We start from the raw sequence: 72,089 nt of genomic DNA on the forward strand, positions 1-72,089 counted from the left end.
ATTGTTTTAAAGATATATAAGGAGCTTCACTGGTGAAGAGCATCCAACATCCCAAGATACCCAGTGTGTGTTTGGATACCTGCTCCTTCCTGCCAGGGCCCCCCTGTGCCAGCCCAGGGACAGGGCAAAACTTGGCCCCCTCCTCAGCATTCCTGAAGAGCAGTGAAAGCTGCTCAGAAAGGCCACTGGGTACAGCCTGTATTGTGCCTCATGAACTCAAATACAGACTTAGTTGGGGGGAAGAAAAGAAAAATCTGAACAAAGCATTGATAATCTGTCCAAGTAGAGATGTGACTGATCTCCCCGGGGCTAATTCTGTATATGAAATTAAATATATGCCTAGAGGGTTTCCTGAATACATTCAGAAAGTTCATCCACTCTCAAGCTGGAGAAATAAATGAGTGTAAAATCATAGAAATTGACATCTCTTGGGTTTGAGTGACTGTGGGACATTGCTGGTTGACTTCACTGCTGGAGCAGGGCCTAAGGCTGACCCAAGTGCTCAGAAAAGGGACCGTGTTCGGGGGGCTGAGCTCTGTGGGGAATTTGTACATTTGCAGTCTCCGAAATATTTATTTTTGTAATTGCCATATGTGAGGGCTTTTCGTAATTGCCATCTGTGGAATGAAAGGCAGTCCAGGCTAAAATGTGCACAGTTGCAAATATTAGAAAATATGGCTATTATAAAAAGTTGTAAGAACTTTATGCAAATGTTCCAGCTACATTGGAAGGGCCAGATTCTAATGTCACGCATGGTGCACAGTAACAAATTTTTCTAGGTATGCTGGGATGCCCACACTGTGCCTGAGATTAGAATGTGTTTCAAAAATGGATTATTGGGATATGAAAGAGCCAATGATGAGGAAAATCAGATTTTACTGAGCTTTCTTTTTTTTTCTTCACCCTTACTATGTGAGAATTGGCTTTCAGCATAGCTCTTGGTCTTTGTAATTCATTAGGAAAATTGGCAATAAAATAATGGTAAATTGTGAAAACTGGTTAAGGAGTTTTCCTCCTTAAGAAATTCACATAATCAAATTAGGACAGAGAAGTGATCTCTTTACATCCAGTTGCTCATTTGACTACAGGAAGCATTACCTGAAGCAAACCACAGTGACTGCATTCCCATGGGAATCCCCTGAGGTGCTGTCAGCAGGAACTGGTGGCAGTGAAGTTCTGGTGGTGTGCAGGTTAATTCACTCTGGAAATCCTGTTATCAGCTTATCTTCATTTGTTTAAATCCTGCATTTGGTATCTTTATCTCTCTCCCCACCCCCCCGCCCCCCCAATATCCGGATACTGTCTTTTTTACTGTCTCTTTGGGGAAGGGGTAAATGAGATTTGGATACAAGCCATAATTATTCTAGGAAAATCATCCTGCAGCATTGATTTATATGCAAAATCTTGCCCTGCAGCATCTTGACAGCTACACAAGGCTAGGAGGAAAAAGCCAGCCTACCTCCAGGGCTTCTTTGCTTCTTACATGATATCTTGATAGTCCTTGTCTCATCTTCAATTCTCGGTGACCCAGGTTTAGGAAGAGAAGTTGGTATGGCTATTCTGTTCCCATCTCCAGAGAAACCCAGCACTGGCAAGGTAAGAAGCTCCCCTTGGACAGGTAATACTGGGTTTTCTAAAACAAGGGGAGCAGCAAACCCAGCTCCTGGCCAGAGCTGAAGCAGCCCTGGCAGCACTCCACAGTTAGAAAGCCCCTTGTGACTTTAGACTTCTTCAGTACTGAGTGGCAGCTGCAGCAGCTTTCCATGGGTTTGGATTAAGGGAACTTTCTGGAATGCTGTTCAGAGTGCAGAGAATATCTGATGTTTTGAAGTGCAGAGTGTTCCTAATGACTCCCATGGAAATCACAATACCAGTTGGTTCTGAAAATTAGGTCCCTCTAAACAGCTGGGTTTGCAGGGAGGGACCAGACCCTCCAAGGTGTTCTGTGGGATCATTATTATACAGCAGTTTTGCTGTATCCAAGCTGAACAATTTTTTCTTCAGTACACAGGATCCTTGCAAAGCAAGGGCTACCTGTGCAGAACAATTGCAATGGCAGATCCAGGGATTGTAGCAAAGGCTATAACCAAAACTGGTCTCTGCACATGTTTTCTAATCTAAGCAAAATCTAAAATTTTCTCAATTGTCCCTGAGAGCAGCACCTCTGTGTTAGTGATGTTTCTCACATCACCTGAGAGACGCTATAAATCTTTATAACTTGCAAGTGAAGCAATCAAATTTTAATGGCAAAATGTTTCTGTCTTTGGGAAAATGTGATAAATATGCCACTGTGAAGGGGCAGAGAACTTTTGCAGGAAATATTCATTAAGACTGACTATGAATATTCAGTATACAAGTGAAAGCCCACATAGTTATTATATTTTAAATAAATACTTGCTTTTCAAATGTTGTTTTAACTAGTTATCTATCTTCAGATATTCTCAAAACATCATTCATCATACATCTGTCTAAATGCTAGCCAGATGCTGCTGAACTAGCTGCTTTTTTCGGTATATATATTAAAGTATTCCTTTTCATAGAAAGTTTTGAGTGTAAAAATTATGTATCTGCTCATCTTTACATAACAGCATAAATTTCAAAATACCTTTTACTTTAAAACTACAGTAGTTTGTATCAGAAATATAATGGAAATTAGATGAATAAATAACTGCAGCTGTAAAATTTTTAGGTGCACCATCAACAATTTAAATTATATAGGCTACAGCATCAAATGAAACTTGAATGCTCTGCATCACCAGAATGTGTTTCATGTATCACCACCTCCTTTCCATTTGTGTTCCAGTTGCACACAGAGACACTGATTCGAAAATCCGCGCATGAAGATGTTGAATGTGCTGCCTTGTTGCAAATACTGAGGACACCAAGGCATCAGTCTGTACTGACACTTCCCATTCCCTGCAGTTTCAAATCAGCTGGAAGGTTACTGCTATCAGGTCTCTAGCTCAAAATCTCTTCTGGTCTGAGGTTGGAAAACTGCATGGTGCTGTTGCTGATGCAGGATTGGAATGAGGGATATGGTTTGTGTGATATTATGAACAGTAAGTGGACTTTGGTGGTGGACATGAGGATCCCCATATATTCTTAGCTTTTAAAATTAATTCTCTCATTCTTATGTTCTCTGCAGCCTTATCATAAAATAAAATAAGAACAGGGGACTGAAAATACTGTGTGGTTAATTATGATCCCCTGCTTTATCAGGATAACATCATGCAGTGTCTTTTATGAACTTACTCTACACAACTGTAAATAAAAGTGAAGTTCATGTTCCACCATCTCTCTTGAAAATGTGCCCCAGGAATGCAATGATGGAATAGCAAGAAACATCTCTGCTGGTGTAGCCCTAATATATGCATGATCAATTCACACACATTTGTCCTTGGAGGAGTTGTTCTGGTCCTGAGGCAGCAGTGCTTTTCCCTCCCTCCGCTCACTGCAGAGTGTTTATGGGCAGAAATCTTTTCTTATCTTAAATTCTAGTCTTACAAAACTGGTGGTAGACAGTTGCTAGACTGAGATGAGCTCAGTGGGTCAGAGCATGGTGGTAAAAATCCCACAGTTGCAGGTTCAATCCCTCTGTGGGCCATTCATTTAAGACCTGGACTTGATGATCCTTGTGGGTCCCTTCCAGCTCAGAGTATTCTGTGATTTCTGGGATGGAATGCCCTGCTGTCAGTGTCTTTCTCTTCCCCAGCTGTCTTCCACTGCCCATTAATGTTTAAATGCAGTTACCTTACATGTGAGGATCAAAACTCTGCATATTCTTAATCATGGAATCATGGAATAGTTTGGGTTGGAAGGGACCTTAAAGACTTTGAGATCTGTGTCCACTGATGTCTGAACTTATTTCTGTGGGCAAGTCACTTATCTGTCTCTGGATCAAACTCTCCTTTGTTGTAAATCCATGCAGCTTTGTGTGTTTCATTGCACCTGTGTCAGCTGTGGAATTTATCCAGATTCTTTCTCTGCCATATGTCGAGCTGGTGAATGGGCTCAGAATTACCACTCTAGTGTTATAGATTCACAAGGTATTTTGGACTTGAGAAATTAAAACCAGACTGTTAAAAATGATTCTTTCACTCCCACACTACTGCTTTTAAGAATCATTCCAATTTAATATTGAGGGGGTGTATATCAATCTGATCCTATAAGGAAAAAATTGTTATTACCAGTAAGCACAAAGGTATGTTCAACCATTGTTTAAGAGAAACACAAGATTGGCTACATTTATACTTGTTCCCTTCCACAGCTCTGTCAGGGATATAATTTCAAAAGCTTTCCTTGTGTAGATGTTCAGTTGTGGGGTTTTGTTCTCTTTCTCTAGGCATGCATAGATTTTAGACTACTTCCCTTAAAAGAAAAAATTACTCAAAGCGAAATATTCCTTTAGATCCAGTCACATTTATTCTAGTAAGAAAATTTGTACTTAATAGCTCTTGTTATTACCAGTTTTTTCAACACAATGAAAATCTTTTTTTTTATTTTCTTCAGTACTTTTGTTGATTGAAAATTGTATTATTCTAAATTATCACTCTGTCAGCTGGGGGAAGGCTTGTCAATAAAAGAGAGGCATTACACTGGTGTTGCACATGCAAGGTCATCTCTGCATCTCTGAGTGTTTGAACCCATGCTGTTGTGGTTGGTAAGAAGGGGAGGTACAAGGCTCTTTGAGGCGAGGGAAATTTATTGCATTGCTTTTCCAAAATTTACTGCTTTTGGAAGTGGAGCTTGGGGTATGGTGGAGCCAGAAGCTTGCTTTATTCTTTGATGACAGTATCAAGTATTTCAAAATGGCACATCCAAACATGAAAAAATGCCCTATCATGAGGATATTACTTCAGGTCTTGGACACTCTAACTGGTAGGTGGAGCACAGTGATAGGACTCCTTCTCTAAAATGTCCCCCTGTGTCAGACAATTAAATCCCATGGCATGGGAAAGTGGAAAACTGTAGAAAGTATCAGACTGCATTTATTTTAATTTTTTCTTCCATGCATATGAGCAAGTGGAAGGAGTGAGTGCCCCAGCATCCCCTTCCAGCTGTAGATTTCTGACTCCCAAAGGCCTCCCTGGAATGTGGGGGAGCAATGCAGCAGGAGTTGCTAAAAGCCCTGGTTAGAACTGTAATTAATGGATAAGGACATGTGAGGAATCCTCTCCTCACAGGGATTTCAGATACAGTATTTCAGTTACAGTTCCTGTCAGTGTTAGGGCCCCCATTATCCCCCTTGAACATTGCCTAGAACTGTAGCATTTTTGTAGCAGTATTTTCTCTGCAGCTGCATGGCACTGCAAGGGAATTGGCTGCTCAGATTCACCTCTGTCTGCTGCAGCTGCGTCTGCTGGTAAGGAAATGAGGGCTCAGGGATTGCCGGGCAGAGCTGTGAGCTGGAGAACGGCTTTTGAAAGCAGCCAAGTTTGCCTTCCAGGGAGGATAAGATTTGTAGCAAGAGCAGAGCCTGAGTGGAAGATCAGGAATAGAAATTCTGGGTAGTTTGACATTATTTAGGGGCAGTGGCTGGTTCTCAACAGCTCCCAGGCCCTTGAACAAAGTTTTAAGGGAAGGATGGCACTTCAGGATCTGGTAGCAGGACAGCTGCGCGCCTTGAGATGTGAACAGTAGCTTGCAAGAGGTGGAATTCCTAGAAAAATGCAATACCTGGATTTGAGTACAATTTTTGGTGGAGGAGCAAATTATAATTTTTAACCGGATGGCAGACAGTTCACTGGCAAATTAAGGTAGGAAAAAATAACAGTCTGCAGGAATAAAAAATAAATGAGAATGTATTCCGCGTAAGTCTTGGCTTAAGGAAGTCCGTGTAGGAAAAGAACACTGAAGTGGTTGTTAGTGTTATTAAAACATGTCATCAATACTTCAATGTCTTGTTTTTCCTCTTCTCGACATGCCTGATTTGCACTGAGCTCACTTGTAGTGCTCAGAGCAAGACACAGACTGGGAGGGTCAAAGGAGGGAGCTCCAGAAGGGGAGGTGGCTGGGAGAGGTTTGTGTGCTGCTGTGGCGGTGTCCTGGTGTCCCTGGTGTCCCTGCTGTGCCTTGGGGAGGGCTGGGCAAGCCCCGGGCAGGGCTTGGCAGCTCCTGGAGCCAGCTGGAACCAGCACAAGGAGCCATCAGCTGAGATAAGCTATCCACCGCTGGATGCCTCATTTAGGGGATCCAGCTGATCCTCATAGGCCTGTTACAGAGGTGGGGGTAGATGGAATGTAGGAAAATAGGGATAGTGATGAAGGTAAAGAAGTTACAGCTGTGCTAATTATCAAGAATTAGGAACAGGCCTGCCTTTAACAGGCCACAGCTGGATTAATTAGAATGGGTATTATAAAGGAGTAGGTTGGCTGGTTGAGAAGTTAGATGGAGTTTGTTGGCTGTGCTGGGAGGAAGAAGGAGTCAGTACTGTGAGGAGCTGTCCATAAGAAATCACTGAGAAGGAATGGAGCTTTTGCAAAAAGATGACAACAACGCAGAGGTGCTACCTTCCTTCCTAATTTATTTATTTCCTTATTTCAGCAGGGAGATAAGGGGGGTTTGGTAATCATTCCTAGCTGCCATTCAGGTATGGAGTAAATGCAGCAGTGGGTTGAACCTCAGTTGTTCCAGTTCACAACTGCAGCCCTTCTAGACCAGGAGGGTAACTTGGTTCTTATTTTGAGGCCTCTGATAATAACATTATAGCTGTCCTTCCTGCTCTCTAAAGGCTGGGATCAGTGCTTTGCTGGCTGTGTAACAGAATAATGTTTACAAGTTGGGGACAGGAGAGTTTTTGTTCTCTTACATAAATGGGGGGTTTTGTTGAAAAAGAAGGTATGCTGTGGAGGTATGCTGCTGCCACTGAACATAGGTAGCCTTGAAAATACCAGAGAACTGGTAAGTTAAATACTGCAGTGCTAGGGGATGATAAAAGAAGTGTCTGTAAGTTTTATGGAGGCATGCTGCTGCCACTGAACATAGGTAGCCTTGAAAATACCAGAGAACTGGTAAGTTAAATACTGCAGTGCTAGGGGCTTCTCACAATTACAGTTTAAACTTAAAATTTAAGACCAAATCCAGAAGTTCCACAGCTTAATGCTGCTAAAATTTATGTCCTTCACTTTGAACTGAAGCTCTGCTGCTTCAGTAACTAAGGAGAGGTATTTCTTAGACTAAAAATACTGTATTGAACGTCAAGAAGTCAAGTTATATCAGCTTAATATTAAATTAATGGTCATTCATATACATCATTATCTCATACCATAAGCTGTGCAGCTGTTCATGCAATCTGCACCCAATCTATAGTTCGTGACATATCTTGACAGATGCTTTACCGGAACCCCCACCATGTCTAATCTTGTAGTCATCAATTCAGCCTTTTTTAACATGTGCTTGTTAATAAATGTAAATCTTCCTCAATGTATGTATTCCAGCAGTGTGCCTGTATGTTCTAGCAGTTACCCACATTTAATGCTCCTTCATGATCTTTGGGCATGTAAGGAGCAATGAAAATGCACTTGGCACTTGTACATGTCATGGTCAAGTTTAATCTTTTATGAAGGAAAGAGGCTGAGCCTCTAAAATAAAAATAGTGCAGAAATTGTTTCTTGTTCTGGAAAACTGTCCAGATTCTACAGGCTGGAAATAATATCTACTGCTCTAGAGAGGAATGTCTTCAGCCAGATCACTGTGGGTATTGAGGTTCTTCCAAGACAAGATGATGACCACAGTCCTAGAATTAGTAGCAATCCTCCTTGGCCTCCCGTGGGATGTAGATTTTCCCAACTCACATGTGCGCTATTTCTGTAAAATCAAAATGTTGTCCTTCTTGTAGATTATTGAATGCAGTTCCCCGGTAATGGAATTAACTCTTGGCTAAGAACTAGAGAGAAACCGACCAATGAAGATGTGCAAAATTTTCCAAAAAGCATTAGACATGACTTGAGTCTGCACAGTTGGTTCCATAATGGAAACAGTGTCTTAGGTTGCTTAAATGAAGATTAGAACTTTTCAGGTATGACATGTGAATATGAGGTAACTGCTTTTTCTTAGGATGCCAAATCCAGCAGGCTGAAAATTGTACTACTGGTTGGCTGGAGATTGATTACTCTAAAAGTTATACTTAGGGCTTACTTAGAATTCTTGCTTACTGATGGTGAATCATGGCTGAAAACAGCCTCCTGTTTTTATCTCTCCAAGAGCCCTAGGGAAAAAGGATAGCAGCATTCATATGGAGAAATTGTTTCCCCCCATGTCATGTATTAACTTCAGCAGTTAGAAATTAGTTCAGAGTTCATGAGTATCTGAAGCTCCCCGCTTTTCAAAAGCTTTGTTTCTCTTTGCTTTTGACTCCATTTAGAGTAGAAGAGTGGAATGGAAATGTCATTTTTAGGGATTATACTTCCTTGTTCTCCCTGATCTGTCTTAATTGTGTAGGAATTGAGACAGATTTTCTTCTTTCTGCTCTTTGAATGAGATCAGCAGTAATGTAACTGATTAAAAAATTATATTGGCTTTGGCTCTGGAATAAGGACAATTCTTGTGAGAAAAAAGGTAATTTATTCAGGGATGAGCCAGTACCAGCTGCAGTGATGTATTTTTCTACACAGATGGACTGTGAAGGTTTGTTAAGCAAAGAATATTGAGTGTGAAGAAAACTGTAAAAGTTACCAAATCCAGCGTAGATGAGTGGGAGCTAAAAGGGACAAGGAAAGGTGATGTCATCCTAAAAGTGAGAGCTTTTCAGAAACAAATGTTTGTCACCACTTTAAATTTTTTTTTATTTGCATTTGCAAAAAAATTTGCATAATTTTTTTTTATTGCATTTCTTAATCTCCAAGTATTTTTGTGCATCCTCTTCCCTAGTGTGATGTTGCTGCAAGGCTGGCAGCTTTCAGGTGTAGCATCAGCCTGAGTCTGCCAGAGGGAACTGGACACCTTTACGCTGTTGAGATGGGGGCATTGCCCTGGGACCTGCCAGGGAGGGTAACAACTGCTGGGAAAAAGGACCGTGGATATGGAGAGCCCAAAATAAAGTCCTCTTGCAGCCTTCAGGGGGTGTGTATTGCCAGCACAGGCCATTGCTTTTGAGGCCTGTTTTGTATATTAATTACAAACATTTGTTTTAAATCTCTTCTGGTAGCCATTGTAAATCACTGCTTTAACTTTAATTGCTGTCTAGGAAGCTGGTTTGTTGAATTCTATTGAATGGCATTAGCTTGTTCACTTAATTCTGAATTCCAAAAAGCCACATGTAAATTTAACATGTCTCAGGTTCAGTTGATCTGAGAAATAAAAAATGTGAGAGGATGTAAGACAATCTAGCTGATATTGGAAGGGTGTCAGAGAGACAGTAATGAAATAATTGAAGTTATGTGTGGACATGCATAGTTAACCCCTTTTTTCCTCCTTTTTGTAGGGAGGCAAGGAAAGAAGGAACAGAGTAGTGCTTCTCCTCTGTAATATTCATGAATGATGAGGATCACTTTATTTTTCTTTCTTTATAGGTTCACAGGCTCACCTCATGCACAGTTCTTTGTCTGTGCTCTTTGCTCATATTGCTCTCTCTTAAGCCAGTTTCATGGTCACATTCCTTCTGGGACAGTAATTAACTAATAGTGATTATATCCCTGGGGCCTCTGGTATCATCCTTTGCTTTTATAGAAAAGTCTCTGCCATCATCTCATGACTGTCAATAACTTTGGGAGCAGTTTTGGATATCTTACGAGTGACTTGGGGATACTTCATCAGAGCTTGATGTTAAAATGTAGAGCATGCTGTGGACAGCATTTGTCACACAGCTCTTTCCTGCACAGCTCTGTGCAGGTACTAATCCTACCATCTAGAGGCTATTTCACTTGTAACTCTGGCTCTTCTCTACTGAAGTAAGGCAGTCTCTTGCCTCCAAAGCAGCCAAAACAATAAAACAAGAAAATCGATTCAAGGTTTAAACCTTGAATTTAATAGTGGAGAATAGCTGCAGAACTCCCTTGCAACTGGTCTTGTTGATTCTCTTTCCTGGAGAGGATCTACCCCATGCATACAACATGTGTGCATGGATCTCCATTGCTGCCGCAGGTTCTGGGCAGGTTTGGTCTTCTGTATAGTAAATTAATGATCTGAAACTTCCTCACCACTGCTGTTTCACTCATTTCCTCTTATCTGTTATTTTCATTCCGTATAATTTATTCAACTGATGTTCATATTCAAAACTTTGGATATAACAAAATCAAAAAATTGAGCAACTCGCGTAACCTGCACTTGAATGCCATGTTTATGTAAAATAACAGAATTTTAGGGTAGTTGGCACTAGCTAATTGTCTACAGTGCATCAGGTGGTGTCCTAATAAAGGGAATCTTTTCCTAATTCAGGTAAATTAATCTTTAATGTTTGTTTGTTCTAAGCTGATAAGTGGACAAATTTTAACTGATCTCTTTCTTACTCCATGGGGTAAAACTTACAGAGAAAAAAGCAAATCTGAGAAGAATATTGATAAACTTCCATATGTAAAAGGATCTGACGTATATAAAATGCCTCATGTTTTTATAAAATGAAATATCTACCTAAAAGGTAGTAGTTTTTAAAAAGTGGAGTATAAAACAACCCTCTTAACATTGGGGTTAGGCTTAGGAAAATCTGGTGTGTGTCACACAGCTGACAGTGTTGCAGAGCTGTACTCAGGGCTCTCTGAGCTGCTGAGAGAATGGTGCTCATTTTAAATGCAGCTTTAATAAACCTTAGCTCAGTAAGACACTGAGCTGTCAGTAACTGAGGAACCTTTAAACAAATGTACTGGACAGGTATGATAGGGTCTAAAATCAAATCTGTCCCTGTAATTCTTCTTTCCTGCACCTGTGTGGAACAGAATTGTTAGATCAGGGGATCCATTTTGCCTCTGCCTGGATAAGTAATTTTATTTAAATGTGTCTCAGGCCTTTTTCAGTAGCTGTAACTAAAGTCCTACAAGTTTCACCAAGCTTCTGAAATGGATGCTAGGGAAGCTTTTGCCCTTGCACACAGTGTGTTCTAGTGATCATTGAAGAGAAATTAATTTGAATAAGGCAATTAAATGAAGTTGATCTTGATAATGATCAGGTATATATTTTTCTGGATGAAACTGAAATTTTTAACTCTACATGGCTCTAAAATGAATCATGATGTCTTCCATAAAAATGCACCTTATGAAAAGTAGTATACAATTATAGTAAGGGTTTTACTGGAAGAAAAAAGAATCTAACAGGTAGGTAGAGAATCACTCAAAAAATTGATGACTTGTGTATAAATAAAAATGGTATTCCCTCCTTCCAGTAGTGCTTTCCATTAAGTAACAAATCAGACCAGAATTCCCCTTCCTCAGCCCCAGTTAAGTTTTTATTTCCTATTGTTGGCTCCCCGTGACCCTGCAGTTCTTACAGTATCAGGAATGCCATTAGATGGCTGGTCCTTGGTGGTCTCTTACCCTGTTCTTCCTTTTCCTCATATGTGTTTGTGGCCTGCTGAGTGGCGCTCCCAGCTAATAGCTCCCTTCAGCAAACCGTGCCTCCCTCTTGAGCTTTGCCTGAGGAACAAGGAGTAAATTTAAGTTTGTATAAAATATGAGGTTTGGATTGCATTGTACAGCAATCTCTTGGTGTGAAAGCTATGACTTTGTGGTGGTCTCTACAAAGCACACCTCCATAACTCATCACATGTTCTCATTTCTCTGCATTATGGGTATATGTGTTCTGTAAATCACTTTACCTTTTACAGTCTCTGTACATCCCAGAATAAATCGAAACCTGATCTTGAAGTGCAAAAGTAATACATTCTTGGAAAATCTGATTGGTATTTATATAATGTTAGCCACTTGGTGCTTCCCCTTTTTTTCTAGCACTCACTGTTCACACTGCCATCCTCCTTAGTCTGTTCTTTCAGCTTAGTACTTCTGCACTGTTATTAAAAAGAAGAGTCTGCTTTCAGATGCATTCCATGGCAGCACCTATGCTCAGAATCCAGAGGAAAACACAAAGGAGTATTATAGGCAGAATAACTACTGCTTACTTAAAGTATTTTAATTTATATTTGACATAGTGAAAATATTATATTCCACACAGTGAAAAATTATTCATTTCTTCACTTGAGGTCACTTGTGGTGACATGAGGTCACCACCGGTGCTTTTCCGTACACATATTCTGGTTGGAGAGTTTTGGTTGTATATTTTCATTATTTAGTATCAGGTGGAAAAGTACCTAATTTAGGTTTTGCACAGCTTGCAGGCCAGGTAAGGACCTTGTCTCCAGTCTTCAGGAGTGGAGGGCAGGGGAAGCACTGCTGCTGTATGCTGTAACCACGTGTGGTGCTCTGTCTGTCTGAGTGGAGCTCCCTGGGGGGAAGCTGGCCCTTCTGCTCTGCAATCAGAATATATATATCGTATATGTGTGTGTGTGTGTATATGTATATATATATATATATATGCAGGAAAGTGATAGACTTTGCCCTATCCAGAGGATAGCAGGAGAGTTCTGCCTGTGGCTGGTTGGGGTCTGACCAGCTGGATCAGAGCCAGGTCCTCTCCTGAGTCCCAGTGTCTTTGTTGGTTACATTTTGTCATCATCTCCATTTGTGGTATCAGTTTACCACAAGCACTTTGTTTCCAAGAGCAGGAGATTTTTGCTAAAGGCCTTCTTTAGAGAATCAAGGCTGATGTCACAGTTATCCTGTTCGAATGATGGCAAACATTCATATTGAGAAGCCTCAGCATTTTGTGTCCTGTAAGAGTTTATGCTACCTTCAGATCCTTCCAAGCAGTTTGCACAGCCGCTGGATGCTCACAGTCCTTGTGGGAGGCTTGGCTGGCTCCAGGTGCAGGAGGTCCCTGTGACAGGGAATTGTCCCCCAGCAGAGTGCTCTCCCTGCAGGACTGCAGGCCCTGGTCACGAGGAGCAGCTTGAGTGACGCTGGCTGTCTCACTGCTGGGGAGTGATGTTCTGCAGTACTCATGAGCTAATCATTGACTGGGATTTCACCTCTTTGGAATTGCTTTTTGGTGGAGTTAGTGGTGTGGAAAGCCCAGAGTGCATCCCAGCCTGATTGTTTCCTGAAATCAGGCCTGTCCTCAGACACCAGGAGCAGAAGGCATCACAAAATCTTCTTGTCAGCCTTGGAGTTGTCTGGTTAGCTTCAGGCACAGGATTTATTACAGCATCTCTTTCTCTTTAAAAAGCAGAATAGAAATGTTCTCCTCCTGCATTTTGCATCTTCCCATGAAAAACGAAATTTTGGCACAGGCAAAATATTTCTGAAATCCTTGTAATACCTTTTGGGTTATTATTACTAGAAAAAACTTCCTTATTTACTGAGGATCTTTATAGATAATCACTGCCTCATCCATGCCTTTATAAATCTGTTCACTATTAGCTGTATTAGGCCATTCTGATACACCATGAACTTCCAGACTTACTTTCCTCAATATCTATCAAAGACAGTCTGTGTTTTCCACTGAGACTTCGCCATGGTTAATATGCTGTCCAAGCTCTCTGGATTTACATCACTTCTCTGGCTTTTGGTCCACTATGCATTTATTCACTATTCCTTCCTCAAGAGTCTTCCTCTTATGAAATTATAAAGATGTATTTTTTTTTAGTACAGCATCTGAGATAGTCCTTCCACTGCTTTCCCCTTGGAATCTGAATGTGTTCCTCAGTTTGGAGACTCCCAGGAATTTGCTGTAGGAGTCTTTTGTCATCTCCTTCAGAGCTGCTGGTCCATCTGCATGTGGCTGGCTGAAAATACCCTCCTTGCTCTGACTTCCTGCTTTGCCCTAATCAGCAGAGTCAGTCTTTGCTGCCTGTGCTTCCCAGCTGCCTCTCATTCCCTGAGACCCAGGACAAATGAAATAACATTTTATTAAAGCTCATGTAATTTACATTTCAGGAGATCATACTTAACTTTCTCATCATACTTGTTCTGCTTCAAGCTATTCCAGAACATGAGTTCTGGCTGGACTTCTCAGTGGCTCCAGCAGAGTTGCCCAGAGGAAGCCTGGCTACTGCAGGTGCCACATTTGTGTAGGCTGAACCATGTGGAAGCTATGACACTGCAGTGCTGCAATTCCAGAAAGTTTAACTGGACATCTGTGGTGTATTTGTGGATATGACAGAGAATCTGAGGGTGTTTCCAGGTCTTTTGATTGGGTCTGGAACTTTGTGCTGTGTACGTGGAGCATATGGGATCCTGCAAGTGCTGCTGTTGATGTGTCACGGGGATTTCCAGTGCTGCACCTGAACTTGTCTAACTTTCCAAGCCTTTAGCAACCATTGCACCTCTGAAAATTTTACCAGCTGCTTAGCGCTGGCTGGAGATGAAGCACATATTTTTTGAGTAATTTTCCCTTAGAGCCATAAATGCTAGTCACTAATAAGTGAGGAGAACTGAAACAGATGTCAGAAAATCAAAATCAATTGATTTTATGCATAACATTAACAAGGCATTTTATCTTGGTGACAAACAGTGCTATCTTAAGTAAGCATTCATTTGACCTGGTGGCTTTGACATCAGTTGCTGTGAATATCCATGTAGCACCTATTAACAAGCCTGCAGCTTTCAAGGATTTAACAGAATAGTAAAGAAACATAGATGTGAGAATAAACTGATTTGTAAGTGATACTTTTTTAGGGAAAAAAGAAGCAGCATAGTTGAGTGTGTGTGGGTGTATGTACATACAAAATATATACAGTAGAGTGTAGTTCAGCATAATGCAGGGCATTAACAACCATAGCCATTTAATAAATACTGTCTTATAAAGAGAAAATAGACATTAATGGTGACAAGTTTCCAAAATTAGAATTGGTCTTAGATGAGATATTTAAATTAAGTAACGGAAGTCATGTTGTGTGGTCATAGGAACAAATCAAACAATAAGTGTCTGGCCAGCATAAACACATAATTAATGCTGTATGCCAAAAGGAACTGTACCAAAACTGCTTTCATGTTTCCGTACAATTGAAGAAAACTCTCTAAAAGAAACTTAATTTACAGTTCAGAGCTGATGAAATAATGTTCCTACTGTCTTTGAAGGTTCAAAGTATACTTAGAAATTTTCCTGAATTACAGGGTAGCAATTAAATTATTTCACTACTATCCCTCATTTGACCAGCTGCATTCCTAACCTGACATAAGTACATAAAGTATCTCTGAACTTCTTCCTCTAAAGGTGTTGAAAAACTCATATGGCAGATCTGTTAATCAGATTTACAGCTGTGTCAGAATTTATTTACACAAGAGGAATTTCTTTCCTCTTGCAGTATCTTTAGTTTAGCCTAGAACTACATTAAACTTCAATAACTGGAACAACACCAGGTTATGTCAGGAAAATCTGCAGCTCGACATGCTTTTCCCATTTCATTCTGTAGCTTATTATTGCGAAGGTATTAGTTGAGCAAAAAAAGTTTTAATTATTGATGTTGTGATCAAGTCTGATGGTGCCAGGAGAAGCAAGAGCTTAATTCCTGTCCTTTGTGGCAATCCATTGGCAGGTAACTCGGCTGTGAGAAGAGGAATCTGCCTTAGAGCTCATTGCAGGTAAACACAATCATTGATTTCTGTTTCAGCTGGTTTACTTGGTGTTGGTTTGGTTTTTTGGGTTTGTTTTGATGGAATAGCATTAGGGTGGTTGAGATCTAACTATTGATTCACAGCCTAATCTTTTTTTACGTATTAACAGCTAATCTGTGGGGAATGTGAAATTAAACATGGATGTTCAAACTTTTATTTAGCAATACTGCATAAAGAGAAATGTGGTTGACCCGACACCCATTAATGTTGACAGCATGATCCCTTCAAAGTAGGTGCCAGAATCCCTTTGGTCTGAACACAGAAGGATTTTTCCATTAGAAAGAGAAAAAGATTCAGTGATCTTACAATGAGATTTGTAAGATCAAAGCTCCACCAAAAGGCAATGTGTTTCAAATTCAGTTGTAAGTTTAATCCAGTTTAATCCAGTTTGCATTGTGTGGCCAATATTACATGAAATGGCCACTCCAGTGTTTTTTAGAGCACAGCATGAGTGGTCTTTGACATCAGTGGCCCCAGATTCCTCCTCAAAGGTTTCTCACCACGTAGTGGCTCTCTGAAAATACTCTGTGTTATGGTATGAAATATTAAACATCAGGCAGGATTGCTGACAGCACTGTAATATTGAAGACATCTGTCCAATTCATAAATATATTATATTTGGCTTCTCAAAAGCAATGGAATGTCAGTTCATACAAGAATCAATTTAATTTGGGGAAGTTCAGGCCAGGTTTAATTCTAGGGCATCATTACTAACATCAAGGACATGTTCTCTTCTCACTTTGCTTTGAAGATGCTGCATTTGTGTCTTGTTCTTTGCAGAGTAATCTCCAGAGACACACAGACTTAGTCCTGAAGAATTTGCTCAGATAATTTGTTGTTCTTTATGTTTAGATCGTAGTAGAGCTCAGGATGTTTGTGGGGTCTCTGCCTTGCAGATCTCCAGGTATCTGTAGTGTTCATGTGTGTACATTAGTTAGAGGGGAAGTTTGCCAGTTTCAGACAGTTGAAAAATATCTGTATCTCTTTTCATACCCTAATCTGACAGGTGTTCCTGCCTTGCTTCATTTGAAAGGAATAGCACAAGCACAAGACAAATTAGTGTCTGTTTAACTCATTACTGAGCATGCTGGGCTTTCTTGCAGAAACACCTGGGTAATAAATCCTTTCTGGACCTCATCTTTTGTAAGAGATGCTATTTTCCCCTTCAGTGACTGTCATCATCTCATTATGTTGCATCTCATCGTGCAACTGTCTCAAAGTAACAAAAAAATTTCTATAGTCCTGTTGACTGAGGGTAGTTTAGGTACTTGTGAGATATTTTATAGTAGGGCTGTGTACTTTGAAAGTGAATGATTCTGGACAAACTTAGTTATGTTTTCATTTTAAAGGACACAGTAGACAATTCTGGATCTCATAGACTAGATGACCAAACATAGTGAGAGTACAAACACTTCAAAAACAAACAAAAAAAAGGAAATAATAAGTTGCTGGGTAATTACAGGTCAGAGTATTTCAGAAATAGACTTTTTGACAATACTGACATCACATTTGGTCAGGGTTTATCCTCTTTTTCTGTGAACAGTGGAGAAAAGGAGGAAGGCCAAAATGCATGGAGAATTCCTATATTCTAGTGCAAAGATTTGGGCTCTTAACAGTGCTTCTATGCCAAGCTAACACTTCCACCATGAGGAAAAACACACAGAAACTACCTTTTAAAAGAGAAATGGAAGTCTCCTATCTGTGGTTTTGTTATCATTTCAGAGAAAGCTTTTTAAAACCTCTCTCCAATCAGGGAGGAAGAATTTTAAAATTACCATAAAGTGGATCTGTCATCCTTCCATGTGCTTTAGGAGTGACTTTGAGAAAGAGAAGTACTCTGGGAGATTCCTTACCTTAAATTTTAACAGATAATGTGAGAAAATCCATCTAACCACTGGAGCTGGGAGAAAACTTGTACAGCTGATTTGTAGGCTGTTTAAATACACCCAGGTGAAACAATGCTCTGGTTTAGAAGGAAGGCTGGTTTTAGTAATCTTTCACTAGGTGTGTAGTCACATTTCTTGCTATTACTTACTTCCTTCAGCTGAAAGGAGCTTATCTTCCCCAGCAGTTAGTTGTTTAATGAGATATAAATACCCTTCTGAAATGTTTTCATTGTGATAAAATTCTTTTAAGTTGCATGTTTTTTCGTGATGTTTTACATTTGGTTTGTGTGTCCTGTAGAGCACTGGGGATAAATCAGTGTCACGTGATAAGAAAGACTGATGTTATCACTCCTCCTGCCTAGACTCCAGCTGAATCTGCAAGGTGAGAGTTTCAGGAAGATAAAAAAGCACAGCTTCATAGTTTCTTTTCAGTAGAAAGCTGTCCCAGGAAAATGAAGTCTGGCTATGTATCATCTCAGCCTTTTTCAGTAGAAAGCTGTCCCAGGAAAATGAAGTCTGGCTATGTATCATCTCAGCCTATGCCACAGATTTCCTGTAAAATCCAAGAAAGTAGTCTGAGCTGTAATTTTCATGACTGCATGTTATTGACTTCTCAGGTGATGACATTTAAACTTGGGCTACTTTTGGGAAGCACCACACAGAGGATGGATCAGATGGACTGCATGGCTCAGATTCGGGGCCGGCACTGTCAGGTGCCTTCAGTAAAGGCCAGGGCAGTGGTGACACAGAATGTCCCCAAGGCAGGGGTGAAGGACCGAGAGCACTGGCTCTGCTGCCACTAAGGGGGTCTCACTGTGGTGGTGAAGTGGCTCAGCAGAAACCTCATGAAGTTTCCTGAAAGGAAATACATTTACAAACAAATAAAGACTTGTGAAGCTGATGAAATACAGCAATAAAGTATTGAAAAACACTCAGCAGTGAGCAAGCTGGAAGGGAAATTCACTGCAGCACTGGTAACTCCTTGAGAGATGTCTGAAAGTTGCACTGCGGTATGTATCCTTGCTTTTGATTTCCTGGGTTTTAGATCACAGCTTAGCATCCAATACCTGTGGGCTTTTAGTCCTGTCTTTTCAGATAAAGGTGGGCATAATGATATTTGATTTCTTTTTACATTTCATTATTTATTTAACTGGAAAGTTTCCCTTTTCAGATTTCCAATACCAATAGCAACAATCACACATGAAATACCTGAGAAGTGTATTAGTAGTTATAATAAGAGGCTATTGTAGTTCCTCTCTCTCATAAGACTCTTGAAATCTTTAATAGGAACATCCAGAAGAGGCAGACTCCAGGGGGCTTGCAAGGACTTCTTTCATTGAGTAGTTTCAAAGAACTAAGCAAAAAGAACTTTGTGGATATGAACTCTTTCTAGATTGTTGTCATGTAGAAATAAAATATTAGTGAGTCAGAGAAAAATCTTCTATATAATCTAAAATCTTTACAGTATCTGTTCCTGGGCAAGTAGTCCCGCTATAGTGGCGGAAAATTAACAGGAAATGGCCTATTAGTGTCTTTATTTATAGTCCAAGACTGAACAATTCAGTGATTTATACTTTCAATTTAATCACACCAACTGATGTAGGAAATAACTGGAAATGGAAGTTTGACCTTGCTCAAGCAGACTATGTAAAATTCAATGTAGCAAAGCTTGCTTATTGAATATTGTGTAGTAATAGAATGGTTTTTTGCATTGTGCAGCTTCCCAGCTATGTCAATACGAGATAATGGTTTGGACAAATTACACAACTAAAGAATTAGGAATGTAACTGGAAAAAGGAAACATAATATTGGGTTTGTGGCAAGAACTCGTTTTATATGATAAAATAAATTTGTAGTTTGATCTTTAAAGCAGAACACAAAAAGAGTACTGAAGTACTTGAAATGCAAGGTCTATTATAGAATAAAGGAAGTGTGAAGACAAAGAAGTTGTCTGATGGCAGCCTAGACAAGGGCAAAGGAACTCTTGCTGAGCATTGCTAAACATTTTATTCTTAGGAAAATAATTTGGTTATTTAAAATAAGCTGATGGAAATGATGGTAGGGAGAAAAATAGTTTAAGAATACAAAGTTCAGGTTTAAGAATTTAATGTCATTTATTGTAATTTTTATCATCACTTAAATCTTCCTTAATACGTTCAAACAAGAGAGGAAAGTCACTGAACTAGTGGAAGGGCAGAAATTAATTCAGGTTAAAAAGTACAGCTCCTTATTAAAGAGTTTTCCAGACTCAATGTGCTTATGCTGGAAAGAAGAGCAAAGCAGTGTGCATGACTTCACACAGTCACACAGGCCAGGAGGATGGGCACAAAGGGCACCATCCTGTGAACAACCTTGTGAAAAATGCCAGTCACTTGGTTTTAAATTTTTTAAAGTTTAATAGTAATAAAATGGTTGAACAAAAAAGGACACACATTAACAGAGGATTAACTCTTAAAAACAATAGTCTGTTGCATATTCATACACCTGATACATGATGCATAAATTCCATTCAAACAAAGGATTCTGTCAGATCAGTGTCAACTTCTTCCTCTGCTGAGTGAGGCAGGAATAAGTTAGTTTCTTCTAATAGTGGAGCAATAAATTCTCTTTCTCTGAAAGATTTAGGTGTCTGTGGCTGCTACCTGGAACAAAAAAGGACACACATTAACAGAGGATTAACCCTTAAAAACAATAGTCTGTTGCGTATTCATACACCTGATACATGATGCATAAATTCCATTCAAACAAAGGATTCTGTCAGATCAGTGTCAACTTCTTCCTCTGCTGAGTGAGGCAGGAATAAGTTAGTTTCTTCTAATAGTGGAGCAATAAATTCTCTTTCTCTGAAAGATTTAGGTGTCTGTGGCTGCTACCTGGTGTGAGTACCTCATTCCTTTCTTTAAAAAAATATCCCACATACATAGTTTCTATTTTAAAATTATGTTATAACCTAAAATTATATTTAACACACTACTTAAGAAAATTAATACAGCATAACTTTCTAACATAACATATATAATATTCATTTTAATATCTGCAGAAAGCAAATCACAAAATATGTATTTTTCACAACCTCCCTGTCTCAGGTGGAACCTGGAGCCTCATGCAGGGAAAGGAGACCTGGTAGTGTCTGTGCTGGGCTGGAAGAGATGCAGGTGCCTGCCTTAGGTACAGGCTTGTGAGGAGCAGGGGCTCTGCTTGGGGAGCTCTGCAGGGAGGTGCTCTGCTCTGCAGGCTTCTTGGGTGCATCTGGCATTGCCTGCAGGTCTTTTTCAATCCATGTGTAGCCTCAAAACCTTTAGTAGAACAGCTGGGGGAGCGCAGTAGCTCATCCTGGTGATTGTGAGGCCTGGTGAAGGAGGTGGGGAGCAGCTTCTGATACACTGTTCTACTGAATTATGTTCTCTGTCAGGTACGGGGAGCTGTGTTTCACACCCAGCTTGTAGGTCGAGAATGTCTGTGTGAGGCGTTTGTCTGTCCAGCTCTTGAGGAAAGGACTTCTGCTGGGACACTAAGCATTTTCCATTAAGTAGTACAGTAAAACCTGCTCGTTCCCTGGAACTTAAGAGGTGTAGAGCCATGTTCAAATAACTACCTGGAAGGAAATCCTCTGAGTAAGGGAATGTTTCCAGTGATGTTTGGTACTCTGTTAGAAAATGACCTTAAGATCAAAGAGAAGTTGATTGCAATGGTTTGTGGTATTTCTTGTTAACACTGATTTTTTTTGTTAATCTCTTCATTTACACCTCCTTGTCAGAAGAACACGGTCTAAGCCCTTCAGTGCAAACATCTTTCATACAAGGTAGATGTTTTTTTTCCAAAGGATAATTTCTCTCCTGGTACAGCTTCTCATGAAATTATAAATTCATTAATTTGTTAAAATACCCTAGTGGTCTGGCACAAGGGCAAGAGGGTGTGATTATTCCTGAGTTATTAAGGGGAGGATCATTTAGATGCAGAATTTCACATTGCTTAATTGAAAGACTGTAAAAGAATTGTTGAAATAGGTTTTTAGTCTATTACCCTCAATAATCTTTTGGGGGAACTCACTAACATGTCTGAATGATAAAAGGCATAAGGATAGCTTTCATCATGTGAAATTGTTAGTGGTGCGTATCATGCTTGAGATGCATTATAAGCTGTGTTTACGATGTGAGAAACCTTGTAATAGCATGTGATACACTACATAAATCATTGCATCCTTGGAGATGATAAATGCAGAGAAATTTAATTCTGGGACAGTTCTTAAACAAAATAGATCACCAAATTGCAGAAAAAGTGCTCCTCATACTACTTTTTGGCCTTTGGCTTATAAAGTATGAATGATGCAGCCCCTGTCCTTTTTCCATCCTGCACAGGGACAAGGTGTGAGCAAAGAGCATTAAGGCTGGAATGTTTTGGCCTGCATCCTTTGAGTCAGGTGGAAGTCACAGAAGCAGAAGCTTTGGGCTATGATTAATCCCACATGTCGAGAATTATCTTTCGAAAAACTGTTTGAGAGAGGGCATGAGCCTTTTTTTGAAAGAAAGTGAGAGTGCTTGCCAGAGAAGAGTACTTTCAACATCCTGTTTGTTTAGTAGATACCTGGTGAGAGAACTCAGCTGAATATATTTGGAAGAATTATTATTCAGCAAACGAAACCTTTTCAGAGGGCTGTTATCCCAGTTTGAAATCTGATAATGTATCTTGGAAAGATAAAAAACACTTGTCGGGGTTGAAAGAGGCAGGGAATAAAGGATGTTGCAGATTTCTGTTCATCATGGATTTTTATGTTTACTGTATTTCAGTTGTACTTTTTATAATGAGCTGGCAATTTTATCAGCTTTCTGCTTGTCAGTATTTATTTGGAATTTATATTGCTCAGGAAAAGCCTCTAATAACAGAACTGTCAATTTTTTTTAATGCAGGAAAATATACCTCCAAACCCAGGGTGCATTCTTCCAGCCTTTGTGTACAGTTCCCCTCAAGCTAATGAGTAGTCCATGTGCAGACTCAGCCATGAAATGTCTGTAGAAGTTGTGCAGGAAGAGATCTATGCAAACTGCAGAAAAATATTTTGCTAGATTTAATGAAATACATGAGTTTGATAATGCAGTATAATGTGCCTGAGCAGAGGTACTGCATGTGTTTATTCAGGGACTTGCAATTGCTTAAATCTCTTTAATCTCAAAGATAAAACTGTTAGTGTTTTGTTAGCAGCAACCCCTGCAATTGGATATTGAACCCATAATTCACATCTGATCTTCTGTGTTCATTGATACAGAGAGGTGGACTTACATTGCCAAGTTTTAGAAAACAAGAGACAACACATAAATGGAAATGCTGTGCTGCTGAAATAAGTAGGGAAGACAGGCTTTCTGTGTTAGTCTAAAGGGAATTTGTGCCTTGAATGTTGACTTTCCCCTGTGTTGAGAAATTACATTTTGGTTTTTTTTACACCAAGAATATATTGGGTGACTCAACAACACTGTAGTGAATAGTGATCAAACAAAGGCAGGGAGTTATGCTGGATTATCTGTTTGGAGCTGATCTTGTAAACAGGCACAAAGGTCTTCAGCTCTGGTGGAAGGGCCACAGAGTGCTGTGGATAGTCCAGGCAGAAGGACCTGTCAGCAGAGTTTCCAGTAGTTTCAGAAGTTCTGAACCTTTTTCCCATGAGCAGAGCTTACAGAGTAGTTTGTTTGAAAATGTTAGTTATGCCTATAGATTGTACTATTCTGGTTTACCATTTTTTCAGTGTGCCAATTGCTGAAATAATTCTGATCATGTTTTATAAATGGTGCTGGTTTGATGTTTAAAAATACTTTGCAACAATTCTTTTGTTCTCGCTCCACTCTTTCTAGCCCAGCAGAAAGTGGGCCCACCAGTGTATTTGAAACAAGTGGGTAAATAAAGTAGAGTAGATAATAGAACTTCTGCAGTTTCCAGTACAGATGCTATAAAGCTAGCACAGGGGAAACATGAAGCAGATGTTACCTTCCTCTTTAGCGGTAACAAGGTCAACAATACACTATAGCCTTTGACTCCTGAAGTCCATCAAAATGTTCATGGTTTTACATCCCCAAAATAGGAGGCAAACAGCAGGAAAATTCAAAGTGACCTGCAGTCTTCAGTTCAACGCAAATTTAAATTAGGGTCTTCTTCAACTATTTCAAAAATAGCAAGCCTCATACTTAATTTATGTCAAAACAAAGCCAAGGAATTGTGGTTCAGAGTTTCACTTGGTAGATGGAAGAAGACAGATAAGGAAATACCATATCTGAGAATATGAGACTCTGAAGAGTTTATGCAGCTTGTTTTGACAGCTCTTACCACTTTTAACTTTCTTTAGTGGATGCCTACTATATCAATTCTTACTGCAGTTCAAAACAGAAGAGTATTGTCCTAATTACAAGTTCTTTGGTCTCTTTCGTTAACATTAACTCTCAGAAACATTTTAATAGCCAAGGGGACCATGTTTGTTGATTACAAACTCGTAGAGCTCCATTTATTCCAAGAATGGCAAATGCAAGGAGGGCTCTAAATGGTCATATAACTGTCACAAAAGGTGAAATGCAAGTTCCAATCCCTATATAAGATGGAGCAAACTCATATGAACATTAGAAGAAATTATAGCTATATTAAAGTAACACCTGCACTATTAAAATTATTTGCAAAATTGTTAAGATTGATCCCTGCTTCATATTGATCAGTGGATGCATTCCATTACAATGTACAAAACTAGGAAGATCTACATTCATCAGTGTAATAAGGTAGAGTCTGAATATCTGAGTGTAGTGAATAAATGTTTTAATTAAAATTAATAAGAAGCATGTCTTTCTTTGGTATGTTCCATATTTTATATTGCTAGAGTTTTAGATGTCTTTAAGACATTCAGATATTTTTTTGAAGAATGGCAGTCCATACTCAAAGAGCATTTTTGACTGGGTAAGGGAGAAAAATAATGCTTTTGTTGTTTAATAGTACTAGTGAGATGTATGTCCTAGTTCTGACAGAAGTGCTACGTTTCAGAATCCTGTAGCATTAGATGGGGTTTCTTAAATTTAAAATTTACTCTAGCAGCCAGAACAACAAAAAGATTTTGAAACAAAGAACCCAAATGCAAATCAAAGCCAAGTCTGTGTTATTGAAAATAAAGAAGCTGTCTTTGAGGGCTGAGCTCCATTTGAGTGGTGGAGCTGTGCATTATTGTGTGTGAGTGGAAGGTGCTAGCTCCGAAGAGGTCGGCAGCAAGGCGGGAGCGCGGCGGCGGAAACGATGGCGGGGCACGGAGCGCTGGGCAGGGGAGAGGCTCTGTCATGGCTTCTCTGAGGGCACCAGTTGTGTTCTCAGCTGGAAAACAAACATTCGGATGTACTTCTTAACAAGTCTGACTTAAAGAAGGCCACACAGAAAAGAAAAAGAAAATGAGAAAAGAAAATGTGTGGGCTGTTGCTGGCTATAGGTGGGGGTTCCTGTCAGAAAGGCTGTAGCTGGGTGGCCTGAAGGCACTCGCAGCAGTGGCAGGAAAAGATTACTATCCATGTGAGGCAATTTTTTTTTCTTTCTTTAATCCTTCTTCTGTCTGCTCTGTATCTTTTGGAGGGAATAAATAATCCTTTTGGGCCCAAGTGATCCAGCATTGTGAGAGGATCCTGCAGAAAAGCTCTGATAAAATCAGGTGCCTCGGTGTTAACCCTGAGGATGCAGAGTCCTTGTTGAACAGCAGTGGCAGCAAATAGTTCCCGGTAGAGAGAGAAGGAGAGATAAAAGACAAATCTGTTGACAAAAGGTTGTTTTGTAAGAGAAAAAGATGTAAACAGCACTGGTAGTGGAGCATCACAAAGCTCAGCTCTAGATTTGATGGTCTGTATCATAGCTGGTGCCAGCAGGGGCAGCATTGCCTGGCTGGGAGGGATAGCATCAAACCCAGCAAGTTTATAGATTATTGCAGGGTAGGAAAATGCAGAATAGTGCAGAATATATCGTCTCTTATAAATCATGCAAGAGAACTTAGGTTTTTTGTGGCAAGTGTGATGGTGAAATGTGGTATATGTGACTGTGTTCCAGGAAGGGCCTGTCTCATTTGAACTGTGTGGTACAGCAGCCATTTTGTTTTCTGAGTTTCTGTGTTGTCAATAAGACATCAATATTTTGTGCTGCATCCCAGTGGTCTTGTCTTTATTCTGTTTCATTTAAACTAAAAGAAATCACTGTAGTCTGAAGATGATTTCTCATTGCTTATGACAGCCACAACTTGAAGGGAAACTTCTTAATACTTCTGTTAACTTTTCTATTCACAGTCCTGAGTGTGAAAAAGACTGTGTACAAAAAGACCCCTGACTGTAGCCTTTTCAAAATGAGGTTTTGCCTGGATTTTTGTTCGGTTTTTTGGGAGTTGTTTTTGTTTGAGGTTGTTGTTTTAGGGCCCCCCCCCCCTTTTTTTTTCATTTTATTTTGTTTTTTAATGTTCAAGCCACTGTTAGTCGGCTAAGCCTTGTCTGGCAAGTGTGAGTGGAGTGGATGTGGAACAAGCATCTACCTGTCTGTCGTTCTCTTGGACTGGATATCAGGCATGAGTCTGATTGGTGGGACTGAGGTTCCTGTATCCCGATGTTAGCTCTTCTTACTGTCAGATTAGGAAGATAAAACCAGACATTTACACTTGGATGCATTTCAGCTGAGCTCTGAGAGGTATTTAGAGAAATCCAGGTTTGATTTACGAATGCAGCTTCTTCTAACTTTTGTATAGAGCTCCATCTGATGAGTAGTGGCACTACACATATCTTTATTTTAAAAATCTAGTGGGAACATTATCATTTTGATTGTCTGTCTCAACATAGGTATCTCCTGGTTTTGCCAGGGGAAATATATTTATTTAATGACTGATACCACAGTTTCCTCATGTGTTAGCTGCCTGGGGCTAACATGGTGTTATTCTTGGGCAGAGACCTCCATGCTCAGGTATGTAGGACTGTTCTCTGGAGTTTCTTGATCTACTGCCTCAAAATTGATTTACCCTGTGGCATTATCTGCATCTCATGTCATGTCAGCTTTGTCTTGAAAACCAGCAAAGATCAGGCCCAGGAGCGACAGCAGCAGTGAAAGTGCTCTCTGATCCCATTACCAAGGAGTGTAAGGCAGGGTCAGGGTGGGAGCACACTTAAGGTACTGTTGAATGCAGCCAGTCCTAAAACTTCCATTAACTTTGCAAATGAAACAAACTCGGCCCAGCCTCCAGTGTTTGAATGTAGATCACTGCTGAGGTCTCTGGGAGCTGTTGAAGACTTGTGGAGTATCAAGTATTTGCTGAAACAGCAAACAAAAATTCCTGTGAGGTTTGAGCTTTTACCTAGGAGCAGGACCTGTGCAATTCAGGCTGGCTTTGTGTCAAAATTTGTTCATGTATTCACCGTGGGTAGAAGTCAGCCCTTCTTTGACAGCCTGGAGCTGGCAAATCCCTGGCCCATGGCAGCATTTGTCTGAGACCTAACTCAGGATCCAGCTGGACAATTTTCTGTATGCAGTTCTCACTATTGTCCTGTGGCATAAGTAACTTCCACTCCTGTGGCATAAGTAACTTCTCTGACCACAATGTCACTGTCATATGATTGTGTGTAGGGAAGCAGGTTTAGTTTTTTATGTCCATGCATTTTGGCTATTCAAAGAAATACCAACTTTAACTGTTCCCTTTAGTCATTCTGCAGTGATCGTCATTGCCCTTTCTCCTGAAAGAGCAGTAAGCTAAGCCTAAGTGCTTTGGGAGTGCTGTGTCTAAGAGCAGCCACATGGCCAGCTGTTCCAGCTCACTTCACACAGGGTAACTATTATTTGCAGCATAGTTTGCTGGTCATTTTTTAGAGTTTCCCCTGCCAGTAGGACTTTTCTAGGTCTTACTGCTCGCAGGTCAATGGGCAGCTCAGAGACAGAGGGAAAATCACCATTTGTGCTCAGCAGCGGCTGACTGCTTTCTCAAACATGAGATCAGACACGATTTGTGTGAGTGCAGTCACTGAATGTATTCGTTTTTTAATCTCCTACTCTTCTCCTCCAGTGAATTGTCCTGGTTAATTTTGTATTGTGTTAAAACATCCACTTAATCAGTTTTTAATGTATTTAAGTGCAGCCTTGTGATTTCATTAAATGCCTCTTGTCTGTATTGCAAGAGAGCACTTGATTTACTCTGCCTATACACTCCATCGCTTTGGGTTCTTCTGGCATATCCCAAATTAATTAATCACTGAGGGGAACTGCATCATGTAATATTTGTTCACACGAGACTCTGTTTCCCTAACAATGCTCCATTGCATTGCTCTCAGACTCCTGCTGGTCCTGCTCTTACAGTTTTGGAAGAACCCTTGTGGGTTCGCAGCACGGCTCTGAGTATCCGCGTGTCCCGGCGTCTGTCCCTGCTCGGATGGCTTGGCAGGGGCTCGGCGCGGGTGCGCAGCGGGCTGTGCGCTAATGCAGCCGCCGAGGCGGCTCCTCTGCCGGCCAGCGCCCCTGGCTGCCTCCTGCTTTAGTCACTTGTTCAGTCTCGAGTTTCAGTAGTCACTTCACACGTTATTCCGTTGACTGGGATGGAAGCTGGACTGAGTCTTTTAATGGAATTATTGGTAAGGATAAACTAGTCCTTACAAGCAACCTCATAAAATTCACACTGTCTTGATTTATGGTTAATAGTCTCAGTGTAGACAAAAGTTCTGAAAAACAGTTCTCTACACTGAAAGCGACTTGTGAAAAAAATGAAGCAAGTAATGGTTTAAAAATACAGCTTTTTTCCTAACTATTGGGTAAGTAATAATAAGATCAGTAGAAATCCCAGAAAAGTGCCCTGTATTTTGTCTTTGGCCTTTTGAAAGCCAAAATACTATTGTTTTTTAAAGATGGATTTTAAAAAACATCAACCAGACGGCATTATATGTTAATGTTATATGTTAAATATATATATTATTATTTTACAAATGTCTAAATTATCAATATACCCCAGTTGATGACAGTCCTATGCCAGTATAATAAAAGACATTAAACAAACATGGTGAAAATTTATTTTAAAAGAGGTTAAAGTATGGAGATCTCTCCTACTGTGTTGAGGAGAATTGGGGAAGGCAGTATTTTGTTATAATACATAAATAAATGTGCAGTATGCAAAATTCCCCCATTTTGTTACCTATTTTTGTCTTTCCCTGATACATACATGCACTGTTTTTCAGACAACAATTTTTTTTCCACTTAATGGTGCTAACTGTTGTTTTTCTCTGGCAGTTCTTTGCACTGTGTTCCATACCACTCCATCAGCTGGGTCTCTTGGACAGAGAAAGCATATGTTCCCGTAAGCCCTCCAACATGGCACCAAGGAGCCAAAGGGTGCCTGCATCCCACACAGAGCTGTATGACTTCAGGTGAGAAAGTAGTCATTGAAGCAGACGAATTTTAGAGGTGAACTGATTTTATGCAAATGTCCTAGTGGAAATAGGTGATTCAAATGTCTGTCAGCTAAATTACAGAAAAGGTGTTTCTTGGTTAAAAATTCATCATAAAGAAATTTAAAATACATTATGAAACAAGAACTGGCAAAATAAATATCAAACAACTGTAAAGAAGTTTGAAATATGACACAATTTTTTTCCTTTCTATTACTGTTTCCAATTTTAATTATTTATTGATTTATATTATTAGGGTTTTTATCTTTAGGTGAGTTGTTATTTAGTATCTCCCTCTCTAGTTTTTGCACCAGTTCCCTGAGGTGATTAAAAAAAAAATATCCTAAAATGCATGGGATATTGTCTTTTTAATGACAGAGAAGTTTTACTGGATTGGCAGTGAAGGTAGTGATTGACTGTGCTGGCAGTGAGATTACTTTTCCAGTTCACTCTTCTGGTCAGACAATTCCAAGTGGATGTTAAAAGGTAAGGTCAATATATTGTTACAGCGATTTATGTGGATTCACAATGAAATAAAGCCTTATTTACACAGTGAATATAATGATCATGTAACATATCTGTCTTTTTCAGAAAAGAAACAATTTGAAATTAATACATCAGAGCCAATGTGCTTCTACACTCTTTTTAAAAAAGACTTGCCTCCAGAGGAAAGGATGCTTAGCTGATGAGTTGCAGTAATGATTCCCTACCTCACTTGTTTGTTTTGGGATCTTTCATTTTGGTTTTGCTTTAATTTTTTTTAATCATAGAGCTTTATGTCTTGAATATAAAAAAAAATTGAGACAAATTAAATGTTTTATTTCTTTTTATACTGCAACACTTGGAAATACTTTTGCACATAGGAAGTGACAAGAAAATACTGTAAAAAATTTCAACAGCTTTTATCTTAAGGTTTTGGTCAGTGAGCAGTTGTGTACAAATGATGTCATTTCCAAAGTAGTTCCTGTTCTGAGCATCCATGGTACCTTTCTCCAGAGGTCTTGTCACTGGTTTCTCAGAATGGGAATCTATCTGTGTGGGTGTGGGTTCACCCACTTAATTTAAACCTGTACCATTTAATTTTCACTATCCTCAAATCTGCTTCACAGCTTTGCCCAAAGCCATGACTTTGTAGACTCACTGTAGAGTTGTTTCCTGTACATGTGTGATTCAGAAGATTTCCCAGTACTGAGGAGCTGCCAGCTGATTAGTGGCTAGCAGATATTTTGCAAAATGTACTTATTTTCTTCAGCTGTTCCCTATGAGGCTTTGTGAGGACATGATGAAACACAAATTGTAAGGCAAAGACAGCACAAGGGAAGTTCTTGACCAACACTCATGTAGACGCTGGAGTGCAGTTAAATGGTAAAGAGTGTAATTAAATCAAGAAGAATAACATGTACATACTATGTTTGTAGGTAGCACACAGTGAATTGATTTGTCTCCATTCTGTGTTCTTATTTAGTTCAGATAGGATGTGGAAGGCATGTAAGCTCAAACTAAGAAAGCTGGAAATGGATATAAATAAGAGAGTAAGGACTTGAAAGGATAATAAATTCTTACTGCAGATACTCATCTTTGAATACTCTTGTCACTTATAATGCAGAAAGTATTGAAACTTACCGGGTTACTTTCTACTAAAACTCCAAGTGGAATAACAAGTTAATTTGTTAAGTATTTACTGCTGACATTCTTTTCCAGTAAGTAATACCTCAAAGTACAACTTGCTGAAATTAGTGAAAATATATTTATTAACATGAGGTTAATCATCAGTTAACATGATGATTACATGAGGTTGCACATCAGTTTCTGTATGGTTGTGTTCGAGGGTCCCAGGATGAGGGAAGAGAGGAGAATCTTGACTCCATGTTTCAGAAGGCTGATTTATTATATTTTGATATTATATTATATTAAAATGCCATACTAAAACTATACTAAAAGAATAGAGAGTAAAAGAATCCACCAGAAAGCTGGGAAGGAAAAGGAATGGAATGAATAACAAAAGCTTGTGACCCTCAGAGTCTGATGCAGCTGCATCTTTCTTTGGTTATTAAGTAGAAACAACTCACATGAGCCAATCACAGATGCACCTGTTGGTAAACAATATCCAGACCACATTCCCCAGCCATCAGATAAGTAATTGTTTACATTTATTTTCTGAGTCTTCTCAGCTAGAATAGGAGAAAAATCCTAGCAAAGGATTTTTCATAAAATATCATGGCGACAGTTTCTGGAACAGTTTTAGTATAATTTGTTGATCAGTTACTCAAGAGTTACAAGCTTCTGCATGTTTTTTGCCTCTCAGCAGTGTAGTGGATGGTGACAACTGTCAGTACTTCTAGATCCTCTTTAGATAATCGTAATTTCTTAAAGGAGATATTGTACTCCCTTAAGAAGCCACCAGCGTTTCAAAATATGTACTAAAGCATTTTCTGTACACTTATCAAGAAAATACATAATTAGCAGTAATTTTATCACTTAAATGTAAGAAAGACTGATGTGGGCACAGTCCCAATAGGTGAAGTGCAGTTCTGCGTAGGCTTCAAAGGTCGCTCTCCACCTCTGTTGTCATCAAAACAGCTCTTGCTGTTCTAAAGCTCAAAGCAGCCTGAGCAGTACCCAGTAAACAATAAAATTACTTCACTGGACGGGTGTACAGCTGGGGTAGCAGGATGGTGGCTGAGCTGCTGCCTGGCTCTAGTTCCCAGCCGACTGCACCCTGCTGGTCACAGCCTCGTTCTGTGCATTTCAGCTTGATTTAACCCTGCAGCCTGATGACAGTTGGTGATTGTTAGAAATCCGGGTAGTAATTCATGGGAATAAATGGTGTATCAAATAATATAAATGAAATAACCCGGGGAAGGGAAGAGGGGAAGGGGGTTTCCCCTCTCATTCCATTCAGGTTAAGAAATCCAGCCTGGAGACACACTGCAAAACCGCGGCAGATGGACATTTGCATGAGAAGGAGGGTGTAGCTGCCGAGACAGGAAATGGCCAACGACTCTACGCCCAAAGGATGGCACCAGATATCAAGGGACCATTAACACCCGAACCCTGAATGCCCGGGTCGGGGAAATCGGGGCAATACCTATCTGGAGGGCCATTGGCACCTTGGACATGAATGCCTGGGTTACGGGAACACGGGAAGACAGCGATTCCGCTCTCGGCCGAGGTTTTTGTGCAGCTTGGACAGAGAAAAGAAACCAACTTGAATATGTGAAACTTGGAAAGAGACAAAGGACTACTAGCCGCGGGCAAATTAAACAGTATGAGAACTGTGTCTTCGAAGCAGTGTGTGTGGACGGGGAGGATCTGGTCTTAGCCAAGACAGGTTCCACGTTCACCTGCATCACTGCCCGGGGGTGATACGCTGTCCGTTTTTGGTTACTACGGTCGCGAAATAAATTTTATCTTTCATATTTTTATTAAAATTGGCTCACTCACAATTTTCATTTATAACAGTGATTTATTTGCTTTGAGGCATCTCATCCTTAGAGCATGGGTAATGCAGTGATGCCAGCCTCAAAAGGATGTTCTGTGGATGAACTGGACATTTTAGACGTGCCAAAATTCAGTGTCATGGTAGGTTAGGATAAAAGCCTTGGAATTCTTCAGTGAAAGAGAGCAAGGCTTCAGCACAGTCTTTGTTGCAGCAAATGAAACTGAAGTTAAGGAAGAAGAGGCTGAGAGTGATCAGAGCAAATCCCAGTATTGTAGCTGGAAGATGATTTTTTACAGAAAATGAGGTTGTTAACCCCATTCAGGTACGGAGCCAGAATACTGAGGCACCCGTAAAAAGATGCAGTCTTACAGTAGAGTCCTAGAGTGCTCTTTTCAGGGGGTAAGCTGACAACTTCCAAACTCTTCCCTAAAGGCAGAGGGCAGGGTAAACGGGTGTGGGGGTGGCAGAGCTGTTAGAAATCTCTAGAGGCCAATAAACTGATTTCTTTGGTTTTGTTTTGAATGTCAGCTACCAGGGCATTGGGGGAATCTTTAAAATTTTGTAAAGCAAAATATCTGAGAGGAAGCAATTTACCAGTTTTGACTTTGCTCTGAAAACAGTTTTTAAAAATTTTGTTTACTCCTTGCCTTTACACTCAGGACCCTTCCATAGTTTCATTAAGCAGAACCTTTTTTTCCCTGGAGAAATAAAACCCGCAGAGGGATACTCTGTTCTTCCTCCCTGAGCAAATCTTCATCTATCACTAATGTCTCAATTGCTATAAAAATTATATAAAGATGACCATTAACTTTATAATTGAACATCTCATTTAAAAAAAACAATTAACATCCTGAAAGATTAAACTCTTCTGTGCTCTTTCATTGTTGACATAGTTCAATATTTTCAACTAGTTTTCACTTACAAAATTCCAGAGAGAAGACAAAAATACTGAAGCTGGCAATTGGCATACCAGACTTCACAGCTCATTATCTATATTATAATTCACTCACTGCAAAAACTCTTAGTATTGATGTCATTATTCAAAGAATGACAGCAGGTTTAGGACAAAATCTAGATTAAATGTATCTCTGCTCCAGCAGCAGCTGACAGCAGCATTGCAGCACAGTTTCTCCTGTTGGTGGGTGCTGGTGCAGGGATCATTGAGCATTGACAGCGCTGGAGAGGTGCTGCTCAAACACGAGGAGTTAATGGATTCTTGAGCTGCTGCACAGATTGCATTGTGCTCTCTGCAATCTCTCTGTAGCCAAGTTAGTTGTTTCTCATTCCCTCATATATCTGAGTTCCCTGCAATTCATCCCCATTGTTGCAATTTCGAGCGTTTATCTTGCTGCTGTGTCTTCTTGAATGAGCATTCCTCCTTTGTCACTGCCTTTCAGGGATACCAGCCTGAGCCTTGCTCTGCAGCATATGGGTATGTTAGACCTGAGCCAACCTCTCTATTTCCCATCTTCTCTGTGTTTCACAGAATAATGAAAATGGATGAGTTTTTTTACTCTTTAAATAAACATCGTGAGTTCTTGTTAAGCATCATGTGCCTCTTACTGAAGCTGCAGCGCTCGCAGATCCACATGGGATGTGTGTGCAGCACGTGTGCCCAGCTTTGGCACAGGGACAAGTGCAGATCCCTCTTGGAGTCAGCAGTTCTCATTCAGAAGGGGATGACCAGCAGTGCTCATGGCTCTTGAAATGGAGCAGAATATTCTGCTTACTGTATGCAATCTCTGCTCATGCTGTGGGAATTTGTTTTGCAGGGTTTTGTTTACAGTCTTATTTATAGGCACAGATCTGAGTTTGGATTTTGTACACATACTTAAGTTTTAGCAAAACAACAGCTCTTCTGCTTATCCATCTCACCCTGGCATAAGCAGTGGTGCAGTGGGAAATGAAATCCTTCACAGGTTTATTGGGGATGTTATGAACCTCAGAAATAAAAATAAGCAGTTAAATTCCTCAAATTGAGAATTTATATTTTATGAAAATATACAAATGATGGATGTTGGGTTCTTTATATATATTTTTCTCTGGTTCTGTAACATAAGGCTGCATATTAATCTGTTAATAGGATCTGGTAAGTAGTTTTGGCAAGGTGATCTGGGATGCACAGTTTGCATAAAATCCAGCCAGGCCAACCAGGTGACTACAGGAAGAGTAAAAAATGCTGAGTTTTCCCCATGTTCACTAGATACATAAAATACATAGGAGATTGAGATTTTGATGAAATGTAGTCTTGAGCCATTTCAGTAATTCTACCTTTCAGTATAGTTTGTACAGTGTTTTCCAGGCATCTTATTTCTGCCCTCTTCCTATATTCTGAGAAATTGTGTTGTCACTCTCAGCAGATGAGTCTCCAATACCTAGAGGAAAGAAGCAGTGCACGTAACATGAACCTTGCAGTGTTGAGCACTGGGATTTTAGAAGTTGCCTTAAAACATGCATACATATACAATCTTTTGAAAGGTCAAGGCCAATAAGACTATTTGCATACTTGCAGATTCCAAAATTACCTATAAATTTGGAAGAGTATTATAGGTAAGTTAATTTAGGAAAAAATCACTGAGAGCAGTTGTAAGACACATATTAGCTGATCTCTGAAAGTCTGTACTGATATCCACTAGTTTTGCTTTTCACATTGAACTAGGGACTTGCTTTGAAGATATTTGGAGGAGAGATTTCTTCAGCAGTCATCACTAAAAACATGTCAGCCTCAAAAACGTATTGTAATTGCTACCATGAAAACGTGTACTAAATTGCTTGTAAGTCAAAATTTCATGCAACACTATGATCAAGGCCCCATCAATGGGTATTAAAAATAAAATATAATGCAAACGGTAAACAACTGTGTATCTAAAAATCAAAATAAAAATGCACAGTTAATGCAAATTGCCATGGATGAGGGAGAGTGACTGAGGATGATTACAGAGCTCTGTTTCATAGTTTGAAGTAATAACCTTTGGGTAATACATTCCTGCTGTTCGTAAGAAAAAGGTACATCATAAATTGCTCACAACTCCCTACTCACTCAGAAATAAAAAAACCCATTCATTTCAGAAATAGCATGGTCTCTCTCTGGTCAGATTCTGTGAGTGAAGCATGAATTTCTAGGCAGTTTGTGTTCATCATCATCCTGCAAGATCCTCAACAATCTTGAGCGTCTCTGCCTTCCCCTGGCTAGTGATGGTGTATGTGTTTTCTGGGTGTGGGACAGTTCCACAGCTGTCAGCACACTTCCAGAGCTCCTCCATGTGTATTAATTTGTAAACTTAGTGTTTGAGGTGGTGAAAAAAGACAGGGACTGCTTTGCACCCCAAAACAGCAAGTCTGAGGGGACGGGAAAGGGATGTGTTTTAATTAATAAGATGTTATTATGAATATAAATATAAATACAAATACCATGAACAGGTATCTCATGGAAGAAAGAATGGATGAGAGGGGGAAAGGAAGGAACAATAAACTGAAGTGGTTGGGAAAACTGCATATCCTTATCCCTTAAAATATAAACAAAACTGGAAAAGAATGCTATAAAAGTCAGGGGTTGAAAAAGGGAGAGCTGCATGCTTTAAAACCAGAGTATCCATCATTTTAGTGAGAAGTCTTTTTGTGGTGAAACAGGCTGGCTTTGCTAGTTTCCTGGCAAGGAATCTAGAACTATTGTTCCATTAATATAGTGGAACACAAAAGGCATCAAAACAAAAGGAGTTTTACAGTAAGACCATACTTAAATATTCTACATGGCTATATACCATACTATTAATATAGCCATATATTGCTATATGGTAGATCAAAAGGGGACAACAGGGCTGAGAATTGAACACAGTCCAGTATTTCAGATGATGTTAAAGTCATCCAGTCTGCCATTGTTAAGTTATGAATACTGTTTTCATCACCCCCCAGTTTCTGGATGAGAATTGGGGGATGCTTCATAGATCAGCATAAAGTATCTCTATCCCTGTTTATTTCACTGTTTCAAGGACAAAAGAAATGAACTGGGAAGCCTGAGCCTAAAAACTTACCAAACAAAAAAGCTCAGGTGGAAGGAGTGACTGATGGGATAGGAGGAGAAAGCTAAGCTGTTAATTTGATCCTTGAGAGGTAGCTAGGGCTGGGTAATGAACAGGATGGCTAAAGACGTTCTAAACACTTGAAGAAAATGAGTGAGGAAAAACCTGCCTCTTGTCCCTTCTTTTCTCATCTACTTAAAATGCTGTGTCTGTTGGCCATGAACAAACATTCCATCAACAAAAGTTTACTTTAGTAAATCTTAACGCAGTGTTTCTGGCTTCTCTTGCAAACAGGCTCAAATCCATTCACCTTTCCCTGTAGTGCTGAGCTGGGAACCCAGCTGTTCTTCCTTACCTTATGAGCAGAGGTCTCCTGAAGGAGCCAGAACTTTCAGGTGTTGGGTTGCTCCCTTTTACAATTGCATACTTGAGAGCCCAGCTCTCAGCCTGAATGGGTGGCCTGTATTACAGTAGTTGCTGACAAAGGTAGTCAGCTGCAAGACTCGCTTGGCCCAGATCTCTTAGGTTCAGGTTTCTTGCTATTAAGAAGAGGCAAATCCACAGGTGTGCTGAGCTAAAAGGAGAGTCAGGCAGCTTCCAGGTATCCTGAGTGAATGCACAGTGAAGCAAATGTCAGGGGCTTGATCCAAGTCTGTGAAATTGCCAGCCTTTTATGGTGCTAGCAGTGAAACCGCTGTCCTTGAAGCTGACTAATTGGTAATGTAAAATTCTGGCAGTGCTTCCCAGACAATCTGTTGAATCCGTAGATGTTTGCAGCTACAAAAGCCTCACAAAAATTAACACTTTGTGTGTGGGCAGTTTTGCATCTCTGTATGCCCATATATATACACTGTATGTTTTATTCTGATCGCTCTCAAGTAAAAGAGCAATAAAAATTTTAAGCAGCTGCCCTTTCTGATAGCTGGTACCTTGGGGCTCATTCCAATGCTCATTGAAAGTCAGTGATAAAGATCCCATTACCTTTAATCATGCAGGATCAGGGCCTTTTATGATGTGGTCAATCCTGTTGAGTGTATTTTCAAAGAGTATTCACTTGGATTAGACCGTGCACTAAACTTCACTAACTCATTTCTGCTTTAGCTATTCCTAAATACTCTGGTTCAGGCCTGTCGGTAACCAGGGATGTCTGTCCATGGAAACAAAGCTGAGTAAATGTTGGAACATAATCTTGGAAACAGGTTTTAAATTTATGACTGTTCATACAAAAAGTCTGTGGAAATTCTTCCTAGCAAATCATGCCGCTCATGGCTGCAGTGGTCACAGAGAAGTCTGAGGTTTAAACCCCAAATACTTCCTGACACATGCAGGGCACAGGCAGGGAATGATCCACCCATCCTGTGTGGAACCAAGTTCCTTGTCAGGCTGTTTGTTTGTACTGTCCTACCCTCAACAACAAAAAGCAAAATAATACCTAACCTTCTAAAAGGTAACATATTTACTTCCCAACTGTCCGCATGTTTTTGGAGTATAGCCTTCACCCATGGAGGTGGCAGCTTCTTGTTTTGTATTAGTGGAGTCTACTATTTTTACTGATTTTAATGCTACTCTTCTTAAAACAGCTGAGTTTATTCAGACCAAAATGCCTCTACAAGAATTCTACATAATGTCACATGCATTATGTTATTTCAGGAGGGAATAGAAAAGAAAATCCTCAGTACAATTGCTTTAGAAACCAATTTTTGTTCTTGGCTTTGTTGTTTTATATCCTCTGCTTCTTTGTGGCAGGAGAACTGAATGCAAATGAGAAAAAACAGCCCAATCCTAGACACCGAATCTGTGGGATTTAATTTAGAAATTGAAACTCCAGCTTGAATTTTTTCTTGAATTTAATTTGAAATTTGCAAATCAGCTTATTTGAAAAATCCAGATGGTCTAAATATTTTTTCCTAGGCAGAGGAGTGTTTTGGCTTTGTCTTATCTACTTTTTTTTTTTTTCAGAGGCTGGTGATAAACTTTGCTTTGGGACTGTTTATGAGAACATGGCATTATCTCTCTGTGCCACTGCCTCTAGGTTCTATCAAAGTGCTTTAGAAGTCCAGGGATGTCTCCTCTGTTGTTCTGAGAACTCAGTTTTCTCTTGTTTTCTGTCTCTTCTTTCTCCACTTAGGCAGAAGCTGCTGTGCACATAGTGCACAGATGAAGGGTATCTTCTGAAATCTGTGCCAGTATTTTGTATCTCTTGTAATTAACTTAAGACAATTACGCTCTCTTCTAGGAGAACATTTTTTTCACCCTGCATTGCTAATGATTTACACTTTAATCAGAAACAACAAAACCTTTTGTGTGGAATTATTCTGTAGTGATATAAGTGATCATTTCTTCAAGGTGATTCTTTATATGAGGATGCATATGCAGCTGTTTCATTTGAAAGGCCCATTAAAATCTTTGCTCACTTTTTGCTCTGGGCCTGGATGAATTTCTATACAGGTCTGCTGATCTGGGAAAGCTGGGACAAAAGTGTTTGCATTTTAAGTAACTTCCGTTGGTAAAGTTGATACAGCTCTGAAAGTCTGGAAAGGAGATTATATTAATTTTGTCTAGGTCATCTCTGTCACGCAAGCTGATAGCCACTTTTCCTTTTAGCTCTTTCTGTGTCCTAGACAGCAGTTCCTGGGGTGTGAAAAGCCAGGCTTTCTCATTTGCTGTTTGAGAGTAGGCCTCTTCCCAATTTCCATAGCCCTGCTCTAAATTCCTCATGCACTCATTGATTTTCCTGTTTTGACCATATCCTTTCCTTCCAGCAATAGTATGGGAACTTCTGCTACAAAATTACAAAACTAGTGATCCACAACCACTAGTTTTGTAATTTTGCTACAGCACTCTCCAGTCAGTAATTCATGCAAACATATAATGTGCAAATTGGTTTGGTTTTCATGGAGTAAAAACCAGTTCTACTCTCCACTGAGTGTGAGATTGTGCTGTTCAGCAGGGATGAAGGAGCACTGGAGTAATCTGCCCTGAGCTGGCTGGGTCCTGTGGAAGCCAGGAAGAACAGGTGAGGCAAGCCTCTCTCAGGAGCAGTTGTTCCTGCCTTTCTTCTCAGGGAGGCTGTGAATGACCTCTGAAGCTCCCTGACAGCTCCAGGCTCTGTGCCTTTGATGATGACTGTGTTTCATTTATCACTTTAGGGGTTTGTTCATAGGGAAAAGCAGCACATGGTGAGGTAGGACAAGCTGAGACTTTAGAGCTTCCCCTTTTGAGCCAGAGCTAAGAGAGGGGATAAACTTCCTTCCCTTTTTACCTTCACATGATAACTTTTCCCCATCCATACCTCCTACCTGTACCCTGCTTTTCCTGCATTTGATTCTTCATGGGCCACTTCCATGTGTGAGCCTGTCCAGTTCTGCCCCAAGAGTTAAACAGTTTCCTGCTACGCCTGCCCTGTTCCTTTGTCCGCCTCAGATGCCGAGGGTTTTCATCTACCACAGAAGAGGGAGGGATTTTTTTCTGGGCTGGTGTTTCATGTGGCGTGTGCATTTTTCTTAGCTGGCTTACATGTAATTCCCATCTGAAAGGTTGCTTATTCTAGCAAGAGTGCCTGCAAGAAAACAGTCATCTTAATACAAAGGTGTCATGAGTAGTTTGGCAAGTATCCTAAAAAAATACAGTGTTATTATTAAAACATTGTCTGCCTTGCTCATGCACCAAATTTTTAAATGTATCTTGTGGATTTTTTATTCTTTCTGAGCATTTTTTAGGGTTATGCTCTCTGTGATCATCTCTTTGACTTTCTTTGAATCTCTGAGGCATAGTGTGTTAGTGTTGGAGTGTTTCTGCCACAGCAGTGGTTCACACAAAGTCCAAAAAATCTCAGCCCAACTGCTGCAGTGATCCCTTTCTAAGGAAAATACAATTTCAGTTTGCTTGTCTAAATTCGACTGCATATTTACAATATAGACCTAATTGATAGGCATTGGCATTTATGAACAAGTCTTAAGAAAATGGTCTGAGGAAAGGAAGCCTCCTAAACTGTAATCTCTTTTAGATTCTTCATTAAATGATACCCTCATGCTTCAAGGCAGTTTAGCGTGCCAGTAGTTTCAGTGTTTAAACTAATCCACTGAGGAAAGCCAGAGCCAAATGGTTAATATAATAAATACTGAAAGCAGATTATTTTACTCTTTGTATCTATTGCTACAGTGCTATACAAAGACTTCTCCATTGGTTATTAAGAATTTAGGGCATGGATGAATGTCAGTGGGAGTCTGTGGAAATAATTCCTTTGACTTCAATTGGATTAGTATCAGTTTCTTATGAAATAATTGTAGGCAATCCCTGTGTAGGAACTGTTGCTGAAATTCATAATTCATAGAAATATCAGACTAAAAGAAATAAATGTCAACACGACTTCCTTGTTGTGAGAGACAGACAAATGTGATACTTTCCACAAGCTACCTAAGAAATGCATCTCTTTTAAAACATCAGTAAAATGCTTCAGACATGCAATGTTAATAAAATCAATGTTCATTTGGAGTTTAGCTTTACTGAATCAGGGCCTGGTAAATGTCTCTGGATTTTGCAGATTTGCTGTCACACACAAAACCTGATTGCAAGCAGTGAGCAGATATTCCTTACATCAACACAAAACATACACACTCACTTCCATACAACAAGATAGTAACACCCTACAAAAACTTTCCATACAAGATAACAACCCCCTATGCTGAACATACACATTGCCACAAACACCATTTTATAACCATAGAGACTGGCAACCTCCCACTACAGCACCACTTCTACTATGACAAGGAGGGGAGGGAAGAAACAGTATTACAGCTTTATAAAGAAACATGTACAGAAGACACAGATCTACAAGATGCAGCTCAACTATATCCAAAGAGAGAACCACATTTATTTCCTCCAGATACCAGAGACTCCTTAAATTTTAAATCAAGGGCTTATTCAGAAAACTGTTTCAATACAGTTAATTACGGCATTCAAGATAATAATTTGCAGAAACTTCATAACATTATGAGATAAAGAATTTCATGATAGAGTATCAGATTCTTTCTGGATGCATGGGCAACTATACTTTGTTGAGCCACTGAGAAAATGGTCTCTCACATTAATAGCCCGTAACTAAGCATCTGTCAAGTTGCTTAGAGCTTAGGTTTTCTTTAAGATTTCTCTTCTTTTCAAAGAAGAAGTAATTGATCTAGATTAAAGTAATACTTTTCTTGAAGGAAAAAAAAAATGGCGTTAGGTGTTGGACAGCTGGTGTTATGACTAAATTAAATCTGATTGCATTTTTTGCTTTGCTGAGTTCTGTATTTATAGGAATTACACTTCTTTATCACTAAAGAATTAAAATACCAATTATTGGTCTCAAGTGACACAAAAGCGGATGCTTATGTCCTATAATTCAATATATACTAGCTTGATTTCTTCTAATTTTTGATCTCTGATATAAATATATCCAGTGTTCAGCCATTAGAAGCATTTTTGCATCATCCTTATTCCCTTGCAGCCCCCACTGAACTTTAAAATTGCCACTGGATTGTCCTCAGTTGAGGAAAAGATTGATCTTTCATGGCCAGAAAATATTTTTTATTTACGCCTGAAGAACATAGAGATAACTATTTTTGGGGACATTGCTTAAGATTTCCATGTAATTGACTTTGAAGACCATCTAAAATATCTCTGTAATTTTGAAGCACTCTTGGGAGAATAGGAAAACTCATCTCAAAGTTTTTATAGAAGGTGAAATGAAGACTCAACTGTAGGTTTCTTTAGCAGTATGTTAACTGTAAAACTGGGTGGAAGCAGAGACTCCTTTCCTGCTTGATTCTTGGCAGAAAGGAATCTTCTGTATCAGTGGTAGCATTATGCATAAAAAATACATATCAGATTTCAAAGAATTTTAGTCTAATGTATATTTTTAAAAACATTTGTGTTTTTAATGTATTTTTAAAGGTTCTCTATGCAGCCTCTTTTCTGTTTTGCAAGTCGTAATGAAGGTGATGATCATTCTTCTTTCATGCGAATGCCAATGGACAGCTATCAGAAACATTTTGGTATTTGTTTAGAGCAGGGCTGGCCACAGAGCAAAAAGTGTTTTCAGCCAACTCTTTCTATTTTTCTCAGGGTAGAATGGAGCTACTCTAGTGCTGGTATAATTCCAGACAGCAAGGTGGTTGGAGAAGAGCAAGTCATCAAAATTCCCGGAGAATCAGTCATCACATTTTTCTTTCTGGCATTTGGTCGTGTTTGTCTCCCTCTGGGCAGGTTCTTCCATCTCCAGCCTGTTGGAGCAAGCTCTCCAAGCAGAGGCTTTCCCCCAGTTTCACAGAACCCATGCCCTTATCCTACAGTATCTTCCCTGGCTCAGAGCAAACTGTGCCTGTATGCTGAAGTGGCTTTTCTGTCAAAATATTCCTGTCCGTCCAGTGCTGAATCAATGCAGACATTCTCAAGAGCTCTTGCAAAGTTCAGAAATGCCCAGACCTTTCAGGAGGGGTTGTGTAAACACTGCCCTGTGTAAGCACTGCTTGCACTGGCCCCGCTGACTGCACAGCCACTGATGAATGAGTGAGCCCTGCACAGCCTTTATGAACATTGCACATCCTTTCCCTCACTGGGTTTTGAGCAGGCATTTCAGGCACGAGTAGAGGCCTGCATTGGTACAAGCTGGGGGCAAGCTAAGCAGCAAGGTGTGTTCTTCATGTGTGCAATTCAACGCTGCTTTAAAGCAATAAAAACAGAGAATAAGGGGGGTTTTGTTTCAGGATATGGCTAAATTTCATTAAGAAGTCAGGTTTCTTCAGGTAAAGTTCAATACTAGAAGGAAGAAGCAAGGTTTAATCAATAATACAGCTCTGCACAGGTTTGATTGATTGATTGATTGATTGAGCCTTTCATGTACTCATGAGATGGAGGAATGAAATACAAAATGTTCCCTGGGATAAGCAGTGGATGGTCATTTCAGGTAAATGGCTGTTCTCCCTCCTTGGGGCAAAGCCCCATGATGCTTATTCATGTGAGTTATTATTCTGCTGCACACCACATTGTCTCATAGGACAATCTCTCCCTTCCCACATTATCACTTCATCAGTTCCAGCCTCAGTTCCTCTCTGTTGAGGAGAAATCCGAATGGCACCTTCTGGTTTTGAGTGAGTTTTCCTCTGGGTCATGGGCATGACCTGATCTTTACAAACAGAATTTCAGTAAAAAAACTCAGCAGAGTTTCTGCATAGCAAAACTCTGGAAATTCAGGCTGGTGAAGTATCAGCCCAGCCTTGGATACTGCTTCCTGTACCAAAAAGAAGTCTTCTAAGATTAACTTGAATTTTTCCACATGAGACTGAATGTTAACTATGCTTATGCAACCAATTTATGCTGAAATATATATGTAAACACGGTACAGGGAAAAAGACACTTCTGAAGGGCTCCTGAGGATATGTATATATTGATAAGGGCACCCTGAAGAGGATACACACATTATGTAAAGGCAAACTACTAGTCTCCATACCTTTGCAAAAAGAAATGTTGTTAATGGTTCTATAATAATTTATTTATAATATGTTACATAATGCTCTTTGAATTCTGGTGACAAAAGCTTCTGTAAGTCCCATCTAGGCACTAGGATGTACTTAAGTTTGGTTCATTTATTTACTGGGATTTCAGTTCTGCTTTCCTCTGCCAGTAGTTAATTAAAAACTTCTGTATTACTTGGCTACCACTGAGAGAATGTAGCTGAGTGGATGAAAGTTCCACCTCTACAAAATTGATATTTTTATTCACAATGTTCCCTTGCAGTTTTTCTCTTCCATGTAATATTGGTGCTGATATTTTTATCTCTGTCAGCCTCAAACTCCAGAATTTTGTTTGATAGTTTAAGAATATTGCAAGATTTTAAAAAATCCAACTAACCAACCATAACCAGCCAAGGAAGGGTAGCTTGCATGAAGAATTTGGGATTGGCAAATAAGTTTTATTTTATTCCAGTTATTTTTGTTCCTATTACTTTCCCTTTCTTTTGGCGATCTTCTTTTTTTAAAGTCTTGATACATTAGGTGTGTTCAGCAATGTGTGCAGCATTTGAGAGGTTTTCTGAACACCCTGTAAATTTTAATTAGCTGACTAGCTTTTCTGCCAATGTCAGTATTTTTCTATGTTCTCTGAGCTATGTAACCATCTCTAATTCACTAAGAAAATTTTTATTTAGCCTTTAAGATCCAGTTTTTAGAAATTGGGCTTTCAAATAAAAATAGGCATTGGTAAAGTTAAATTAATTTTGCCAAGTCTACATTAAAAATGTCAACTTCATGAATCAGTGTGTCTGCTTGATTGTGTTTTATTTCAAATAAGAGAGTAATGGTTAAACAAAAAAATCTGCCACCACTGCAGACCATTGGTGGAACACCAGCCACATTAATGAAGGAGTATTCCCAGAAACAGCCCAAATCAAAACTAAGTTAACCATGAAAAATGGTGTAACTGGAACTAATTTGACTCCTGTTCTCCTGGGTTCCTGCCTTGGATGTATAGAGTTCAGTGTCTTGGGAAGAGGAGGTACAGCTGTCTACATTTTGTTCAGCTTAACTACAGAAATACCTGATCTTTTTTTGTTCCTAAAATGTCCTGATTGTGCCCGTGCTGGGCCTTGTTTGGAAAGCAGATAAGTTTTCTGATTTGGCAGCCCTTCTCTGACAACAGGGAAAACACAGTGCAATTCCCAAGTACCACCAGGCAGTCCTTTATTTGTTTATCTGCCTACACAAAAACAAATCCCAGCTGGTGGCAGCAGATTGGCATGGAGCCTTCAGTGGGCCCAGGTTCCTCCTAGAAAGGTTATTAATATCCTTGAAGTAAAACAGGCATTGAAATGTCTTAATGGGGGAGAAAAAAAATAAGTTTCTCTTGGAAAAGTGAGCTTCTGTTCTAAATATTTATGGAGTTATCAGTACATAGCCAAGCTCTCTTGCTAATTGACGGAAGTGCATTTGCATGTGTCAGAGGTGCCTTGCTGCAGCAGAACCTGGAGCTGTGTTCATCATGTCTCGTCAGGGATGAAAGTCACTCAGCGTCCCTCTGTTAAAACGTGGCCTTTGTCTCCTTATTCCTAGTTATTCATAGAACATGCTGACATTTTTTTCCACATGCAGGAGTTATTCTTTGAAAGATTTCTCCTCTGTGAAGCTTTTTGCTATCTCAAATGTCAGCTACAGATCATCAGATTCATTTCTAATGTGAACTTTAATGTATCATAGTTCCTTCTCCTATTTATACTTGGCTGTCTCCAGCACAGAGCCTCCAGATAGAAGATATTATCAAAATCCTACCTTTAATGTGTTTGTATTTATGTTCATAGTATCAGCTGACATTAAGAAACTGTACATGGGCTTAAAAATATTTTTTACATAATCACTAAATATCACTAAACCTTTTCTTTGTAGAATTAAATCCCATACCCCCTGTTTTCCAAGAATATGCAGAAGACTATTATTTCAAATTAAGGTACAGACAAGGCAGTGTGCATTTATATATACTTTGAGCTGAGTATACAGGAGTGGCAGACAAGGAAGTGGAGCTTTTTGTGTGTGCAAGGAGCTTGGGAAGTGGTAACCAAGGAGGAAGGACAGATCTAGGGCCAGTGATGTTTAATGGGAGCACACACATTGAGCAGAACAGTGAGAAGCATCTTTCACTTGGTCAGTAATGTGTAAAGGCTAGGGAGAAAAGCCAGCAGATCATTGCAGGCAAGAGCCTGGGAAAAAGGCTGTGATGAGGAGTTGAAAAAAAAATAATTGTGAGTAGGAGCCAGAGTAGAAGTGATGTGGTTGACTTTTTACAGGAGTCAAGAAAGAAGAGTGGGGTCAGGCACCTCCTTCCTAATCCTTCAGCCTGAGCAGCCTCTGGAGGCCACTAGGACAGGACAGCAGCTGTCTGCCCCCTCTTCTTTCCCTGGCAGAGCAGTTCATTGCCTTTAGCCCCTCCTAATACTGCTGAGTACTGTGGCTTAGAAGGTTGCTTGGTTGGGTTTTTTTCCCTTTAAATTTTTAAAAATTTTTCCTGACTCGAGCTTGGAGTGCTTGAGTTTAATTTTTTAATATCATACTTTGAAGAACAGTCAAAATCACTCCAAGAAAGAGATTAATGTCTTGAGTGAAAAACAAGGGTAGATATTTAATGTAATAATTTGGATACATTTGGGTACTAGCAAAAGGTAGCCAGTCAGTGCATAATAATTATTTTCCTCTTTGTGTTAGTAAAGCCTTGTACTGTCACACTTGGAATTAATATTACCACTGAGGTGGAATTGTGAAAAGGCTGTGCCAGCCAATTAAAATGGTAATATGACTTCAGAATCTGTTTGTGATCATATTGATTCCTTCTTATGGAACACGTCTCTGTGACCTTTTCCAAGCACATACTGTACTTTTCACACTTCTGTAGATTAATCTTGTAGAGCAGTATTTTAAATTGTCACACAGTAGGCTTGTAGAATTTCATAAATTGCCAAAAATATGATAAAAACTACTGGTTTTCTGTGATAAAGAGCATTAGAGCACTGCCAGCAGATCATGCAAAGTGCCTCTGAAAGTCTACTGGGAATCCCCCATAGCAGAATGAAAATCACAGTAGAGCAATTAAGAAGAGAAAGATGTCTTTTATGGAGACATAGGTATTTGTTGTGGTGGGAAACTTGTTTTAAAAATATACTACAGCATTAGCTATCAAAGAAAATTTAGAATAAGAACAGTTTATAGTTCATAACATTTAAAAATATAAGTAAAAAGACCTTTTGAGATTTGAAGGAAAGCAGTCACTACAGTGGAATCAGTTAAACTATAAAATGTTGGGCATGGACTTCATTCCTTAGATACTCAGGTGTGAGAGATGGAACCTAAAGCAAAATTCCACGCTGGAGTTCAGCCCTTCTGAAGCTTTACAAGTCTGAGCCTTCAGATAGAAACCAATGAGTTAGGTGTGATGGCAATTGACCTTTCTGGAGAGAGAATACTTGGGGAAGGGATTGTGTGAATGGATTTTAATTGTGATGAAAAAATCCTTTTGAGTCTCATAAGGGCTGGAAATTAATGTGCTGCCAACTTTCTAAGTTATAAGAGATTCCTTGGCTTATAGAAGAGAGGTGAACACAGATGCAGTGCTTATTGACCTCTTGCTTATTTGAGCCAGCTCTGCCCCTTTTTCAGGAAGTAAGAGGAATGTACACTAATTCCTTAGATGTTTTTTGTAGGTAACAGGCCTTGCCATCCTCTGCCAGGCTGGTCTGTAGGTCCCTTGGCCTTTAGAGTGCTGACAGTGCTGTGCGTGCTCTTTACTGTGTGATTCTCTCTCATCTCCTGCAAATTCCTCGAGACCCAATTGAGGCTGTCTTCTCATCAGAGCTCTCTTAAAAACTGGATGTTTTTTAAGCAGTCTTTGCTGGCAACCAGCGTTGCCATGCCAGTGTTGTGATCAGTCACCCCATCTGGCATGACCTGTGGGTAAAATAAACCCAAAGTGAAAGTATTCTGATTGAGGCCTGTGGGTTCATGTAGGGTTTATATTCTTCATTCACTATATATTTGATTTTAAGTTCTAAGCTCTCTTAACCATCACAGTCCATTCAGTCTTGCCTTTCATTTTTAATTTGTATTACCTTGTCTCCTTGATTATCAAATTGCTGAAATCAAATTTCTTTCTGTGAAATACCTTGGTACTTATCAATAAGGGCTAGACCTTCCAATTTACCATCTTTGTGATTTTTACCTGGTGAGCAGGGCATTGTGGAAACAGATTTTTGTGTGCAGTGAGGGCCTGCAGGAACACTCTTGGAGATTCATAAATCTCCACTGGAATAGCCAGGTAGGCTGTGCTGGCCCAGAGGGGCCGCAGTGCTGCTGGCCTTGCCCCAGACAGGTAGAGGGGGATCACACTGATCTTGTCTGGGCTTCCTGTGAGATCCTGTGGGCCTGCCCATTAGTGCCTTGTGGGAAGGTCAATTTAATTTGCTTTTTGATGCTCTTGTCCATCATGTACAGTAACGAATATGCTGCTGTGCATCAGCAGAAGTGATCTGATAGCTTTGTCAATGTTTCATTTGCTGGTGCAGGAGGATGTGTGTGGACATAGAGAAATGTAGGAATTATCTGGATAGTGCTGGAGAGTTTTTCAGCATGGCAGGCACAGAGGCTTATCCTTGCCACCCCTACATAAACTCACTGCCCTGTGAGTTTTGTCACACAAGGGAATGTGGGGAGTGTGGATAATAAGACCAGAGTCTGGGAGCAAAGAGTAAGATTGAATTAAGTAATAGGGTAGGCACACCCGAGTTTTGAAAACATAATAAATATTGAATCAGCCAAATGTAAATCTATCCGTTTTATTCACTGTATCTCAGGCTACATGTCTTGTATTTTGTTTAGCTTCACGTCTCAGTTTCTGCTAAGAAGATAAAGATTTCCTTGTTGGATAAATTTCCCATGACAAATTGTCTGATTTTTGTAACAGTTTGGTCTTTGCAACCTTTGTCTGTGTAAATCTTGGGTCTGATGACTGCACTATTAAAGGCAGTATTAGTGAGTCCTTTCAAAGATGCTCCCAGATCCACCTCTGAAGACTTTCTGCTTCTGGTGCTTTCCACCCACAGCTCCATTCCAACTGAATGAACATATAGCTATCATGCAGTGACATCAGGCAGTGCTTCCACACCTTCCTTAGCAGCCACTTGGAAAGCCTGGGGCAAGCTCAGAGCTGCACCATCTTCTCTAGCAGCTCTCCACCTGTTCATGTGCCCTCTTTAGAGTTCTTTCGGCATCAGTGGACGTTAATAGTGGGCAGGTTGCAGCAGGAGCAAAGTCCCTCCAAGCATCCTGGACAACTAGGTGCATTTCCTGCAGGAGAGTGAACAACCAGGTGCATTTCCTGCAGGAGATACAGTGTGAGGTCTTTAACTTGGTGACTCATCATTTTCAGAGGCACCTGCCCATGTTGGGCTCACCAGATCTGTTTGAGGCAATCTGGAACAATCTCTCAGCCCACGTGACTGGTCTCGTGCATATGCAACTCCTTGCTGAAATTTTAGGGTAACTTGGTGGTGTAACTGAAGCACAAGCTGGCCAGTCTCCAGTCTGGTGAGCCACTCTGTCAGTCAAGTAGAACTCCATTAAACTATCAGCTTCTGGTTTGAGTATTCCTACATGAAAACAGATTTTCTCTCCAATATTCACAGGTTTGACAGAGAGCAAAATATTTCCATTTCCCCCAGCAAACAGCTTGTCCTCATGTAATGACAGTTTTCCATCTGCAAGAACTGCCTTTTTGATACCACAAACCACCTGAGGTGAAAATGTAACTGACTTGCTTCGCTGTAAACCTGCCAAAAGTAAAATTATTTTTGCCTGTAGCAAGAACTGTTTTTGTGCCAGTGTATTTTCCAACTTTGCTGAAAGTTACATACTTCTGATTTTATCAGAACAGAAGAATAGCTGTAGTGTATCTCTTGGCAAATTAGCCTATTTTGTTGTGAATCAAGGCAGCAGTTTTATTTGGGACTTCAGGCGTCATATTCACTGAAGAAATCTCTGTGTGTCAAATTATGCCTTGTAAGTACCTGAATCTGAGCTTCTAAATCCCAGGTAAGACAGAAAAGCAGACCCAATTTCTGGAAATAAAGGGAACTGCAAGTTTGCATTTTCAGCTCCTTTTGAAGTCAAGGCATTTTTGTTTTGATTTAGTAATATAGATTTAAGTGTGTAATGCATTAATTTTGAAAATATTTGACCTAGAGAATCATGTATTAGTTACAAATGCTCCAATTAGAGAGAGAGCTTTCCTGAATACAGAAAAATGACACGAGAGAAAAAGAAAGCAAAATTATTTCTGTCTTCAGAGGTCAGCATTGTAGTGTTTTGGCCAGCATCATATTCTGACAGACTCTGAGGCCAATCTCAAATATAATTTCTTATTTTAAAATAATACAGTTTCATGATGTACTTAGAACTGACTTCTAACAATGACTTATTTTTCTGTGCACTGTGATTGTCCTTATATTAGGAGATACGTAATTAAAAGGCATTACTTGCCTTGACGTTGCCAGCATTCCAAAGGATTTTACAAAATGTATCATGTCCTTAATCCAGTGCAGCATTCTAAATTCTGAAGAAGGTATTCCTTGTGTGCCTGAGCAAGGGCCAGCAAGGGGACTTTCAGAACAGAGTGCAAGCCACAGAAACCTGCAGACTTCTTCCTGCTCTCTGATCTAAACCACGGCACTGCTTCAGAGTTTTCCTTCCCAGAAGCTTGCAATTTTAGGAATATGTTGGTGTTAGGTAGAGCTTCTTCCTTACTATGCTTCCTATTTATGCAAAAATCCTTCTGCCATGCTTCCTTTATGTCAAACAACTTCTCCTTTTCCTTGCGTTACCCATGGCAGCGTCTCACCTCTGCTGAGTTCTGTGATTGCCCAGGAAGGTTATTGCCCCTCAGAAGGCAAAGAGCAGTGGCTTTGTCCTGGTGCTGCTGGACACCCTGTCCGTGCCCTCTCTGTGCCCTCTCTGTGCCCTCTCTGTGCCCTGTCCGTGCCCTGTCCGTGCCCTCTCTGTGCCCTGTCCGTGCCCTGTCCGTGCGCTGTCTGTGCCCTCTCTGTGCCCTGTCCGTGCCCTGTCCGTGCCCTCTCTGTGCCCTCTCTGTGCCCTGTCCGTGCCCTGTCCGTGCCCTCTCTGTGCCCTGTCCATGCCCTCTCTGTGCCCTGTCCGTGCCCTGTCCGTGCGCTGTCTGTGCCCTCTCTGTGCCCTGTCCGTGCCCTCTCCGTGCCCTGTCCGTGCCCTGTCTGTGCCCTCTCTGTGCCCTGTCCGTGCCCTCTCTGTGCCCTCTCTGTGCCCTGTCCGTGCCCTCTCTGTGCCCTCTCTGTGCCCTGTCTGTGCCCTCTCTGTGCCCTCTCTGTGCCCTGTCCGTGCCCTCTCTGTGCCCTCTCTGTGCCCTGTCTGTGCCCTGTCCGTGCCCTGTCCATGCCCTGTCCGTGCCCTGTCCGGGGCTCCGGGGCACCTCCTGCCCTCCTTGGCGGGCTGTCCCCAGCCTCTGCCTGGTCACTGAGGCTCTGACAGGAGGAATGGACTTCAACCAGCATCCTTTCCTAGTTTGTTACTGCTGCAGGATAGAGAGCTCTTAAATGAGGTTTTATAGAGTGTGAAATACAAAGTGAGAAAAATATGACTACAAGATACCCAAGTAGTCATCACAGTTTTCATCCTAGTTTTCTAGGAGAAAAATATTGGTCCCAGTGAAATCAGTATCAATGTCAGCATCTCTGTTGATTTTTGCAGAGCTGAGAAAAATTTCAGCGTGGAATAATAAGCCTTGGCTGCCTCTTTTCCTGATTCTATTTGCATTTCATCAAGTAATGGAGTATCAGCTACAGCAAATTAGAAAAGTCAATCTATATTCTGACTGGCTATGGACTTGGTAATTTGACAGCACTTTAAGTCAACATTACTTTAAAGGATTTTTAATTACAACAACATGAAAAATAGCACGGATTATTATTTCACTAGGAAATAAATGTAAAACTGTGTAAAATAGCAAGACAATTAAAAAACCCCAAACCCTCTGCTAGAAGAGACTCTCTTTAACAATTTACAATAAAGCTTAACTCTGTGAAAATCTAAAAATTGACAGTTGAATCATCTTAAAATAAAACAGTGAGAGCTGTCCAAATGTAGTCCACCAACAACTGCTGGATACCAAGCACCCTTGGAAAGGCGTTGCAATCACCCAAGTTATAACAGGCATTCCGACTTTCAGGATGTATCAATGCAGTAATGTTTGCATGATAAACATGCAGACCGGTGTTAAATCATGTCTTGGCTTCTACTGAACAGCTAAAATGTTCCCCAAATTAAAATATTTAGAACAGAATATTGAGTCACAAGAAATTAATTTAAAGAGACATTCTGCATATTGATGTATATTATATACATAAATCATCTTGAAAGTATTTTGAGTGTCACATTGGGTATAAGCAGAGAGACATTACATTTTCTTTGTGAAAGAATTATTAGGCTGCAGCACCACATTGGGGCTGTGGTTGTTTTGATTTTGACAGTAAATCATTTCAATAGAGATGGAATGCAAAACGTTTCAAGCCAAACCTTTAGGGAAATATATAGGCACTGTCAGCATATCCTTAAATATTCTAGAAAAGAAAAACAAAATGTAAAAAATGAGAAGATTCATCATGAAAAGAAGGGCAATCTCAGTCTAGAATTTCTGCTGGAAATAAAACTGCTGTGGTACTAGTACCAAATTATAAAAGTCACAAGGGTTTTTCCTTGTACCTGGGTCTAAATGATGGAACAGTAATGCCACACTTGCCTTGGAAATCAGCAATTATACATAAGAGAAGTTAGATAAGTTTAATATGAGGATCCTTAAATATTTGGTGGTTTTAATTGGGCTGAATTGATGCAGTTCTTACCTCAGCACACAGCACTTACATCACTTGGAGCTGTTGCTTCACTGTTCCTCAGTGTTGCCTTACAAGGCTGTGGTTGTTCTGAATCAGGGTTCAGAGGAAGGGCTGTGGCTCTTGCACAGGGAGGATGTTAGTGGATTTTCATAGCAGTCTGTGAAGACAACACAACAAATGTCTGCTCTTTAAACCAGAATTTTAGTTTGTAGTAAGGGTGATGTCAAAGTGCCTCCTGTTCAGCAGCACAAAGTTTTACGCTGTCAAGTTGTAATGCATGGTAAAAACAGATGTAATGCACTTATCACTGTTCTGTTCCAGTCAATTCTTAACAATGTTTTGTTTCACAAATTATTATAACACCATTCCAATACATCTAGTTGATCTACTGAGTAACTTTCCAGCAACACTCAGCTGCTTTTGGGTGTCTTGTAAAGACATCCTGACTTCTAAATCTAACTTTTAAATCTATCTTGTAAGCTGCAGTTGTATACTAAAAGTCCACTTGCTCAGTCTGTTTCCATTTTGGGCAAAATCTCCCTCCCTCTGGAAGCAGAAAAAATGTGGTTTAAGTGTTCATAAATGCATACCCTTGTGGAGGGGAGTCCCCATATCTAGGGGAGATCTGGAGGAAGTTACTGTTTGGAACTATGGGCCATGTTCACAGACTCAGGCATCTTTTGAAAATCCTATTGCTTTCTCCTTTACCATTGTCTATCTGTATGTGCTGTTGCAAATCTGTAATTCCTTCAGCCACAAATCACATCAATACTGACTTTGTCACTTTGAGGTCTGCATATAATATCTCAAGATTATATGGCATTTTTGCTTTCTTACAGCTATTATGGACCAAGAATCACTGGTCTTTGTATTTCAATCCCATTTTAACTATAAGTGGTAGAAGAGAAATAATGACAACTATGTGTTCCTACATGTAAAGCCAGCCTTTCTTTCAATCAGCCTGTGCTGTGCTCTCCAAGCTCCTCAGGTGCCATGCAGTTGTTGCTGCTGTAAGCATGCCTAGCAAAAGTCAATGTGATCTTCATGAGCTGTTATTCATCGGGGTATCCTGCCAATGTCAGTGACCTGAGAACTGAAGTCTGTTACAGGTACCTAATTTTCATACAGGCCATTTTAAATTAATATTTCCATGTTATTTGGGGGGGATCCTTTTTCTCTAACCCCCCATATCCCGGGTAACATCTTATAGTAAATATACTTACTATAGTAAATAAAAAACAGACTGGAACTTAGGACTTACTACAACCTGTTGGGGAAAAAAAAGCCCAGAAAATTGCTGTTTGAAATCTCTTCTTCATGTTTTGCAGACCTCATCCTGCATTATAGTTCTGCCAGTCACAGTTTGTACATTTTTTTTGCAGTTGATGGATTTCAGCATTTGTGTAGAACCATTGCTGTCACCAGCCAGCCATAGCACTAGATGATTACAAATCCTTGAAAGGATCCTCTCACAAGGTAGCATGGTCTTATGCTTCCTTCTCCCAATACCTGAATTCCAGGTTTCTTTGATTCAGGTCTTTATTTTCTCAGAACCCTGTATTCAAGTATATTTTTAGTATGTTCTTATATAGAAAAGTTTTTTTACTTGGTGTTTATAAAGCTGTTCTGGATCTGTTCTCTGGAGAATAGATTATTTTTCCCCTTATAAATAACTGTGTCATTAATATTTTGTGCTTTGGGGATCCATCTTTATTTTTCACTTTGAGCAAAGTCAGGAGAATCTGCCTTTCATCCAGAAGGAAAAGGTGTGATGGCTGATTCCTGCCATTAGTAGCATTTTATGTTCATTTACATTCCATGTGGTAACTGCTGCATTTGGCTGACAGTGTCAAGGCAGGACCTGCTGCCTGCCTGACCAGTAACAAGTTGGGGCTGGCTGTACTGCTCACCACTGCAGGAATCTGCTGCAGTCACAGTAACAGATGAGAGGTAATGAGCGTGTCTGTCTGCTTGGAAGAGTCTTGCCCTTTGCTTGCTTGTTTGTTTCCTGTGGTAGGGTTAATGGGGACAAGTGGGCACTATTAATAAGGTCACTATCTGTTACATAATCAGTCTAATAAATTGTGGTTTTAAAAGTTTAGTCTTAGATGCAAATAGAAGATAATTAGCTACATAGTGCTACAGTGATCACTGCTTAGTGGTAACTGATTGATGAGAAGTGGTGGGGGTCTTCAGAAACAGTTTCCACGTGTTTTAGTGTTATTAATGTGAAAGCCCATCAGTGGCCTGGGAGGTGTATTAAAGGTTGTCAGATGCCTTTCACTGTCTTGTTCTCATGTCGATTACAACAGGAGATTTTTGCAGATAGTAGAGAAATATTCTGTTTTGCTGTTTTTCTTATAATTAGCAGACTGGTGTGGGAAGATGTCAGTGGGACATAAGTGCAGGTGGTAATGTTTCTGAGTGTAATCAGCAGCTTCTTAAAATGGGTTTTGCAGCCATGGTATGACAAGGTATCAAATTAAAGCACTTCAGTAATTTAATGCAGTTTATTTCATGTAGCTTTCACATATTACAGAAGGGTTATCCATTCACTGCATAGTCATTTCAAGATTTAAGCCAAAACAAAACTCTGTACGTATTCAACAAAGTATGTATTCCTTTTACTTAGCATTGAAGAGTAGGCAAAGATTTTCCTACATTATAGTCAGCTTGATAACCTAATAATTAAATAATTTTATCTTTGTGAGTACACACGTCATAGTTTATGGACTGGACAAATTGAAAATACATAAGGCTCTTTTCTCAACTGGTAAAAAGAAAAAAAAAGTATGATTGGCAGTGAGTTCATGTCTGTGAATTAGTATGTGCCCATTGTCCCAGAAATCTCAGTATCCAGATAGAAATGACATCATTTATATCACGTAATGTATATAACAAAAGAGTGCCAAAGATGGAGTAATCATCTGCAAAAAGGCTGCCTAAATATTTCAGGGCCAGGTTGAAGAATAATGGTAGGGAATGTGAGTTCTCAGGGACCCAAACTAAGAGGATCTGTTTTCATCATAGTAAAACTGCAGCTCCAGAAAGAGCAATTGAAGAAACCTAATTATTAATGTATTATTTAATAAGAGCCTGCAGAGATGGAAGACTACCAGCGGTGGAGTGGGATGTCATAACTGTAAGTCTTCAGCCATTCTGCAAAAAATTATAAACTCTCTCTTATGGCTGAGGCGTTTTCCCCTTCACTTGTAGGCAGACAGTGAACCCATGTGTGTATCTCACTGTGACACTTAGACATCCCCCAAGCAATTCCCAATGCATTCAAGAGTAAATTACCATAACCCGACATTCAGAGGTGGGAACATAGTGCATACTGGAGCACTCAGTTCTTGCTACAAAGTAAAAAAAGATGGCAAAGAGGAGAAAGGGATGAGGGAAGGACATGCACAGTCTGGGATACTATCATTCCAGAACTTCTCAGCCCACAGACTCAAACCAGGTGTCTGGGGCATTTAAAAAACATCCAGTGCTCTGCTGAGAAGGACAGAGAAGATGCCTTATGACTCTGCAATATGAGGAGCTGAACAAGAGATGAGTGAATGTAAAGCCTCAAGATAGAAAACTGCTGCTAAGGAGAAGACTGGAACAGCAGCTGTATCAGGAAAGAGAAGAAATATGAGGTATAAGGAGCAGTGGTGGTGGGGCAGTGAGCTGGAGATGTTCTGATCCAGAAACTGATGAGAACCAGGGAGTGTGGGCCTGAAGTAAAGCCAAAGTGCTGTCCCAAAGGAATTCAGTGGAAACAGAACAGAAGTAGCAGCTGTCATCAGGCAGCAAAGGAGAGCTTGAATTGTGGCCTAATGAATGTTCAGTAGCTTTAAGGGGTATTATGGAGCCTTCAGTATGGGGCAGAGACAGCTTGTGTGGAGTTTAACCTTGAACAAGTGAATGATGCATCCATGTAGGACCAGTCCTGTGTGGGCTGACTGATGGACTGAAGACAGCGAGACTGTCTGGGTGCTAGACAACCTCATCTAGGCTGCCCTTTGCCAGATGATTTGCCATGGTTCCTTCCAGCCCAAGCTATTCTGTGATTCTGAGCTGTGTAGCAGAGTTCCACGTTGGTGGGAAGAGGCAAAGATGGGATATTCTCCCAGAACAGGTAGGGTGCTGCAGGAGGAGCTGCCTGCAAAGGGGAGCACCTAACAGAGGAGCCAAACCTAAGCATCCTTGGGGACTGGCAGCAGAAGGGAACGCAGTTATGAGGGCTTGCCTTCACAGAGAAAGACGGGAAGCTTTAGGAGAGCTAAGACAAGACAAGAAGCAGCAGAGGACTGAGAAAAAACTACCTCAGGAATCACGGAGAGAGTCTGTAGGCATAACTAGAGGCTTTTCATTTCCTTACTGACCCCTAAGAAAGAGACTGGTTGGTGCTACCCTGAGTGGGGAGGTGCTGCTAAAAAGCCATCTTCTGTCCTCTATTCAGTAACCAAATCAGACAGCATCTAGAAAGCAGATGCCAGCTCTTCCTGACTTAGGACTACCTGTATTCATTTTCATATGGTCCAAAGGTGTTTTTCCTTCCATTTAACACCTCTGTACTTTTCATGAACAGTAATACATTAATGGACCTGTGGTTTGGGGTAGGTAAAAGGCCACAACCCCATAAACTGAGTCATGTTTCTGTCAGTTAAAAATTAAAAGAGCAGAGATTCTTTGTATATCCTACATCTTACAGGAATTTCTCCTGAATTTTGACAGTTCACCAAAATGATCAGTATTTTCCAGAATTTTAACATGCCTCCAGGTATGTGCCTTGCAGAGGAATTGAAGTAGTGGAGAAAATCACTGTGCTGCAACTCACACAGGTTTTCAGTGTGTTTTCACCCTCCTCTTACTGCAGGAATGAAAGGCACCACAGGAATATTCAAAGCATGATCCCCAGTGCTCTTTGTTGCTTTAAGTGAAAATGTTCTTCTACAGTCGTAGGAGTGATATATTTATGATCATAACAGCTCACATTACATGGTGAACATATTTGGGGTGATGGCAATTCTACTAAATACAGATTTCCTCTAAAAAGGTTTAATGTTGACTCTGTTAATAGAGAAAAAGTATGTTATGGGAGCAGATGGTGTAGCTTCTTTTTATTCTTGTTGCTTGAGTGGAAGGTTCAGAAGCTACTACTTTTTTGAAGACCTTTGCTTTCTGTGGGAGTGCTTGGTAAGCCTGTGCTCTCTGCTTGGGTTTTAATGCTTGACATGGGACTTAAAAAATTGACCACTTAGGTAAACTACCAAGTCCTTCAGAAATCTGCCTTTTTCCTCTTTCTAGAAGAAGAGTAAGGAACAGCTACTTAGGGGTGTTTTACAGAATGTTGAAGTGTTTCCCTCCAGTATTCTCCCTAGGAGGTAATGACGGGAATGCCACCAGGTCTAGTGAGCCCCGCTGGGCTGGGACAGGGAGCACAGGTGCTCTGGGATCAGCACAGCCCCAGGCATGTTGGAATGCTGGCACTGAGCTGACATGGGCTGTGCTCCTGGGTTACTTATTTAACCTACCAGTGCCTACCCAGTACACTCAGCATCCACTGGAACAGGAGTGTGCTCCAGGCTTTTTGTGTCTGTTTTAAACCAGCCCTTCTTCATGAGCTTTCTGTTCCATTCATTTCAGCGAGAATGAAGGGTGTGTTTCAGTATTCTTAAAGCATACAGTGTAATTATTGGAAATGGTTATTAAAGAAGGTGGCATTCCTTATGCTAGCATTATCTTGGGATAAAATATAATTATAGTCATAGAATAACTAAGAGAAATTACTTCAGTAGTAGAAGTGAAAGACATTGTAATGAGGAGGTGTATTAGTGAAATTACAAGAGAAAAATTTTAAGTGGAAACAGCAAACTATTTTCATTTTGAAATAAAATTATCTATAACAAAGTGTGTTTCTCTTGCACTTGTTAGCTACCTGCTTCTGGGGGAAATGTATTTTTAAATGTTTTTCCACAAGTAGTGCAGGAAATTTTTTAAGACCAGCTAGATAATGTTTTAAGTAGGAAGACTCAATTTCTATCTCATTTTCAAATCCTTCTGTTGAAGTGAACATGCATCAGAAATAATTATTATTATAAGCTAAGAAGCAAAATTTGTTTTTAAAATTAGTATTAGTAACTTGTAAAATGATAAGAAAAAAATAGACAATATGGGATAATTTACAAAATGCAACGTTTTGTAGTAATTTGGTTTTCTGGAAAAGCATTTGCACCTAAGAAGTTGGTTTTTATGGTAGACAGGCAGGAGGAGTATTGTACTGTTCCCTATCAATAACTAAGCAGCAAGGTGCATTTAAACACACAATGAATGTTGTTATTTCATATGTCTAGATATTAAATCTGGTTGAAAATACCTATAATTAAAAAATCCCTGCCCTGGAAAAGTTTTGTTCTGTATACATGCATCCAGTTTCAGATTCTGCTTCTGTTTTGCTTTTAGTAGGTGCTATTCCATGAAAGAAATTTCAGGCACATTATTCTTGAACTATACAGTTTTATGGGAAGTTTCATTCTGTTCTATACTATTTTGACCCCTCTGTGTGAATATCATGCAGAGGTCCAGAATGGTAGTGCTGCTTTATTTTTTCCAACAGTTCCTAGCTTTGTGTGCAAGCAGACTATTGAATTGATGTCCCATAACTATACATACAAAAAGAGGGGGAAAACTCTTTGTATTTTTAATGATCTTTTGGACAAGGAAAGAAAATAAACAGTAGAAGTTTTCACAGCCCATTCACTTTTTGTGCCTATCCTGGTATGCATGAAAAGGGGCACATAGATTGGAGGAAAAAAATCCTTTCTCACATTGCTTCCTATGCAGAAGCCTTTCATGGCATGCAATCAGCTGAAATTAGGTGTCATGCAAATGTGTTCACATGCTTGATTTGGGTCCCTCTGTATTCACCTGTTCTGGTGAAGTTTCCTCCCATTTGCCCCACAATGCTGAATCAAAGCTTTTCTGCAATAAAGAAGATACGCAAGTCCATTAAGGACTAAAATTTTCAAAGTGGAAAAAAATTAGTTAACATTTTGAGGACACTTGACCAGTTGTCTTGAAAATTTACAGGACATTTGTCCTTACTCTTTAAAGCTATGTAAGGGCTTTTCAAATACAAAACCAGTCTAAAGGTAATGAAGGGAGGAAAAATTGGAAATTAAATGTCAGATGCAGTTAGCAGTATCTCCATAAGAAGTCCATTCTCTGATTAAAGCCTGAGCAGTCAAAGCTTTGTGTGTCCAGCATGCTTTTAGGCCAGATTTATGACACTTTGAAAAGTGGACCTGCTTAAAAGTCAAACCTGAGATAGCTTTATTAGCTGTATTTAATTAGTATTTCTTTCTTGAAAACCCTAAGATAGTGCTATATACTTAAATATCCTCAACCCACTCTGTATCTGTAGAACTGAGGCACTGAAGAGAGAAACAAGGAACCTTTTGTGCTCTTTAAAGCATTATCAAAATTCCCAAGCTCTCAAATGAGTGTGAAATAATTTAAGAGCCTTGAAGCCTGCTGCTGACATTTTACATGGCCAAAGTGAGTGGCTGTTTCAAGAGAGCTCTACCTACAGTCCTTTCGCTGCTTTTGGGGCTGACCTACGTGCAGGGAAGTGGGAGGTTCTCACTTTGCCCTCATTGCTCAGTATTTACAAACTTTGTTTGGGGTTTCTCAGGGATCTTCAGTGGCTGGTCAAAGGCCTGGGGTGTGGATCAGGATGTGAATGTGGCTACAGGTGAATGGAGCCTTTCATAAATGGCATGGAAGTCTTCTTCTGAGGTGGCTCCTCAGCCCCATTGGAGTGGATATTGGGACGTTGGCAGTTCTTGAACATAAATATCAGAAAATTGTCAAAAATCCTAACAGGGTTTAAAGTTGAGGCAAATTAATAAGAATTTATTTTCCATGTTTGATTTGTGGAAGATTAATAGATTACATTCCTTTTTTTTAACATCCATATCATTGTATTGTGATTTCCTCTTGCTAACTTTTTCTTATATATGCACTACAGATAAATCCTTACATTTCTAGCTGCAAGAAGAAAATACAAGGCTTTCTAATGGGTTTTTCCCTCACCTGTTCTGGAAAAAAAATTATTATTGCATGTACACATCTTTATTGTTTCCACTCTGCTGTACTTGTAAATAAGTTATGATCTCCAAAAGAATATTTATATAGCTAATAAGATCAGAAATACCTTTTCTGTGAGGTACAAATAAAAGGTTTTTTTCATGTTGTCTGTTTGTAAGCAGAGAAACTTGTGTATTTTTAATTCTTAAAATAGCTGACAGAACTCCCTATGTGTGGAATAATTTCCTTTGAAATGTTTTCATCCACTGTTTAATTTTTCACTTTTTATTATTAACTCCGGTTATTTTGGGGTTTGGGATGGTGTTGGATTTTTGGAGGGTTTTTTGTGTTTTGTTGTGGAGTTTTTCTGTGGTCATTTTTTTCTTATAGACACGAGACCTCAATGAATGTTGGGTATTTATGTGATACTTCGTGGCATCTGATTTGGTACAATCTGTATATCAAAGACTAAATTTTCACTATATTTGTCTGCAGCCTGATGTAGCAAGGCCCAGAGACATCCAGAGGTCACAGACATAGAGGTCATATGGTATAAAAATATTAATAACTTAGGAAAATGAGAGCAAAGCAAACATAAAATTGACATTAAATCACTAGATTTAAATAACGGTGCCTGTTAATCTAAAATACCCTCAAAGTTTTCTTCAACATCCATTTAATGCAGGAATAAGAATATAAAATAGAAAGGCACTCACCACAGAAAAGCAGTGCTGGAGCTGCCAAGGGCCATTGGCAGAAGCTGGGTCGCACCAGCCTCGTTCTGTGAGTGGGATCAGGGGGAGGGAAGCCCACGGAGCACACCATTAAACAGGGCACAGACATCTCAAGGGGATCTATTGCACGTGGCTTTTTACTACTCCTTCCCCATAAAATACCTTTCCTTTTTTCTCCTTTTCCGCAGAGCTGATTTTCAGCATTTTCATCATAATGCAGTTTTTAATTTTCTTAGGGCTTCTTCTCCATACTTTGAAATTTTTCTTAGACTTGCAAGACCTGACTTGTATTTAGTTCTGCTTTCTTTTCTTTGTGTTTCAAGTACTTCTGTATTCTTTAAAGGACCTGAGTATCAGCTTCTCAGTAGCCTCCAGTTTATGATCATCAGAAAATTATTGTCCACCTATGTATGTGCAACTGTTGAACAAGTATTTCTTGGAATGGTTTAGAGTTAGGCTTTCATTTCTTTAAAAAAAAAAAAACACCAAACAACAACCTATTGATTTCCCCCACGACCACCCACAAAAAAAAAAAAAAAATCTCAGTTTTGAAAACCTACTATGCTCTAAACTCTGATTTTCAAAGCCTTTATTTTTGGTGAATTTAAAAGCAAAACAGAACAGAGGCTTACTGGCTTGATCCAAATCAGTTAAAATAGAGCATAAATACATTGTATAGCATTCTCCTGTGAATCAGGTAGAATGGATCTTTCTTGGACTGTAATCTTACTCCAAGATGTTGTTCCCATATCATGGCTAGTGGTCTGAATTATGTCCACTTCCTTGTGTCAAAGCTTATGATTTATTTCTGTTTCAAATTTGTGGAATAATAGAATTTTTCACTGGTGTTTTTTGTGTATAAATCTTTCTGACCCAAAAGTGGTAATGGATAGAGTTAGTGCTCACATTCACCCATACTAATTTTTGCAAACAGCAGGACAATGTCAGACAGCATCTACTAACCTAGTACAGAGGAGGGGATTAAGGGATTTGCAAAATTGGTCATGTATGGTTTAAAGGATCACTAGTATTTACAGCAATGTGTTTTGACTGCAGAATACTCTTCTTCCAAATCCTCCTGCTGAGCCTCCTATAAAATTCAAAGATAGGAGCAATACAGTGAATTGTAATAAAAATACTTCATACTGTACAGTGGACATGGATCACATTGAGTGGACAGTTGATTGCAGTGAAGAAAAACTGATCTGTAAAACCCAAGCAAGTAATTCCAAACAGTTGCTCCTTCTGTCTGGTAGTTCCAAACTTGTTTTCAGTCTTACCAGTGCATGCAGCTGCTAATTAATATTCCGAAAATTAAAGGAAAGAAGCTTAGCATGAAGACACCACTGAGAATCCTTTAAATCAGCTTATTGGAATCTTGACAGAAGCGAATGTAAAAGATGTTGGTGTGAAATATAGCTAAAGCAACACCCTACTGAAGTAAACACAGGTCAAATCAACCCCCTGTGGCAACTGTTTTGTGACTGATACCAGAACTGAGAGCCATAGAAAAGGTTTGTTGAACACCTAAGGCTTTTCTGACTTGCAGATTTTTCTCTCTCTCTCCCAGGTACAAATATTATAGGCAGCCTTGATCTTAATGGTCCTTACTGGTTTAGCATTCAATGTTGTAACTGTAATAACTTTTATTAAAATATTTTTTGGGTTTCTTATAACTTTTTCGAGAAAAAGCTGAAAAAACCCACCAGATGCCTGTGGTCCAAGCAGTGCCCAAGGGCAAAGCTTTGGCTCTCCCTTACAGCCCTGTGTTCTCTGCGTGCTTAGATGGTGGTGTTGGGGATTAGTCTTTACCTGCAGCAATTCCAGGACTATAGAGGACACTTGATTCTTTGGTTTCACATGTAATTGCTGGTGGAAGTTGGGTTAAGTTACAAGCTGAGAAGAGAATTTGTACACTGAGTAAAAAATGCTCTGCCTGTATCTTTCAAGCTTTGCATTTCTTCTGCACCATCCCCTTCCATTCTGCCCCACAGTAAATCCTTTTTGGCATACTCCTCATACTATTCCCTTCTTCCTCCAGGGGACTGTGCAAGCCAGCCCAGCTGAGGATTTTTAATGACACTTCTACTCTTCCTGCCTTTTGAACTGTAGCCTACAGATAGTTTTCTGAGGTTTTTGTCCAGGCTGTATATTTCCTCTTTTTTTGTCCTAACAGAGATTTGTTGACACTGTCCTGTTGAAGAAGACGGAAAAAAAGGAGCTGTGACAGAAAGGACAAGCTTTCAGATCTGTCTTCAACAAAGTAAGAATAAGAGGGAATTTCATATGCAGTCAGCAACTTTTTTTTCTATTTGAGATGCATGGGTGGAGGCAGCAATTACTTTCCTCAGCTATCCTTTAAGATGTCTGAGTAATATTGCCTGAGTTTTAAAAAGGCAGTCTGGGACAGATTCATGACTTGGGCTTTATGCAGAGTCCCTACAGTTTTGGGAAATGCTGAATAGTTCTAAATGTATTCCAAATAGTATGAAATATATATATTTTTTTTAATGCTGAGAAGAGCGCCAGGGATACAATGGTGTCAGTGTAAGGTGTGTTTCTGTGCTGCTGCAGGATGTGCTGTGATGTGCAGTTGTGTCTGCAGCTTGCCCAGTGCTGCATTCCCTGGAGATGTGTTCAGCCCCAGTGAGGGACACTCATGGTCTGTCCCCTGCTGGGAGGTGGCAGTGGCATGTATGGCACACAGAGGGGCAGAGCCCCCTTGAAGGGATGGCATCACATTAGAGCACAGCTATTTTGAAAGAATGTCTTACCAGCTTCTCCAGACACGTTTCTGACTCTTACATACAGACTTTAATTTACTAATTACTTTCAGCTTTAATCTAATGCTCTTTTACTTTAAAACATCTATCCTTACACAGAGCAAAGTTGATATTTTTTCCCTTAGTGCTTAGGAGAATTTTTGAATCTGAAGCTGTACATTGTCATGTTAAAATCAGCAATACAGAAAGAGTTTAGCGTTGAAATTACAGGACAGAGGTATGTGACAAGGTCAGGGATAAATAACCTGTGGCATAATTTCATATAATTTAGTCTATTTTCTTTGTCTGTGATTAACTGGTAAGTAGAAATAAGCTTGAGTTTCACTGGGAAGAATAAAAAGTGGTGTATTATTTACTATTTGTAGCAGAAATCATGAAAATAGGTTGCTTAGAAAAGCTGTCCATTGTGTTGGAAATATTTAAAAACACATTAGACACAGATGTGCCAGAATGACTTAAATAGATGGAGACGGTGAGGGCATAGGCTACATAAACCCTGTTCTTTGTTACTGAAAACTATGAATGCACTGAAAAAGTAAAGTAAATAATATGCAATATTTTTAGTTTCACGTACAGAAATACAGGCAAATATTAACACAGCAGGTGATTGGGCATTTCTGTGCAGTTCCAAGATTTTTCTGAGCTGATGCCATTCCTCAGTAATACTACAAGTCTACAGATTCATTTGGGGTGCTCAGTAATGAATAAGAATAGAGATAAATGGAAAAAATGGTAATGAAATGTGGATCTTTTCAAAAATCAAAATCCACTTTTTACTCACTTAACTGCCCTGCTCCATTGAAAATCTCAGTTCCTGGCACCGTTCCATAACATCCTCGTGCAGTTGGTGTAAGTTTAAATATGCCATCAGTAAGTTAAGCTGTAATTTTCTTTGCTGTACAGGGTTTCAGCACTTTTCAGATTCACAGCCAAACCTTCTCCTCACCACCTTCTCTCTGACACCTCATAATGCCTTAAAACCTAAAGATGCTTCCCAGCAGTTCTGAGAGACTTAAGTTTATTAGAAGCACATGTTCATAACTCTACATAGGAACACAATTTTCCTTTGGGGACAGAATGGAAAGGAAATAAATGTGGATGTGACTTATTAGCCTCATGATAGCAATCCATTTTCTTGCCTTGCTGTTTCCCTAGCAACTGTTTGTGGTTGTCCCCAAAATGTGAGCTTTAAATAACTCTAAGAATGTTATTTCAGTCTGAAAGACAAAGTGCTGCTGGTGCCAAGGTAAGAAAAGTAGATGATCTGTTGCATATTATTTTAAATAGAAATATTACCAGTGATTGATGTGCAAGCCTCAAAGCAATTAATACTGGGGGCTCTGGTATGGGTTTCTTGAAAACAAGCTGCTACCAACTGGAAGTGATCTGGTGGTTAATTTTTCCCCTCTCAGAACTGAACATTTTCCATACCAAGCAAAGTGGTAAAGAAACTGTTGTACAGACTGTATGGTGTTTGGAGACTGCTAATTGCATTTCCACTGGCTGCAGCAACCTCAGGGGTTGCTATTTTGATGTTCTGCTGAGATTATCATCAGCGTTTCAGTTCTTTGAGTGCAAATTGTTTGATTATACTTAATCAAAAGTCAAAAAAATCAAACTTAGCTTAAGTTTGGCAAAGGCCTTTATGCCATTATTGAAAATGGTTTTTTCTCATGAAAATGTATATCAGTACCGTTGTGCTCATGAGAATTTGAGGGACCTTTGTTACCTGGAAAGGAACTTTCCTTTCCTGCTTCGAAGCTCCCTTTTGCAACAAGTCCTTGAAGGACCTTGAGAGGCATTGTCACCTAGTTCAGAGTGTGGTTCTGGGGCAGTTTTGGCCTGTAACTTCCCATTAGGTTTAGGACACCATTTTCTTTGTGCAAAGGCTGCAGTAATGACTGCCAAATGAGCCTGCAATATGTAGTGGCTTTCATCACATGATCATGGTCCTGGTCGCAACAGAGGTGGGATATTTTCATGAAAAGAAATGTGATCTACTCAAAGAATTCCTTCCCCTGTGTCTGCCCCCCCACACATATTTTCATTACAGGTGAATGAAAGGCAGCTTCTAGTTCAATACAAATTAAATTACTTATTATCGTATTGATTTCAATTGGGCTAGTAGCAAGAAGCAATTATTATAAGTGGGAACTTAAAAGGCTTATTACTGACCATTTTAATTCACAAATGGCCTACTTAAGAATGTCTTACATGGGAAAAGCTCCTGTTAGGTTTCAGAGGAAAGTGTGCCTGAGCAGCAGCAGTTCAGCATGTAGGCAGAAGCGATGAAGCTTGGCAAACATATCTGTGTTCTGGAGGTTTGTTATGGCACACCAATGCAATGTCTATTAAAAACATCATCATTAAACTGATAGAAGAAATTACAGGAAGTGATTTGAGGAGGTATAAGTAACGGGAAGAAATTAATTAAAATAAAATAGTGGCTCTTGAGGCTGGAGAGTAACTTGCAGGCAATTACTGAGACACAGCAATTGGTTTTTCAGCCTGGTGGTTAGTACACAGCAGAGCAGAGAGAGAATCTAATCAGGCTGTCCCCGTGGCAGGGAGCTGATGGTGTTGGCAGGAGAAACAGAGGGATCCAGAAGAGTCCCAGCATGGCAGCAGGGCACAGCAGAAGGAGGTGAGGTCTGACACCTTAGGGGCCGTTGCATCCCTTATAAAGGATGCTGTGTGGGAGGGCAGCCAGCCAAGAGGAACAGGGTCCTTGAGGGAGGAGGAGATGGAAGCAAATCCTAGAGAAACTGTTTGGAGCTGAGGAGTTGGCTTGGGTTGAGGTCTTGTGTTATGGTTTGCTCCATGGGCACTGGGAGTGTGTGACCCCCCTGCTCACACTAAGGCCTTTCTATTTCAAATTTTATCATGGCAGTGTTCAGCTGGTGGTGGCTCTGCAGCCCCCAGGACAGGCTGTGGGTGTCACTCTGCTCTGAAGCAGGAACAGCTTCCCTGGCACTGTGTTGCTGCTGTCCCCAGGGGTGACAGAGTGGGCCAAATGTGACAATGGCCAGTTCAGTTATAATGGGCCAGATCTTCAATGCCAGCAGGAGAAATGATGGGTCTGGCTCCCTCCAGGAAGCTGGGGAGGGACTGGGGGAAAATGTGTGGAATGGAAGGTGAGAGGAGAAGGAGTGAGCAAGGAGGCAGTGCTCAGGGATGGACACAGTGCTGAGCATGCACCAGGCAGTGCTGGGGCTGCCATGTGGGACAGACAGCCAGGGCTGGCCCAGGAGCTGGGACAAGGAGGAGGTGAGTGAAGCCAGTTGAGGGCACTGCAGGTGAGCAGGGTCCAGAGCCCAGAGCTCTCAGCCACACACAGGGGCAGGAACAGGGACCACTTGACTCCCCCCAGACTCAGCAAACTCTGAGCCCTTCCAGGGAGATCCTTCCCTATGAACATGTATGTTTCTTTATGCCAAGTCCAGAGCAGAAGAGGAAAGAACATGGACTAAAGATTTCTGCTGAGTGTATATCAGAGCTTTGGTACATCCCATTTCAGCCTTTATTCACCTCACTCTTGGAGACCTGAATCTCACACCCTCTGCTGCCAGCTTGCCCAGTTGTTCAATCCAGCTGCTATTTCTGCTGCCAGGAACCTGGATCAAACCAAAGGAGTTGGTTTCAAGAATTCTAGTGAGGGTCTGGTTTCTGGCTACAAAGGAGAAGGTGTGAATTGTCAGTCTGGCCACAGGGAAGGCACTGTGCATTTTCACAGCAGGGAAGGATGAGGGGAGAGTTCTACAATAGCATCTCAGCAGATGTAAATACATAGGTAGTGCTGGCAAAGGTAAGAGATGTTAGTTTACTCCAGCTGAGGATCTGACCCTGGCTTTGGAGCTATTTCCCTGACGTCAGTGTCTTTCATTTTAAAGGCTTCATTTCTGGTTTAGATGTCTAGGAGAGATTCAGAGCTATAAAGCAGTAGTAAAGAATTAGTAAGAAATGTCTAATAATAATAATAATAATTCATAGATATCAAGGGGTTTCTAAGTTGCCTTTGTGCAAGTTATACTTGTGCAAGTGCTTCAATCTGTTGTAGGTTCTGTTTCTGCCTCCTCCCATTGTTAACCAGAAGAAGACCATATGAGCATGCAGTCAGAACTAGATAAAAATCCTGCCTTTCCTATCTCTGGTCTCTGTGCTGTTCCTGGTTTTGGTACTGAAGGACAAGCAAGCTACTTGGCACAGCAGCAAATCAGACTCCCCGCATTTGGGGATTTTGCAGAACTGCTTTGTTTTAAAGGTTTTCTTTTCAGTGTGTTGAAAATTTAAATAACAAAAAGTCTGCATAAGTTATAAATTGTAGTCCAGTCTGTTTAGATGTGTCCTCTGATTCATCTGATGTTCATCACTCAGAGGTGATGATTCACTGAGCACTTCTAAAATATTCATTCTCACATCCTTTAGGATGTATCCCAGGAATTCACAAAGCTGTAGTTCTTCAGTTCTACTGTATTGTTTGCACGCTGACAGTTTTTGGCATTTCAGCACATTAATAATGTGTGGCTTGGTTGCTTACTTAGTATTACAAAATTATTTTTCATGATGTAGAGGATACCTGGAAACGATACCCTCTTCCTTCTCCCTGTAATCCACATAAACATCTAAACTTTGTGAACAGCAAAGATTGTTTCTATAATGAGACAGACAGCAGTTGTTTCCTAATTTGAGATTTTAGCATATGCTAAAGCATTCCAAAGTGATCATTAGCAGTTGGCTATTTCATCATTTTTAATACTACCTAATAGTTTATGTGATATAAAATTTGAAGACAGATCACAGTGGCTCCATAATATTAAAAAACTAGCAAGAAATTACAACTGAAATAAGATTTACTTGTGTTTTGAGTTTATTTTTCTTACAGGTATAGAATTGTATTATTCTGGTTATGTCGTTGAATTTGTCCTAAAGAGCACTATAAATCTGTGTTCAGAGTTGAAAATATATAAGATCATTTAGTCTGTCTTCGTATGTAACTTTCATTAGTGCTTGCTTTATCTCTTGTCCTTAAGGAATTTTTTCCATGGTTGTGTCCTGTGGTTTGCATGGAAACCCCATGATGTGTGGGGTACTGTGCTGGATTAGCATAGCACAGCATTTTTTCATGAAATGAGAAAACCTCTGAAAAAGTCTGGAGTACTGTGATGTCCGCGTTTGAGGCTCCTGCTCCTTGGGGTGTAAGGGCCAGGATCTGCAGCACAGATTCCCTGGGCATGGGACTCTCGAGTCCCTCCAGGGACTCAGGAGCTGCACAGGGCGAGCAGGCTCAATACAGAGCTGCTTGGGCATGGCAAAATGTCAGGAGCTGAGGTTCGGGAAGTGCCTGGGACTCAGGGGTGGGTTTAACCTTGCAAGTGCAGTAGTTCAGGCCACAAAGAGAAATGTGTCTGAGAATCTTCTAGCACAGAAATGTGTACATAAAATTCCCTTCCTTACACTTTATAAAGAGTAGAACAGTGCAGTTGATGTAGAATTAATTACCATGGAACTCCCTTTTATATAGCTTTGTAAGTCACAGCAGGGCTGAAAAGAGACATTTGCATTTTCTTTCTCTGTGGGAAATTATGTCAAGGTACCTGCTAGGGGAAGCCTGAACCATTAAGGTGAAAACTGAAACCTGAAAACTCCTATTTCCTGGAGTAGGAAGAAGTCCCTACATGCTCTGTGGAAGCCAAAGAAAACATCTGTTTATTTAAGTTGTGTTTGGCTGGGGTAAAAGCCTGAGGTAGTGCAGGATTCCTCTCAGCTTGTTAGAAAAGGAAAACAATGAGGTGGTCAGTGCTTTGCTACAGGGTCTGCTAATGCATAAACCCTTAGACTTCTATCAGTCATTCATAAAATCAGTGGGAACTACTCAACACTCAGGACTCTCGAGCTTGGGTGGGAGCAGAACTGTCCAGGGAGCTTTTAATGCCTGTACAGAGCCTTTGAAGGGAGCAGGAACATTTGACTTTAGGCATCCTGAAGGCATGAGGCTGTGTCTTTGGATTTGAGGAAAGGGGGAAGAGACAATTAATTTCTGCTTTTGATCAGAAAAACCCTTAAATCCTTTCTAAATCCTTGTGGGGATCTGGCCCATTCTCCTTTATTTTTATTATGTGCTTGATGGCTGTGAAATATTGGAAGGAAATGGGATGTGATATGATAATGGAGAGTCCATATGTAGCATTGCTGTCTTCCTTATGACTCCAGTTGTTGCTGTAATTACCTGTGCTCCATGTTGAGCATAGCAGAAGTGAGATGGATGAGCCACTGGCAGAGGAGTTCAGGCACAGGGACGATGCAATCAGTGCCTACTGAGCTGCCCTGGAAAGTGAAACAAGTGCATGGGGCATCTGTACATCATCCCCACAGATCCTTACTGGTGCATTTCCTAAATGCAGGAGTGGTACATTAACATTCCCAACTGCAAACAGGGTGGAAGTGCTGCCAGTACTTCACAGGAGGAACTGTGTCCTGGTGCAATTTGCAGATACTGGCCCCTAAAGTTTCAGTGTGGCCAGAATCTCAGCTCTTGGGATTTGGAGATCTAGGTTGGCAGGGCAATTTAGGTCTTATATTCTTTGACTGCCTTATTCATTCAGTGACTTAGGAATTTTCTTTCTTTTCAGCTGAAAGAATTAAATTTTAGTAATCTTTTGCAGTCTTTTCCTTTAGCTGTTCTACAGACATTTGTACTCAAAAATTATCAGCAACTAAGAATTCCACATTCCTTTGTGATTGTATAATCTATATTTGGTCAAACCTTATCTTAGTTTACTATTTCAGAGTAACTAGATGCTCTACACAGTAAGATAGATGGTGGCATTTTTCTGCTTGGTTCTCCTGAGGCTCAGAGGAGGAGCCCTTGTTGTGAGCTCTGTAGCTCAACTGGTCATGTGTTCAGTACATTACTTATAACAACATGTAATACCCTATAGCTCTGGCAGGAGCTTGAGGGTGCAGCAAGTACAGAAAGGGTGAGAGGCACTTAAAGATACCATAAGCTGTTTAAATCCTAAATCCTTTGGGACATTTTTAGGTTAAAATTTCAAACGGGGTAGGTTAGAATTTCAAACAGGAAAGAGTTATGTTAGAAAAAGCCTGCAGCTACCACAGGTAATATTGGAATAGCTGGTCAGTTTTACACCAACACTTAAAGAGCACAAATAGGTACAGGTATTTGTTAATTCTTTACAATCGTATTCTACGTGCTGACAACTCCACATATTTTGAATCTGTAAGGTCAGTTAGTGTATTTAATCCATATAGTGGTCTAAAAGAATGATCTAACAGCATATTAATGTTTGAGTACATTTAATTACATTTTAGTTGCATTTTGGCACTAAGTGTGTAGGCAGGGTACAATGAGAAGCACAAGCCAGCAGCTGAAGGTTGTGTCATTCCTTTCATGTATTAAACAACCCGAACAGGGACTATGGTTTTCTGCTGGCCTTGGCATCCAGGCCTTGCAGCTCCCAAGGAAATGAAAAACCTGTCTCCTTGCAGTATTCCACAGGATTATGTGTGGCTGCCCCAGTCCTGCCCATGAGCCCTCCATCCCAATATTTAAAATGGTTTGGACTCAGATTCTGCTGGATGTATGTGTTGCTGTCTGCAAAATGTTGGTTGTGGTTTGCTCAATTTTCTGAAAAAGAATAAGATCTAAGTTCTGTAATGAATACAAAATCGTTTAGGAGCATTATATTTTCAGCTGAA

The sequence above is a fragment of the Onychostruthus taczanowskii genome, unplaced genomic scaffold (genome assembly GCF_017590055.1).
Source record: "Onychostruthus taczanowskii isolate IOZ18803 unplaced genomic scaffold, ASM1759005v1 scaffold98, whole genome shotgun sequence".
NCBI lineage: Eukaryota > Metazoa > Chordata > Aves > Passeriformes > Passeridae > Onychostruthus > Onychostruthus taczanowskii.